At 33.8% G+C, this 72,089-nt stretch overlaps 2 protein-coding genes and 2 long non-coding RNA genes across 4 annotated transcripts; all 4 read right to left on the bottom strand.

Annotated features, from left to right (window-relative positions):
* Positions 1 to 15,823: 15,823 nt before the first annotated feature.
* On the bottom strand, positions 15,824 to 23,221 carry LOC132066696 (synaptotagmin-5-like). The gene is made up of 3 exons (XM_059459937.1): positions 22,808 to 23,221; positions 16,068 to 16,118; positions 15,824 to 15,974 (listed from the first exon to the last, which is right to left on the bottom strand). The coding sequence occupies exons 1-3, from the start codon at positions 22,883 to 22,885 to the stop codon at positions 15,849 to 15,851; spliced, it is 255 nt and encodes an 84-aa protein (XP_059315920.1). The 5' UTR covers positions 22,886 to 23,221; the 3' UTR covers positions 15,824 to 15,848.
* On the bottom strand, positions 21,858 to 22,125 carry LOC132066695 (uncharacterized). The gene is made up of 2 exons (XR_009416915.1): positions 22,028 to 22,125; positions 21,858 to 21,991 (listed from the first exon to the last, which is right to left on the bottom strand). It is a non-coding gene; the product is annotated as an uncharacterized LOC132066695 (long non-coding RNA).
* A 19,856-nt stretch (positions 23,222 to 43,077) lies between the features above and the next one.
* Positions 43,078 to 60,004, bottom strand: LOC132066694 (uncharacterized). Its single transcript, XR_009416914.1, has 3 exons — positions 59,847 to 60,004; positions 55,851 to 55,978; positions 43,078 to 43,294 (listed from the first exon to the last, which is right to left on the bottom strand). It is a non-coding gene; the product is annotated as an uncharacterized LOC132066694 (long non-coding RNA).
* A 7,982-nt stretch (positions 60,005 to 67,986) lies between these two features.
* LOC132066693 (F-box/kelch-repeat protein SKIP11-like) lies at positions 67,987 to 70,766 on the bottom strand. Its single transcript, XM_059459936.1, has 2 exons — positions 70,407 to 70,766; positions 67,987 to 69,688 (listed from the first exon to the last, which is right to left on the bottom strand). The coding sequence occupies exon 2, from the start codon at positions 69,676 to 69,678 to the stop codon at positions 68,320 to 68,322; it is 1,359 nt and encodes a 452-aa protein (XP_059315919.1). The 5' UTR covers positions 69,679 to 69,688; positions 70,407 to 70,766; the 3' UTR covers positions 67,987 to 68,319.
* Positions 70,767 to 72,089: the final 1,323 nt, after the last annotated feature.

The following is a 72,089-nucleotide window of genomic DNA, read 5'->3' as shown; positions in this document are numbered from 1 at the left end:
AGCCTTTACAATTCAACACCAAAAAAAATAAATACAAAAAAAAAAAAAAAACGACAAATGAAAAATAACTAAAATCCAAATTTTAAAGTAAAAACAGAAATACACATAAATACAAAGAAACTCAGAAATGGAAAATAACTAAAAGGAAGCTTACAGTTAAAAATGCTGCCACTATAAGGCGGGGTCCAAAAAACCGGACCACAAAATGGAAAATCGTACATCCAAACTTTGCATTTCACACAAAAAAAAAAAAAAAAAAAAAGAGTCACATGGCAGCAACTTTACCGATTACGCCAAGGCTCCTCTCGAAAATAACTAAAAATCCCAAATTTGAAGTTAAAAAAACACATAAATAAATTTAAAAAAAAAAAAACCAGACATGGAAAATAACTAAAAATCCAACTTAGAAGTTAAAAAAGAAACATAATTACCAAAAAAAAAACCCCCCACAAATGGAAAATAACTAAAAATCCAAACTTTGAAATTAAAACACAAAAAAAAAAAAAAACCTAGAAATCGAAAATAACTAAAAATCCAAAATTTGAAATTTAAAAAAAAACTAAAACTCCAAAATTTGAAGTTAAAAAAACACACACACACATAAATAAATAAATAACAGAAAAAATAACTAAAAATCCAAACTTTAAAATAAAAACAAAAAAAGCAAAGAGTATAGTTGACTAACCAGATCAATACGTTGTTTGGCTCGAGCATTTTCAGATTTCACAAAAGCAACTATTATACCAACTCCAAATACTATTCCAATTACAACCCCTAATATAAATGACATCTTTTTCTCCACTTGTTCTTGAATATTTTTGTGAGCTAGTAAACTGAAAAATATTGAAAAGAACCAAAAAAAAAAAAAAAAGTGGGCTTTTTAATCTGTTTTTGGAGTTTTTTTTTCCTAAAAGGTGAATTCTTGAAAGAAAAAAATAGTTAAAAGATTGTATCTTGAGACTCAATTAAGTTGAAAAATGGACTAAGGGTGAGATTTTTAATCTGTTTTTGGAGTTTTTTTTTCCTAAAAGATGAATTCTTGAAAGGAAAAAAAAAAAAAAGGTTAAAAGATTGTATATTGAGACTCAGTTAAGTTGAAAAATGGACTAAATGTGAGATTTTTAATCTGTTTTTGGAGTTTCTTCAGGTGGGGTTTTCCTAAACGTAAAAGAGTTAAATTTTCCCTCCACCTATCCTTTATAGTTTAGATTTACCCTTGATGGGAGTTTTGATTTATATTTACCCTAATTTAGATTTACCCTTGATTTACCCCTTCCGTTGGAAAACTTATAAAAAATGCGCTTATAACTAATGGATTGCTGACTAGGAGTCATTATCTATCCACATAGATGCCACGTGTATATATAATTTTTCTTTTATTTTAAATCATACTAATTAAATTTTATCATAGAATTTTCTTTTTCTATTATAAAAAATGCAATATCTAATCTTCTTCTCCATCAAACACAACTTCCCCTTCTTCTTCTTCGCCATTGTTATCATCGTCCACTGCCCTTCACTGTCGTCGTCCACCGGTTAATTTACTGAAAAAAATGATCATTACTTCCCAACGAATTAAAGTTAGATAAGTGTCCTTAAAGATAACACTTTGGAATACCCATTAGGGAAAGAAGCAAACTCTAGTAAAAAAGAAAGTAACCCAGGAAACGAAAAAGTTACAGTGCAGTATACCTAGAAGGTTTCTTTTTCTTTTTTATAATAGAAAAAGAAAATTATATGGCAAAATTTTATTAGTATGATTTAAAATAAAAGAAAAATTATATATACACGTGGCGTCTACGTGGATAGATAATGGCTCTTAGTCAGCAATCCGTTAGTTATAAGGGCATTTTTAACAAGTTTCCTAATGGGAGGCGTAAATATGAACCAAAACTCTAACGAGGGATAAATCTAAACTATAAACGATAGTTGGATTGCAAATTTGACCCTTTTCTCTTTCCTAAAAGGTGAATTCTTGAAATAAAAACATTAAAAAAATTGTATTTTGAGACTCAATTAAGCTGGAAATTGTTGGAAAATGTATTGAAAGGTGAGACTTTGAATCTGTTTTTTGGGTCTTTTAAATTTTCTGTGGGTTTTTTTTTTTAACAAGTGAATTCTTGAAAAAAGAAAAAACAGATAGATATTTAGTAGAGCTAAGGGGTTGTTTGGTAGCTGGTTAGAGTTATGCAGCATTAGTAATATAAGGACTAGTTATGAGAGAATTTATGTATTATTTTATATCGAAATTAGTTATATAAGGTTTAGTTATTCATGTAGAGTAGTGGGAGCCGTTTGGACATGATTTGAAACAATGAGATGAAATATTGTTTGAACATGCAATTTGGATTTCTTAAGTTATATTTTTTCTTATAAACATAAAAAAATCACAAGTTGTGAAAATTGTCAAAACTTTCCCAATTTTTATACAATCTTACCAAAAGAGCAATTCATAATTCATAATAAAATTAATACGCCACTAGGAGGCTTTTTCTAAAAAATACAATATCAATTGATCAAACTTTATTTAAATAAAAAGTAAAATTTAACATGAATAATAATGTAAATACTTTTTAACATAATCCTCCCACATGGTATGGACAATCTCTTCACGGCCGAGCATGCATTTCTCGATCATATGACCAAGAAGACGAACTAACATTGTTACTTATGGGTCTTTTCTTACAAAATATAAATTTATGGGTCTTTTTTACAAAATATAAACTTATGAGCGTTTTAAAAATATTTACCAACTTATGAGTCTTTTTTTACAAAATATAAACTTATGGATCAAGTTTTATATTTAAAATTTTTAAAATCATGATTCGGGATTTCATCATGACATGAAATCGCATGTCCAAACGCTGGTTTCATGTCACGACATGAAAACATGACATAAAATAGCATGTCCAAACGCCTACTTGGTTATTCCATCTTCTACTCTGTATAAAATAATATTCTCTTCGTCTCAATTCAAGTTTCTTACTTTCCTTTTTTGATTTGTCCCAAAAAGAGTGCATCTTTCTATATTTAGTAAGTTGATAATTCAAATATCTTACATGACAAGTTTATAACCACAAGATTGAAAGGACATTTTAGTACATTAAACACATCTTTAATTTAGGATCATGAGATTCAAAAATCTCTCTTTATTTCTTAAACTTCGTGCTCAGTCAACCTAAAATACTTAAAATAGGACGGAGGGAGTATATAGAATATCTCATAACTTATACCTCTAAATTACAAACTAAATACGGTATTAATTTTATAAATGAACAACTTACCTTTAACTAGCTATCAAATACGATATGCTCCCTATGTATCAATTTATTTGAACCTATTTCCTTTTTAGTCCGTGCTAAAATGAATGACCTCTTTCCTAATTTGAAAATAAATTCACTTTATGAAATGATTTACAACCACTCAAATATTAAAGACTTATTTTGAATACTTGCTATCAATAAAGTTTCAAAAAATCTTCACTTTTTTTTAAATATTATATTCGATCAAATAGTTCATAAACATGACTGAATTGAAAAGATCAGAGTATTAATTATGCATAATTTAGTATTTGTATAACTCACCTCCAAATCAATTACAAAACGACCCTAAAAGTTTTACTTTTCCAATGCTCTTTCTCGTTATAATCAAAGCTTTGAGCGGCCATAACAGGCCAATGACACTTTTGAAGTGTCCAAAGCAAAATTACGAAAAGAAAGGAAGAATGTCATTTTCAGACAGGTGAGTTGACAATTAGCGAGCCCCAAATTTTCAGCCAATTGTATGTTGCCATGGCATCAAATTGTGTAAAGTTTAATTTATTGTTCTTGTTCTTTTCTAATAACTAGTAAACGTTGCCGCCCTTCGCGCGGTACATAAATAACTTTTAAAATTTCTTCACAAAACAAGAAAAGCTTTTAAATTACATAAAATTCTTATTTTTTTTGTGCATATAGTCAAGACAAAATTAATTTGTTTTCATTAAGTTTTCAAAGCAAAATTACGAAAAGAAAGGAAGAATGTCATTTTCAGACAAGTGAGTTGACTATTAGTGGACCCTAAAGTTTTTAGCCAATTGTATTTTGCCATGGCATCAAATTGTGTAAAGTTTAATTCATCTTTCTCGATCTTTGCTAATAACCAGTAAACATTGCCCCCCTTAGCGAGGTACATAAATAACTTTTAAAATTTCTTCACAAAAAAGAAAAGCTTTTAAATTACATAAAATTCCTATATTTTTGTGCATATAGTCAAGACAAAATTATTTTTTTTCATGAATATGAATAAAAAATGAATGACTAATTCACAAATATAAATATCAGTATTAAAATAGAGTATAGATAAGCTGCATTTTGTTGGGAAGAAACAAGTAACAATCAAATTGTACGACGAGGTAATAACGGAAGAAATACCCAAGTTAAAACTTTTTACACTATTTGAACCAAGAGAAGACAATAAACACTAGCACAAATGAAAATCCAGACAGTAATTATACCAACAAAAAAATAGCAAAGCAAGCAAAAGTAAATCAATTGATTCATAATTATCACAGGTCAAGCATGCTCCCCTTCATGCCTACACATTTCCATTTATTTGATTCATAATTCTCTGCAAACTACTCAAAAAATTTACTTCTTGATCTTTTAATAAATCCATCGCCATATTATAAATTGCAACAAATCATATATGCTTAAAAAAAAAAAATCTATCCAAGTACAACATAGCAAGGGATCCAATAAAAAGAGGAGGAGAGAGTCATAAAACTGATTACAAAAATAATACTCCCTCCGTCCCAAAAAGATTGTCTTAGTTTGATTTGATACAAAATTTAAGAAATGAAGAAAGACTTCTGAAATGTGTGGTCCAAAAAAAGCCTTAGATATTTGTGTGATTATAAATCAGTCTCTTTGGGGACAACCTAATAAGGAAAGTAAGACAATCTTTTTGGGACGGAGGGAGTAATAATACTGAAAGTTTGAAACCCGTTTTCCGTAGTCTTGCCAAGTTCTTTTTCTGCTCTTTCATTTCTTCATAAGGAAATCCTTTAAAAAGAGTCACAATTATAATTATCTGTCCGATTTTTCTTTTGAATTACTTTTTCAACTATTCATTTTCCTCCAATAACAGAGAAGCCACCTATTTATTTTTATCGTTAAATTCAATGCTATTTATTTGTGTTAGAATATATGATATGGGCTGATCCAACATTTGTTATTCTTTTGTTCGTTTATTTTTGTATCGGGCTCGGCCCAATTGTAATTAATTTACGGGTCACTACTTAAGAGTGAGCCCAAGTCATTTTGAAGAACAGATTTTATTTTTCCTCTTTGGAAATTGTATGGAAGCTTCTTTCTCTTCCTTTTCTCTCTAACCGACCCTCAACCCTAACTTCTCATTGTATCAATTCGTGATGGTTCTTTTGGTGATTTAACATGGTATCAAAGCCCAGATCCTATATGATCTATTCATCACCTATATATCAATGTTATCTTGGTGAAATCTGACCACGATTTTTTTTTTTTTTGTGCTTCCGCTACTCGTTTTATATTTTGTGAAAATATCGAAGTTCTTCGTCGGAAATCACTTCTGGTTACCACGAATCGTGTTTCTGGTTTCATTCGCATGAGATTGTTGCTCGTTGTGGTTGCTCGTGCAAGGACTCGTCATTTCCGAGTTGATTTTGCCCTAGTTTGTGTTCGTCTGTGTTGATTTTGCCCTTGTTTGTGTTCGTATGAGTTGATTTTGCCCTAATCTTGTTGGTGTGAGTTTGTTGCTTGCTGGGTTGTGTTCGAGTGAAGAATCGCTACTGGTCCCTATTTTGGTCTTCGTCTTTCTCTAATTTGCGAAGGAAAATGGGAATCGGGTAATTTCGTTCTATCAATCAACTTTGTTCGTTCTATCAATCAACTTTCTTTGTGTGTAAACTGCATGTGACTTTGTTGTTGCTTAAAATTTGATTTCAACTGTGACTTTGTCGTTGCTCAAATTGTATTGTAAGAAAAAATGCCGGATGGTAGTCCCACTCCCACTGGTTCTCACCCTACTAGTAGTTCACCTCAGTCTCGTGCTGTCTTTCATGAGGATGATTACACTCATCCATGCCATCCACTATACGTGCATCCATCAGATGTGCTAGGAAACTCTCTGGTTCCGGTGCCGTTTGATGGGACTTGCTATGGTAGTTGGAGAAGGCATATTTTGGTCGCTCTTTCTATTAGAAACAAATTGGGTCTGATAGATTCTGATTCTGAGAGTCCCCCTGAAGACTCCCCTTTAGTTCGCCAGTGGCAAAGGTGTAATGATCTAGTAGTGTCTTGGTTGACAAACTCAATGACCCAAGAAATAGCTCGTAGTGTTGAATACTCAGTGTATGCTAAGGATATTTGGGCTGAATTAGAAGAGAGGTATGGTCAAGCAGATCTTTGCAAGGGTGTTTGAATTAAAGAAAGAATTAGCTCATATATCTCAGGGATCACTTAACATAGCCTCTTACTTTAATAAGATCAAGCAGCTCTGGGACGAGATTGCTTCTTTGTCTGTTGGTAAGGCTCGTAGTTGTACTTGTAGTGCTAAGTCTGAGTATGCAAAAGATGAGGATGTTCAAAGAGTGTACCAATTCCTCATGGGCTTGAATGATACATACATTCAGACCAGGAGCAACATCCTGATGCTCAAGCCTTTTCCATCCATGAGTGCTGTATATGGTATGCTCTTATCTGATGAGACACAAAGACAAGTCTCCTCCTCATCACACTTTTCCACCAACTCTGCTTCTTTCCATGTTGGTGTATCCAAGCAGTCCTATCCCTCAAAGGTTACTTTTGATCATGCCACATCAGGACTTTTCTGCAAGTTCTGCAAGAGAACTGGTCATACCATGGAGAAGTGTCACAGACTTCATGGGTTTCCCCCAAATTTTAAATTTACAAAAAATAAGCAAGCCAACCCACCAAACAATTCCAACAGGAAAACTGGTTTGTCAAATAATCCATCAGTAGCTGCTCATGTCCAAGTCAACTCCAATCAGGTTCAGTCCTCTGGCTTAAATGATGCTGCTACTGTGTCTAATGATCCTAATGTGGATGCATATCCAATGCCTGGTTTGTCCAAGGAACAATCAAACCAGCTTATGACACTGGTTCAGCAGGGATTGCTCACTTTTGATCCATATGGCAATCCACACCTCTCTGCTTCTGCAAATTTTGCAGGTAAGCTGCTTGATCATAGTGTTGTGCTCAAATCATGTATGATGTCTGAAGTAGGTTCCTTTATTTGGATCATAGACTCTGGAGCCACTGATCATATGACATCACATAAACATCTCCTTTCAAATATTCAGACCCTTCCTATACCTTATCTTGTTTCCTTACCTAATGGATATAAGGTTAAGGTGAATTATGTTGGCTCCATGACTTTATTTCCCAACCTAGTACTTGACCATGTCCTCTATGTTCCTACTTTCCACTACAATCTAATATCTATTCACAAATTACTGTCACAACTTGATGGCTTTGTTCTATTTACCAAGTATCTATGTGTTATACAGGGCCCTTCCTTGAAGAAGCCTCTGGTTCTTGGTAAAGTGGATAAAGGCCTCTACAAGTTGATTCTGCCTAGTACCTCTATCTCTTCCACTCCTACTGTTTCAACTGTTTGCAATTCTTCATTATCGATAAGAATGTCCTTGATGATGTTTCTGATTTTTCCTCTGGTGTACGTACTACTTTTACTCATGATGTAATTCTTGATGACACTGCTGTTCCTAACAATACAACATCACCCATTTCTCATACATGTCCTACTTTACATGTTCCTGTGCCTAATGGCAGTATTGCTAATCATGCTAATGTATCAAACTTTAACAAATTAGATATGATATGGCATTACAGGTTGGGTCACATTCCTTTTTCAAAAATGAGGAACATACCTGGGCTTAGCAATTTGTCACAGAAGCAGTCTTTCCCTTGTCCTGTTTGTCCCTTGGCAAGACAAACCAGGCTGCCCTTCCCTGATAGTAGTATTCAAACCACTAAGCCCTTCCAACTGATTCACATTGACACTTGGGGTCCATATCACACCGCAACCACAAATGGATCCAAGTACTTCTTAACCGTTGTAGATGACTTCTCTAGGGCTACTTGGACTTATCTAATGGGAGCCAAAAGCAATGCATTTGATCTACTAAAATCCTTTATTTTCATGACAGAAAATCAATTTCAATTGAAAGTTAAGATTGTTAGGAGTGACAATGCACTAGAATTAGGCTCCAGCATTCTTTGGTTGCACCTTCTTCTCTGACAAAGGCATCCTCCATCAGACCACCTGCCCTCACACTCCTCAACAAAATGGGGTGGTGGAGAGGAAGCATAGGCACCTGTTAGAAACTGCTAGGGCCCTCCTTTTTCAATCTGCTCTCCCCATAAGATTTTGGGGAGACTGTGTTCTTACTGCCACCTATCTAATAAATAGGTTCCCCTCCAGCTTGCTAAATGCCAAAAGTCCTTATGAAATTCTATATGATAAACAGCCAAATTATTCTCATCTTAAAGCCTTTGGTTGTCTATGCTACTCCACCATTCCCAAACCTCAAAGGGACAAATTTCAGCCCAAAGCCATGCCATGTTTGTTTCTGGGATACCCTTTTGCCAAGAAAGGATATAAGGTGTATAGTCTTACTTCCAAACTGACTTTTGTGACCAGGGATGTTGTATTCCATGAACACATTTTTCCTTTCACTCTTACTTCCAAACCACCTTCATTCACACTGTCCCCTTCCCTGTTCAGTTGTTTTGATGATCCTTTCCCTCCTTTCCCACCTCATTCTGTTTCTGCCCAACAGCCTCATCCAACATGTGATCCTGATCCTCCTGCCCAACAGCCTCATCCAACATTTGCTCCTAATCCTCCTGAGTTTTCTCCCCCTCCTTCCATTGCTTCCAGCCTTCCTCCACCTGATCCACAACCTCCCTCACCCACTTTCAATCAACCTTTTCCTTCTAGAGTCTCTTCCAGACCTCGCACCAGACCTTCTTACCTTGATAGCTATGTTTGCCAATCCACTTCACACAGTTCTGAGTCTGTTCCATCTTCACACAGTTCTGAGTCTGTTCCACCTACTTCTAGTCAGCCTCATGTGCTTGAGCCTCACACTTACTCTCAGGCAGTTTCAGTCCCTGCATGGCAAACTGCTATGAAGAAGGAATTTGATGCTTTAGAGTTGAATAACACATGGGAAATTGTTGAACTTCCACCTGGCAAGAAACCTATTGGATGTAAGTGGGTATACAAAGTTAAATACAAGGCCGATGGCTCCATAGAGAGGTATAAGGCTAGGCTCGTAGTTAGAGGTGACACCCAAGTTGAGGGCATAGACTTCCATGAGACTTTTTCACCTGTTGTTAAAATGTCTACTGTTAAGACTTTAATTGCTGTTGCTGTCAAGAAACAGTGGCCTTTATATCAACTCGATGTCAATAATGCTTTTCTCCATGGGGATTTAGATGAGGAAGTGTTTATGAAAGTTCCTCCTGGCCTATCTGTTCCCTCTTCTCCTACTCAATTAGTATGTAAGTTGAACAAGTCCCTCTATGGCCTCAGACAGGCTTCCAGGCAGTGGTATGCCAAACTATCTCAGTCACTTTGTTCAAAAGGATACTCTCATTCCCTGAATGATTACTCCCTCTTCACCAAAATAACTCATGATTCTGTGGTGTTGCTCGTAGTGTATGTGGATGACATCATTATAACTGGGACTGATCTACATGAAATTGATTCTCTGAAAGCTTTCCTACATGAGCAGTTCAAAATTAAAGACTTAGGTTCTCTGAATTACTTCTTGGGCATTGAAGTTGTACACTCTCCTGATGGGGTTTTTCTACACCAAAAGAAATTCATCCATGATTTACTTGTTGATTTTCATGCCATTGACTCCTCTCCAGTAGTATGTCCTCTTGAAATGCATGTAAAACTCCAGGCTGGTGTTGGGGATGTGTTGCCTAAACCAGAAGACTACAGATGCTTGGTAGGGAAGTTGAATTTTTTAACGAACACTAGGCCTGACATTTGCTTTGCTGTGCAACACTTGAGTCAGTTCATGCAGCAGCCATGTGTTCCCCATATGAAAGCTGCCCTGCATCTCCTTCGCTATCTTAAGGGCACCTCTGATGTTGGTATTTTCTTCAACAATACGCCTGATTTTTCTCTTAGTGTTTTCTGTGACAGTGATTGGGGCACCTGCCCTGATAGCAGGCGATCAGTTTCTGGTTTCTGCATATTGCTGGGTGGCAGTCTAGTTGGTTGGAAGTCCAAGAAACAACCAGTGGTCTCCCTTTCCTCGGCTGAAGCTGAATACAGGTCCATGAGCAAGGCAGTTGCTGAGCTCACCTGGTTATCTCGATTGCTTGTTGATCTTGGACTGCCTGCTCCCTTTTCAGTCCCCTTGTTATGTGACAATCAATCAGCTCTTCACATTGCCAGGAATCCGGTGTTCCATGAGCGGACTAAGCATATAGAGCTTGACTGCCATTTTGTCCGGAGCAAACTGGCTGATGGGTTGATCGCTCTATCTTACACTTCAAGTGCCACTCAGTTGGCTGATATGTTTACCAAGATTTTGACTGGGTCTACTCACCATTCCCACCTTCTCAAGTTGGGTGTCTTATCACCCTCCAACTTGCGGGGGGATGTTAGAATATATGATATGGGCTGATCCAACATTTGTTATTCTTTTGTTCGTTTATTTTTGTATCGGGCTCGGCCCAATTGTAATTAATTTACGGGTCACTACTTAAGAGTAAGCCCAAGTCATTTTGAAGAACAGATTTTATTTTTCCTCTTTGGAAATTGTATGGAAGCTTCTTTCTCTTCCTTTTCTCTCTAACCGACCCTCAACCCTAACTTCTCATTGTATCAATTCGTGATGGTTCTTTTGGTGATTTAACAATTTGAGCAGACTAATTAACGAGGGAAAAAATTTAAAATTATTAAAGACTTTTTCTACTACTATATATTACATAAGAGGGAATAACCAGGCAGCTCAGGGTCAACATGTCTGCCTCGCATCTATGGGCTAAATTGGTCATTCAAGGACTTATGTCTATCCATTTCAAACATAAAATCGGTGTTATTAAAGCTTTAAACTGCAGTTTTAGCCTGACTGTTTGTACTGGTAGTCCAACACGTGGACTGTTTGTCTGTAATCTTTGATAGCCTCTTAAGCAAATTAGGACTAGAATTGAAATTTATTATGCATGTCAAGAGCTTTTGCTCTCTACCTTTTTGTGGTAATTCTTCGATGAAGAGTCTTTCGATTATAATGTATCTTTTTTATGTAGCTATTTATTGAAATCTTTTTGATAATTGTTGGATAAAAAATGGACACTTTTTTATCAACTTGATTTCTGATGCTTAAATTGGCTTATACTTTCGTTGCATTTTGTAGCCACTTTGTGTTTCTGATTAATATGATTTGTTGTTGGATTTGTAAGTCTTAATTAACTGAGTTTGGACCATATTAGAAGGCATATGATCATGTGAAAAAGTAAGAGCAACCCCTGTTTTGTAGTACATGTCAATGTGATAATGTGACAAAAAAAAAATATAAATATGGCTGGATGCAGAGGCGAATCGAGGATTATAAGTTCATCTTAGATTTTTTTTTTTTTTTTTTTTAAAAAGATGTGAAAGTGTATGTAGTAGGGTTCAATCCCACAACCTTAGGGAATTAAACCCAACACTTAACCAGTGCTCCACTAGGTCTAGTTTCATCATGTGTTCCTTCAGTTAATATTAGATATATTTTAAGGATTATATACATTATACCAAGTTTAATCGGGTGACCATGGGTTTACATAATCCATTTTTAATGCATACATTGGCCCCTGGCTGGATGTATCTGTATGAAATCTGATCTTGACTTAAATTTTCCAAGCTAGAGACTAGAATATGGATGGATTTAATGATATACATTTTTGAAGTATAATATGACTGGATTTAGTAAACTATTAATTTTTCTTTCTACATTTTGTTACTACGGTAGGAGAGAACTTTTATTTTAACTTTTGGTAATGCAAATAGGTGTGTGAACTTTTTATTATACCTACTGCTACATGAATATTTGAAGCTCTGTGTTACTTCCAGTACCACATTAAAGAACGAAATGAAAGACGAACAAGTGCTGCAGAAGAGAACCTTTCAGGTAATCTTTTTAAAAAAATTTAATCAAATATCATGGTTCCACAGAACTTTTGGAATGTTTTCAATATTGAAAGTTACGTTCTGCTTGACTTGTGATAGTTCCATTCCCTGGCCTCTTCAAATTTGGATTAGACAGCTAGAAAGTGCTTATTTCTTCTGACACAGATTGAATTTTGAATGACTAACACCGTACTGTTGCTCTTTTAGCTAACTTAGCACTTACAAATTGTAAGAGTTAACTTGATTTGCACCATCCTGGGGATACGTAGTGGCTTATCTGTAGTTCTGTTTTCATCGCTGCATGTAGGGCCGGACCCACGTAGAGTACGGTGGATGCTTGAGCACCCATTGATGTCGTCTCGGACCATATGTATTTATATATATATATCTCTAGAAATATATGATATAGACTCGCTAAGCACCCATTGCACATGAGTATTGGTAGGTGTGCTGGTTCTGGAGCGATAGTTGAAGTTGTTGCGTGCAAGGGATATGGGTGAAAGTACAAAAGGGGGGGTGAATTGTAAGCTTTGTTAAAAAAAAAATCGATCATTCTTGGGTGCCGATCGATAAGCGTAGAGACAAAATTTCGCACAAAATTATCGCATCGCTTCGATTTGCACAAGTATAAAACACAATAAATAGTAAGGGAGCAGAATATAATATGAGAGCAATAAAATAAATGACACCAGGAATTTTTATCTTTGTTCTAATCAATGTGGTATCTAATCCGATCTCCCTTTGGGTTGCTGAGGAGGTTATCTCTTTAAGCTTTTTGTAGTTTGAGTTGAGTCTGCCTTTGTGGTTTTTCTAGTTCACCACAAACGTTACAAGGTTGGTTTTCCTCGCTCACCAACAACGAACAAGGTTTGGTTTGACACGCTCACCAACAACGTACAAAGTTGGTTTTTCACTCACCAACAACGACTCTTTGGTTTTCACTCGCTCACCAAATAAACGAACAATGACACAACCTCTCAATACAAAGCCTCGCAACTATACTATATCTCTCCTCTCTTTTTGTTTACACATGGTAAGTCACTTTCAAAGATTCAATGCTTATGAAAAGTAGAGCAAAGAACTTGAGAAGGTTGAGACGAAAGTATGAGGGCACGCGTGCCTTTATATTGCGGTGTCTTCACTTTTGTATTTGGTCCTTGAGTATTCTAGTCGTTGATCTTCAAAAATGTGATCTTCCAATCTTGGAATATTCCGATATCGCTCCAATCTTCCTTAAATTCTTGAATGCCTCCCTTGGTCCGTGACTTGATTCATCCAAATCCTTGATTTCCATATAACATGCTTTTATATAGCTTTATTATTTGGAAAGGAAAGCTTTGTGCATGTACAATATGATCTTTGTAACATAGAGAATATTTTCTCTTATTTGTCTTACGTGAAACAAGGCCTTCCTTATATGCTCTTTCATAATTTTTGACACCAGTGCTAGTATAGAGGAGATCTCCACTTTGTTGATCATAATAGGAAAATACATAAAAGAATATAATTTCCTTTCTCTCTTCAATTAAATATTTAAGAACGGATCCTTCCTTTGCCATATACAACTGTCCCTTTATGGAATAATAAAATAATGTTCACCGTTGACTCACAATTTCCAACTTTTATAGACCTTCCTTTTTGAATCCGGTACCAATCTCTCTTTGGATTGGAGCCTTTCCTTCTTTGGGCGGTACAATCTTCATGATTTATTCTTGCTGAATATATCGTCATTACTTGTCAAAGTGTTCTTCATATGACAAGTTTCTGGCTATACAAATTTGAGCTCTTATTTAAACAACCCAAGAGAATTTCAAGATCCTCTTCATTTCACCTTGGATCTTTATATTATTTTGAATGTAATCACATTCATCTTCTTGAATTTGGACTTTGATAACTCGAATGTGGACACTTTTGTAAACTAGAGACATCTTGATACTCCATAGATTTTGGATCTTCCTTAAGAACAAATTGATCTTGATCTTTTCCTTTTGTAGAATTGTAGTAAATATTCTTTCCATAATTCTTGTACCTTGATTTGAGTAAGTATTTCCTTCCACATCTTCTTCCGTAAATTCCATCTCGTAATACCTTCTTTTCCATATTTGATTAGATCTTTCACCAGATCCTTCTTCATCAAATAAACCTCGTAAAAATAAATTTACCACAAGTAAATGTTCTTTTATTAATAATTATGTTGGTTTGTTATCATCAAAATTAATAGGTGAAACCTTGGACCTAACAATGGGTTCGATCCTCAATTAGAGCATTGTCATTTTTTAATGAAATGGTGGCTTTAAAGCATTTTCTGTTTAGGTTTGCTGGTTCTTATTTCTTATCTTAGTAATAGTAAGTCTCGTTTTTAGCTGGCTTCCCTTTCTCAATTAGAACATTATCTTACTTTTTTAGATTCCCCCACCACCACCACAGTCTACTTCAAATAACCATCTTTAAAACATTTAGCGATATTTAAATATTTTGAATGTTTATAGATTAAAAAAACTGTCATTTACAAACAGAAAACAATTAAAAGAAAGAGTTATGAACTAAATTAAATTAATTTAAAAAAATTAATGAAGAGGGTTTATAAGGCAAACCGGCCAAATAAATAATGTCAGTATAGACCAAATCAAATTAAACCAAATAGAATAGATCATCTCAACAAATATCCTTTGCATGTTTTACTACGAATTATTAAAGAGACAAAATTCACTATGGATGAAGTGTAAAGTTTTTTAAGTAAAATTACTAATGCTAGTGCTAACAGAGTAATTCATTTGACTTGGCCCATGTTCTACACATCACGAAGCAGCAGAAGCGCCTTACAAGCATAACAAAATTATAAAATTGAAGAGAAAATGCTACTGAAGAAGCTTATACAATGGACCTCCAGGAGTTTCTAAACCAGCTTAACCACTTGGTCACAGTATTGTGTAGCTTCAGGTGAATTTTACTTTCGTAAATAATTGGTGCTTCACTTTTTTAAATGACACTCACCTTTGTATAAGATACAATTTTTTGACGAAACAGATTCAGTTGAACACATATTTTTAAGTGGGTTCGTCATAGGTCTAAAATGTTTAGCCTTCTCTTCACTGTCCTAACGGGAACACAATTGTGTTTTCATTCTTGCTGATTTGCCTTTTTGACGACCGCCATTTGTTCAAAGGCAAGCACCTGTGACTTTAAAATTACGGATCCCAATACCCAATTTCATGTACCACTTTGAGCTTGACATTACAGACAGCAGCACGGTGACGGCAACAGTGTCAAAAACCTTGGGTGAAATAATGCTGTCCATGACACCTGAACAGATATATGATACTGTCACTATTAAGCTGTGTGCCATTACACATTATATTGGAAATAAAGAGTACAAAAGTGAGTAGAGAAGTACAAATAAAATCATTGCTAGTTTTATCAGTTAACAAATCCCATCGTCTCTTCAAACAAACTGCACCATATGAATGACGATGAAGGCTAATTTTTTTTTTTTTTTTTTTTTTTTCGGTTCATTCTACTAATTTTTTGTTTGTCCGTTTGTAACATTTACATTTAGTCATAACCCGACCGCAACATATATACACACACAAGTAGATAAAGTTAAAACACTGGAATGAGTTGAGACACCTGAGGCATATTACGCCAGCCATCATCTAAACTGTGAATTGTGGAGCAACTGTACCAAGAGTGAACTTTGAAAATTTCAACGACGCCAAAATCACAGGTCTATATTGTTCCAAAATTGGCTCCACACTTGACCTTACCAGTTCTGATGCTGCCTGAATTACCATTATATCCTCACCAGCTCATTTAGGAGCAAATTAGTCCCAATAGAGTGGAAAATTAAACTATGTCGCGACATTGAATCTAACCTCATCCACATATGGCCAGAGCTTTTCAAGATGAGAATTAAGCCACGTCAACTGTAAGAACAAAAGGCAAAAAATTAAAAAGGTCAGTTTTTTTCCTTCGCAACAAACTAAATCATAACATGTATGCTAAGATGGACATTAAACAAAGTCCATGAAGGGACAGTCTTTTTAACCAAAGACCACAACCATAATGCAGAATTTAATCTCAATGATCTTATGGTCACTATGTACCCCCCAAAACTGTTAGATCTCTAAAACTAGAGATCGATGCGGAAAATTAAAGAACAAACCCTAAAATAAAAGAGAGAGAAAGGAGAAGTTTTATTTCATCTGTGAAATGTAAAAGTGCCAAAAGTGCACTTCTAGAATATCCCAAAGCTTATATATGTACATGTGTTTTCAAAATTACGGGAGCAATAATGCTAAAAATAGTAAACATAATATTTGGACAGAGTCCAAATTTCAGTGTCAATCACCAGATAACTCGGTCAACATCCCCCGCACAGTATCCTAAGGATAGAAACAAATGGCCAAGTCTAGACAAAATAGTTGATGGGGACCATCAGAGCTTTGGTCAACATGTACACATGGTCTAACCTGATTAATCTAATCAGCACCTCGTCACAAAATGGAGAGAAATGAGGTTAGAAAGTAAAAACAATCTCGAACAAAATGACAATCAATTTCGATATGTTTGTGCTTTCATTAGGAAGTTGGACTGTTTTGGCAATATGTAGGACATTCCGATTGTCCTTGCAAAATATGGGTACAGGAGAAGAGATAACCAAACCAAGATCAGTACAATCATTGTACAAGAATATCACCTCAGCTACCACTTTTCTCAACGCCCTATACTCTGCCTCAGCAGATGAAAGGGAGATGGTAGGATATTTCTTGCTTTTCCAAGAGATCAGATCTTTACCACCTAATGTAATGTTTTCCAGAACGGACCTTCGAGATTAGGCACATGTGCAATCTTCAATAAAGAATGCCTCGAGAGAATAATTTCTCTCTCTCCAAGCAAACAATAATATGCCTTGATCAGGAGCATTCAAGAGATACCTCAACACATGAATACCGTAGCTTTAACATACGGGGAATCCTATATTTGGATAAAAAAAATCAAATGTTATGTATCCAAAAGAAAAGACATATGGGTCGGGTATGTTGTAAAATACAATTTGAAAGTCTTTGTAAGTAGTAGGATCAGATAAAAGGTCACCCGAGTCAGGGGTCAACTTGACAGCAAGGTCCAAAGGTGTAGATACAGGTGTAAAGTGGGAACACTGAAACTCTTCCAACAAATCAGAGGTGTACTTATGCTGATTCATCAAATAACCAGAAGGATGGACAGTGATCTCCAAACCCAGAAAATAGTGAACCAAACCCAAATCTTTAATTTTGAACTGGGCATCAAGGAAGGATTTAAGATCATTCATCTGTAAATATCAGAACCAGCCAGCAAAATATCATCAACATACACCACTAGAACAACCAAGGATGAGCCAGATGACTTGGTGAAAAGTGAATAATCATTCTTACTTGGAATGTAGCCTCGTGAAATCAAAGCTTCAGACAATTTTGAAAACCATTGCCTGGAAGCTTGTTTGAGGCCATATAAAGACTTCTTGAGTTTGCAAACCAAAGGAGTAGAAGAAGGTGAACAAGAAGAAGAAACCTGAAGGCCAGGGGGCATTTTCATATAAACGTCTTCATGGAGATCACCATGAAGGAAAGCATTGTTAACATCTAACTGAAAAACTGTCCAGTGTCTCTTAGCAGCAATAGACAAAAGGCACTTGACAGTGGTGAGTTTGACAACTGGGGAAAAAGTCTCATTGTAATCTATGCCTTCCTTTTGAGTATCACCCCTAATCACAAGCCTAGCCTTGTATCTTTCAATAGTGCCATCAGATTTTTGTTTGATCTTGTATACCCATTTACAAGGAATGGCCTTTGTGTGGGATGGAAGGGCAAAAATGTCCCAAGTATGGTTTGCCTCAAGAGCCTGAAATTCTTTTAGCATAGCCTCTTGCCAAGCAGGTTGAGAGGCAGCCTGTTGGAAAAATTGAGGCTCATGCAGTTGTAAAACAGCAGAAGGGATTTTAGAAGTAGAAAGAGAGAAAGAGGGAAGAACAGAGGTGCAGATGAAGTCTGCAAGGTGGGCAGGGGTGTGTTTGGGCCTGGTACTCTGTCTAACAGGCAGAAGAGGGGCAGATGACAGCACTGGAGGTGGATTAGGGGTTGGTAGAGGAGTAGGTAGATCAGGAGGAGTGGGAACAGTTGTGGTAGGGGCAGGAATGAGCTGAGGTTCATCAGGAAGATCACTGAAAATGTGATCAGAAGGAGGAAAAGGAAAAGAAGGTGGATTAGAATAAGGGAAGGTATCTTCATGAAACATAATATCTCTAGAGAAGAATATGGCATGAGTGGAGAGATTGAGCAACTTATAACCTTTTTTACCACAAGGGTAACCTAAAAAGACACAAGGAATAGATCTTGACTGGAATTTGTCCCTCCCAGGTTTAGGTGTGGCAGCATAACCTAAACAGCCAAAAGATCTTAAATGATCATAAGTAGGAGGGGTGCCATGTAGTTTTTCAAAAGGTGTAAGGTTGAGTAAAACAGTGGATGGTAGTCTATTGATCAAATAAGTGGCTGTAAGTACACAGTCCCCCCAATACTTCAAAGGAATTATAGACTGAAATAGTAAGGCTCTAGAGACTTCTAAGAGATGTTTATGTTTCCTTTCCACAATCCCATTTTGTTGGGGTGTATGTGGAATTGTGGTTTGGTGAGAAATCCCATTTAATCGAAAAAAATTGTTGAAGTTCAGTACTGCTACCCAGCTCATAAGCATTATCAGATCTAAAAGATTGGACAGAAGTTTGAAACTGAACTTTAACCATGGCAACGAATGCCTTTAAAACAGATAAGGTATTGCTTTTGGAGGAAAGAAGATGAGTCCAAGTTGCCCTAGAAAAATCATCCACTAAAGTTAAGAAATATCTAAAACCATTGTATGTTTGAGTGTTATAAGGCCCCCAAATGTCAATGTGGACTAGTTGGAAAGGAACTGAAGTGTGAGTGGTGCTGTCATGAAAAGGAAGCCTTTGTTGCCTAGCCTTGGGACAAATATCACACATGAACTGTTGTTTAGGAGACAGTTTATCAGACAAAAAAGGTATAGATTTCATTTTATGAAAAGGCATGTGTCCCAATCGTTGATGCCAAACAGATTAGTCTTATTTACATTATTGTAAGAAGTACAAGTAGAACAATGATTGACAGAAGGAAATTCAGATGCAAATGCATTGCAATTGACAGAAGAAGAAACAGTAGAATGTAGACAATCTGTATTGAGGAAGTATAGACCATTGGCAGCTCTACCAATTTCCAATTGCCTCCTCAGAGAAGGGCCCTGTAAAGTGCAATTAGATTTGGTAAAGAGTGCATCACAATCAAATTGAGTGAGTAGTTTGTGTACTGATATGAGATTGAAATGGAAAGAAGGGACTAATAAAACTTTATGTAGAGTCATATCGGTTCTGAGGTGCAAAGAACCAGTAGAAATTACTTTAACTTTTTATCCATTAGGCAGTGTAATTAAAAAGGGTGTGATAAGAGGTATAATATTGTGAAGAAGATGTTTGTGAGGGGTCATGTGATTTGTGGCACCAGAATCAATGATCCAGGGATTTATACCTAAGTTTGACACTGCACAAGCATGAAAAGCAACAGAATGAACTTCAGGATGGGTGAACACACCTGCAAAGTGTGCAAAAGCTGAGTTTTCAGATTCAGAGAGATGAGTCTGTTGGAACCTTTGTTGTAGCTGTTGGTAATGCTGGAACTGATCCTTTGTGAACCCAGGAGGAATGGTGTGATCAGGTTTACTAGAAGGATAAAAGGTATCTAGATGAGTTCCATCCTCTTGAACACATGAGGCAGATTTCTTGTTTTTTAGTAAACTTATAGTCGGCTGGATAACCATGGAACCTGTGGCATTTTTCAATACTATGGCCAGGTCTCTTGCAATATTTGCAAAATAGTGAAGATGTAGGGGGTTGAGCATTGGCAGGAGTGGGAGTCCTCTTAGGATCAAATTGGACTCTTTGAGTAAAATTTCTACCATGATGAGAAGCTGAAGCATTGAAGGAAGCTGATTCATTTGAAAAACTGGAAATAGGGGCAGAAGTTTCCTTCTGTTTTTCATCATGTTGCAGCATCGAGTAGGATTTACTTAAAGAAGGAAGTTCAGGCATCATTAAAATGTTGCTCTTGCAAGTAGAATAGGACTCATTCAGGCCCCCAAGGAATTGGTACAATTTTTGTTCTTCTATGAACTTATTGAGTGCCCCACATGTACAGACAGGTCCCACATAAGATGTACTCAGTTCATCCCATAGGGCACGCATCTTAGTAAAATAAGAAGCAATACTGGAAGACCCCTGGGCAGTTCCACTGAGTTCTTTTTGAAGTTGAATGTATTTACTACCATTTGATTGTCCAAACCTCTCATTTATATCTGTCCAAATGTCTTTGGTAGAGTCAAAACCTATAACACTACGAGCTATGTCAGGTGATAGAGAATTTGTGATCCAAGCTATAACCATATCATTGCATCTTTCATAGAAAGGAAAAGTTGGTGAATCAGGATCTGGTTTAGGTGCTTTTCCTGTGATGATCCCCAATTTGTTCTTGGCGGAAAGTGCAGTTAGCATATTCTTACGCCAAATAACGAAACCAGTACCATCAAAAGGAAGAGAAACTAAGTGACATCCAGGGCTATCTGAAGGATGAACGTAAAAGGGATGAGTAGTAGACACTGTGAATTCCTCAAAACCCTGAGTGGTAGCTTGATTCGCAATAGACATTGTCGAGGAAGTACGTCAAGATCGAGATAATCGCAACTCAACAATCACAACACAACAACCAAATCGCATAATAACCAAAACTTCACTAGTCGCGATGTATACAACAATCACAACAGAGCAATCAATTGCACAATAACCAGAAATCCACCAACTGCGATGTAAACTATATGCAAACCCTAGAATTCGACTAACATACTACAAAATTGTCTAGAAACCTACAGATCTGGTAGGAAAACTCTAGAATCGCTAACACATACAATGTATGAAGAGAAATAAGAACAGTTACCGCCCTTCTTCGCAACCTGAAGAAGTAAGGCCTTGTATTTCACTTGTCGAATCAAAAGAAACCACGAGAATCACCAGAACCAGTGATTATTTTGTTCGTCGAATCAGATTCACCACAAAAAACACCAAACCAGCAAAAGAACACCAAAATGAACCACAAAATTCATGAAGAAATCAGAATCGATGAAATATTTCTCAACAAAAATTCTCACGGGTACGATCGGAGGATAGAGAAGATTGAGAGGGTCACGGAAACCCGCTCTGATACCATGTTAGATCTCTAAAACTAGAGATCGACGCGGAAAATTGAAGAACAAACCCTAAAATAAAAGAGAGAGAAGGGAGAAGTTTTTATTTCATCTGTGAAATGTAAAAGTGCCAAAAGTGTACTTCTAGAATATCCCAAAGCTTATATATGTACATGTGTTTTCAAAATTACAGGGACTGAATAGCAAAAATAGTAAACATAATATTTGGACCGGGTCTTCATTAAGTTGGGTAATATCGTGTCAATCAACGAGACGGGCTCGGTCAACAATTTTGTAAAAAGAACATTAATGGTGTGTTTGGCATGACGAAGAAAATATTTTCCGAAATTCTATTTCCGGAAAAAAGAACTTATTTTCTCGATTTTGGTTGCCCGAAATTGTTCCACCAAAAGGAGCAATAACATTTAGACATTGTTATCAATCTTTACTACTCAAATATTTTTCATTAAAACACTATCCAATTTGCTAATTCAATCTTCAATTCAATAAATGTCTTTGCCCGAAAATATTTTCCTCTCTCCAACCAAACACGAAAAAATATTTTCCGCTCTCCAACCAATCACAAAAAAACATTTTCCAGAAAACAAGTCATTTTACAGATTTCTGAAAAATGAGTTCCGTCTTACGGGGTACGGCAGAACCAGTAGCTTTAGCTTAAACTCTTTATTTGTGTTAAGAAAATTCATCTGATATGTATAAATAGTCTTTTCAGAAGCCTAGCAAGCAACAAGAACTGTGGTCTTAGAATCCATAAACTAAAAATTCTGGTTCCGCCCGTGCGTCACAAACACATCCTAAAGATAAGTTAAAAGACTTCACCTCTTGCTAATTTTAGTGGCCGGAAAATATGTCCTAGGGATATCATTTTCTACCAAAAGGAGCAAACAATCACCTCAACATTCAGACATTATTATCAAACTTTACGACTCGCTCTGTCCGAAAATAAGTATTGCTTTAGCAAAAAAAAAAAAAAAAGAAATTATCCCAAAATAGTGTCGCTTTAGGAATTCAAGACAAAAAATAGTATTATTTCCAACTAAACTCTTATATTAAAATAATACTTCTTTTTAATAGTGCTCAATTCTTAAGAAACATCTAATAAATAGAGGTAAACTAGTAAAGTAGTAAACTATACCTTGTATTTATTATTTTTCTTAATGGGAGTGAAATAAGCTAAAGCGACACTTATTTTGGGACAGAGGGAGTACTCAAATATTTGTTCATCAAAGCACTATCCAATTTGCTAATTCAATCTTCAAAATAACTTATATCTTACCAAACAAATCCTAAGAAAAGTTAAAGATATTACCTTTTGTTGATTTGAGAAAACAAGCCAAGAAGGGTATTGTTGAGGTGTGAATATCTTTCTTGAATCATCCACTTTCATTCTACCAAATGCAGCTATTCTACTTGCCTATAACAGTTCAACACAACAAAATAACATAAATACAAACAAAACCAGAAATGAAAAATAACTAAATATCACAAACTTTAAAGTAAAAACAGAAAAATACAAACAAACAAAAAAAGGTGAGATTTTTAATCTGTTTTTGGAGTTTTTTCCTGTGTGGTTTTCCTAAAAGGTGAATTCTTGAAGAAAAAAAAATTTAAAAAAAATTGTATTTTGAGACTCAATTAAGTTGAAATATTTTGAAAAATATACTAAAGGTGGGATTTTTAATTTGTTTTGGAGTTTTCTTCTGGTGGGGTTTTCCTAAAAGGTGAATTCTTGAAAAAAGAAATTAAATGATTTGTATCTTTTATTTGGTTAATAAAGATTTGTATTTTGAGATTCAATGGAACCTTAAATTGTCGGAAAATGTTTTTGGTTTTTTTTTTTTCTTTAAAAGATTTTTGTGGATTTTTTCAATAGGTGAGTTCTTGAAAAAAAAGAAAAAACAGATATATATTTTTTTAAAAGCTAAGGGATTGTTTGGTAGCTGGTTAGAGGTATGTTGACTATTGGTAACTTAGAGATTAGTTATGAGGGAATTTATGTAGTATTATCTTATGCAGAGATTAATTATTCATGTATCCCAGTAGTTATTCCACCTTTTTATACTGCATAAAGTAATTATATAAAATACCTCACAACTTATATATGTATTAGTGGGTTTCTAAATCTCAAACTAAACGCGATATTAATTTTATAAATGAATAACTTACCTTCTAACTAGCTATCAAATATGATATATTACTTATGCAAGATTTAGTATCTGCATAACTCACCTCCAGATCAACTACCAAACGACCCCTAAAAGTTTTACTTTTTCAATGTTCTTTCTCGTTAAAGGCTTAGAGCAGCCGTAAAGACACTTTTGAAGTGTCCAAAGCAAAATTACGAAAAGAAAAGAGGAATATCATTTTCAGATGCCTATTAGTGGGGGCCAAAACTTTGCCCAATTATATTTTGCCATGTTATCAAATTACGTACAGTTTGATTCATCTTTCTTCATCTTTTCTAATAGTTGTTTGATAATATCTCCATCTTTGCCATGCTATCAAATTACGAAAAGAAAAAGAGGATGTACATGTATTACATTATAGAAAACCAATTTACATTTGCAGTGAACACAAGGTTTTCTTTTCCACTTTGTATAAGAACTGTAATGTAATATGGACATGTAGTTATGTTGAATGTATGGATCCAGGTAAAACTGATCCAAAGGTCTCGGATTGGAACCGAAAATAAAGAAAATTCAGTGTTCTGCGCTTAAAAAAGCAGAAAAACTTTTCCTCATTCATTATCAAACAGTATTAGTTAGTTGTTGAACATTGTGAGCCCCAGAGGTATAATCCGTCACGAAGTATAAATATTTGTAAAAACCTACTAAAATTGAAACTGCGGAAGTGGAAAGTCAGCTAGAGAACATATATTTTAAGGCTCCTTTATGACTAAAAAGATGGAGAACCACAAAACTATTTTCCACTTCTACATTTTTGAGTGCTCTTCTCCATCAGTTTTCACAAATTAAATACAAACTTACTTATATCAAGTGATTAAAATGATGAACCAAACTCTATATGCTTACTACTTTGCTTTTTCCTATTTTGTTGTACTAATAAGCTATGTGCTCGAGCTCTCCTAAAATATAATGCTGGCGCACTTGTGTCGGCTCCTTAAAAAATGTACTACTTTTGAAGGATCCAACATGCACCCGGCGACATTTTTAAAAATTTCGAGCAACATAGCTAATGAGTGGTTGTGTGGATCACTTCTGTCAACAACTAGATAGTTGCTTTCCTCTATATGTATCCACTCGATTCTTTCAAACATGTCAAAGTTAAAACAAATGATGAGGAATTTTGGCAACATCTTGAATATATAAAACAAAAGGTGAACCTATTTCTTAAGCACTGACATGAATCATCTGCATTGTATTTTTTGGTCTAACTTATCGCTCAAATATCAGATTTTTCTCTATATTTGCTTCTAAATATTTGAGATTCACCTCCATGTCTAAGTCACAGATTAACGGGTAAATCCATGTGTTTAGGTGGATCATTCTGCTATAATAACACATATGAGTTGCTATCAAAACATAATTACATATACAAACAATATACTAAAATTAAAAAGAGAAAAACAGAAATAGAACAGTTCAATTAGAGAACAAGTTAAAGCACAGACTAAAGCATAATATTGATCCTGGGATAATACCAAAGTTACTTATTATACAAAGGCAAGTTGGCTCTTTCAATCTTCAATTAAGTATAGTCTCGCCTTCTCTTCGTGCCCTTCTTATTTTCTTGGGAAAAGCGCCTTCAAGAAATTCCACAACCCATTTTGGCTTACGAGCTTTAAACATGAGGCTCCACATGACAGTTCCAACAACAAGTCCACAACTGTAGCTTATGACCACTGATTCCCAAGTAAATCCACTCGCAAAATATAAAATCATTTTATATATATATATATATATATATATATAGATACTATATATATATATATTTGATAAAGGAGGACTACATAAATCAAGGTTGCCACAATACGAGTCATTTTCAAATGTGTTGAATTGTATACCTTGAGGAATGCGTCCAACAAGAAGATTTTGAGAGAGGTTTAACTTTGCCACAAATTTTATTCTTGTCAGTTCGTACGGAACCTTTCTAGTCAGCCAATTCCAAGACAGATCTAATGCTTCAAGCATATTCAACTATCCCAGTTCTATTGGAATATCACCTGTGAGATTGTTATGTGATAAATTGAGTAGCCAAAGCAAGCTGAGATCATTTAGTGCTTTCGGAATCACACCTTCAAAATGGTTGCTTGAGAGATCTATGGCTGTCATAGTTGTGCTGATTCTTTCTAGCTCAATTTCCTGGCCTTTGATTACCAACCGCACTGAATCCTCATACTGTGGTATTAAATACTCAATATATAAGCCAAATGCCTTCAGATAGCTGATGTCACCTTTGTGCGTGCTATTTTCTATCATTGCTTTGAAGTTTCAAAAAACTTTTGGAGCAATGAGCCACCGAACTATATATGTGAGAGATCGAAAACAAACTGGAAACTTGTTCCTAGTACTTATAGGTCCATAGAACTTGTTCGACTTTAATATAAGAACTTGCAGCTCTTCAAGAGTTCCTAGCCAAGCTGGAAATGTGTCATTTATGAGATTATTCCCCAAATCAAGAATTTCTAATCCAGTGCAGTTGAGCAACGACATAGGGGCAGGTCCTTCAAAACGCTTACCATTCAAGGCAATGGTATTCAATAAAGTGCTATGCGCACACAATGGTGAAAGACTCCCCGTGAAATTATTTCTTCTCAAGTCAAGAACCTTTAGCAAGTTATGCTTCCCAAGAAATGTGGATCTGATTCACTGAAAGTGGTATGTGATAAATTCAGTATTGTAAGGTTCTTCAACTTACAGATAAAAGAAGGTAGCTGACCCTGAAGGAAGTTAAATTTAAGATCAATAAGATTTAGATTAGGGTAATGAAGTTGTTCTATGTGTCCTGTAAGTGAATTTTGTGAAAGATTTAGGTATATCAATAATTCCCACCTCATGCCGCTAAACCAGTTAGGGATTGGACAATGAATCTTATTGTTAGAAAGATCTAAGACCCTAAGGTTCTTTAAATTTCTCAAGAAGTGTGGAAAAGCCTTCAGTTGACAAGATAAGAACAAATCTGATAGGCTAGGAAAAGTGATAGTTATTCTCGCATCCATGTTAATTGATGAAAGGTCAAGGAATATTAGGTTAATGAGACTCACAAGTGATTGAGGAAAAGGACCACTGAGTTGATTATGACTTAAATACAAAATACTCTAATGTTGGGTTTGTTTTGAGCTCATCAGCCACTCCACTGAATTGATTATGATCGAGACTCAATGTATTTAAGGAAGGGAGGCTAAATACTCAAGAGGGTATTGTGCCATTTAGAGAGTTGTGACACAAATACAGATAAGTTAGCTTCGGTAGCACTTTCGGCATTGCTTTGGATTTAGCCATATAGGTAATTAAAAACAAGTCTGATCTTGACGATTTTTCAAGCTTAAAATTGAAGAGGGAAATAGACCAATGAAGCTGTTTTTAGAAAGATCTAAGCTTTCAAGACGTGTCCACATATAAATGGTGACCGATATGTTTATTGTCTATTATATCGAACCATGTGCAACACAAAACAACAAATGGTATCTTATGGTTGTTCACAACAACTCAATGATACCGACTTACAAATTTGGCATAAGCATTACATTTTGATACAACATGATAATCATTTATTCCTTTAATAACTTGACTAGTTTTTTTGTATTGGTAGTGGGAGGTATAAAGCCATCAATTTCTGAAAGATTACTGCTAAACATATGCATATACTTGATTCTTAGTTTAAAGGCCAATAATGTTGGTTTGTGTTATTATGTTATAAAATTAAATGATTTACAGTTGAAGGTGCACGAATATTTGCACTTGTAGATTATACATGTCTATTTGAAGCTTAAATGTTGTCACAGAGGCGAAACCAAAATTTTAATTTTATGGTTAGGACTCAAAATTCTAACATTTTGCGTCTAATTTCATTATTTGTGCTTAGTAATTTTTTAACACATATACAGAGTCTAAACCTGTAGGTTCTTCACTAGATTTGCCCCTACATTATTATGTTCAGCTAGTTGGATGGGACGAAAAAGCAATTTTAAAATCACTGTAAATTAGCAACAATATCCTGCACTTGGCATCTGTCATAATTTTCGTTCCTCTGATAATTGTATGCTAGATAATTTGAACCAAAGCTTAAAAAACATAATTTCACTGTCAAGTCGTCTAAAGATAACTATAAGTGACTCTTCATAATAAGTGAAATTAATAACTTGAAAATCAAGGTAAACAAAACATGTTAAATTATACTGATAGTGGACTTTATGCTATCAGTATATAGAAGTCAAATTCGTTCAAATATGAAGGGAGTTAAGGAAAGTCTGTAAAATATATTAGAGTACCTGGCTTGAATGCCATTTGGAAAGATAATTTCTAAATCCTTAACTTCATGGTGTTACACCAGTTGTCTCACATATGATCCAATACAACTAAAATCATTTGGTGAAGATAAGAAGCTCTTTTTTGTGTTTTGGCTTCCCACTCGGTGTTCGATATCCATTTTGAGGCCTAACTAATTTCTAGGTTTGTGGCATGGGCAATTCGCAGAATTGCCCTTCTTTTGGGGTGGTCTTTAAATTTTGCCCCTAATATTTGTGGTCTTTAAGTTTTGCCCTTTGCTTGGATACCTGAGGTTCTGGGTTTGAACTCCCGCTCAGCCATAAAATAAAACAATAATTTTGCAAGGCAGGGCTGGGGGAGTGTATGCCGAATCCGGCATAAGTCCTTAAGGAAAAACCAAAGTTATGCCGGAAAGGGCATAACTTTTCCTCAAGGCATAGTTTAGTTATGCCTTATGTGGCAAAACTTTTCCTTGAAGAACTATGCCTTATCGGGCAGACATTTAATTAAAACATAACCAAAAGTATGCCCCATAAGGCAGAACTTTTCCTTAAGGCATAGAATTTGCCTTAGAAGACAAACTTTTAGTTATGCCTTAAGGAAAAGTTCCTTATTGTGGCATACTTTTAGTTATGTCTTACGGACACACTTTTTGTTAAGGCATAACTAAAAGTATGCCCCATAAGGCGGAACTTTTCCTTAAGCCATAACTATAAGTTTGCCTTGAAAAGTAAAATAAAATAAAATATATACCTCAAGGCAAAGTCTGCCCCCTCCAGCATAACTTTAGTTTTTCCTTAAGGATTGTATGCCGGATTCGGCATACACTCCTTCCAGCCCTGCCTTACGAAATTATTTTTTTTATTTTATGCCTGAGCGGGGGTTCGAACCCAGAATCTCAGGTATCCAAGCGAAAACTTAAAGACCATAAATATGAGGGGCAAAATTTAAAGACCACCCCAAAAGAAGGGCAATCTGTGCAAAAAAAATGAACTATGCCTTTAAGAAAAGTTCCCCGCCTTACGGGCTGTAATGTGAATTATGCGTATCCGGCATAACTTTAGTTTGCCTAAGGATTGTATGCCGGATTCGGCATAACTTTAGTTTTTCTCAAGGATCAGATGCCGGATCCGACATACACGCCCTGACCCCCGCCTTGTGAAATAATTTTTTTATTTTATGCTCGAGCAAAGTGGTTACTCACGACCCGACTAGGGGCCGCGACGGCACCCGTGCTACCCCCACCCGGCACCCCTTCGCATACATCTACATAACATCTAGGTGAGCCATAATCATTTCATGCATTCTAATCATACACCATAATAGTCCCATTGGACGACAATCATCATATATCATATCACGGCGTCTATGCCACAACAACGCATACGGGCCGACGAGGCCGCAAAATGATATACAAAAATATAGCCGACAAGGCCGGACACATCTATCCATATACACGTGACTACGAGCCTCTAAGAGTATGACATATCATGTGAGCGGGACAGACCCCGCTATGCCCATAATTATGTACACAAAAGAATGAGTACCAAAAGCTACGACCTCGAAGAAATGGATCTGTTGTGCGACCTCGAATGGCCGGCTATGGGTCAAGTTCGTCTCCCGTGCACTGCGGGCATGACGCAGCGTCCACAAACAAAAGGACGTCGCACGAAGAATGTACTGAGTATGTAAAGCATGATCAACATCAATATAGAAGCACAGTAGACAACATATGCAGCAACATAGAAGGGAAGACAACAATACCATCATCATGACACTTACTTGCTTTTCATAGGGACTTTCCATTTCTCATATGTATTTGTACCCACATGTCATCATCCATAGTCCATAATAGTACTCGTACCATAATTTGTGCTCGTATTCGTGTTCATATACATAGTCTTACTACGTTCATATTCATATTATATTCATAGTTATATCATATACATAACACGTACACATATATACATACATAGCGTACCCGACCATAAGGTTCGGTGTTTTATACATATTTGGCCAACCAAGGCTCAAGGTTATACGTACCGGCCCCAACCAAGGATCCTACCGACCCTACCAAGGTTGTTATCGTGCACAGCCCTACCAAGGCTCGATGTTATCCGTACCTTTCCGCAGTACGCGCGCGCGCGTTACGTCGTCGTATGCATACTCTATACATACATATATATATATATATATATATATATATATAAACATATACTCTACCCGGCACCATAGGCTCGAGGTTTCATTATAGCCCTTCATAGGCACACATACGTCTAATAGCCCGTAGGCATCTTTTCCATCATTATTATTAACGTCATCATTATAGGCTTCCTCGTCGTACGAGGTGCGTAGTACAATCGTAGTACATATCAAGGATCGTGAGCTTACGAGCTCGGAATATCAATCATTTGGAAACAACATATTCATATAGAGGAATTAGGAAATCGGCCAAGAACCATGCCTTATGAAACAAGGGTTAGCCTCACATACCTTTTTGTCACACTATTCTATGCTTGTACGACTCCTTCCAATGATAGCGTTTAACCTTCATTAATAGCATAACAATGGCCATTAGTCATTCACGTTATACACGTTATCTAGGTTTCTCAATTTGCTTCTAATTCACCCATATTCATGGTCATAATACCCAACTTTGTCCATTGGTCTAAAGTGTCTAGTTCATGTTCTTAATACCATTTATAACACATTTATCTCACAACCCAACAACATTCATGATTCAATTTCAAACTATGTCTCCAAACGTCACTATTCATCATTCATAACCCATTTTGCTATTCTCTTTTAATGACCAAGTATTTCAACTCTCAAATACCTTAAACAACATATAAATATCATGAATCTTACCTTAGATGTTTTAGGAACAAGCCTTGGTTGCTAATACTCCTCTTTGAGCAAAACCCTAGTTTTTCTCCACATGGATTTCTTGCCTTGGATGATCTTTGATGATTTCCTTTACTCTAGATTCACTTATTTAATGATGTTGATCCTCAAATATCCTTGAAAACTTGTGCAATAAATGTAGAGAGAGATTCTAGAGAGAAGTGGTGTAATGTAGAAAATGAAATAAAACAAGTCTTGGTCCTCATATTTAATGACTTGAAAAATCAGGTCAAGTGAACATGGTCGTCCATGGAGGTTTACGGTCCGTATTCCACTTTACGGACCGTCCCTCGTGGTCGTCTTTAACCTTAAGCGTAACCGTAAACTTTGGCAAGATGCATGGTGATTCACGACCATGGTTTACGGGCCGTATTTCACTTTACGGTCCGTCCACCGGGTCGTTTTTAACCATTCTCTCACCTGCGTAAACTTCGAAGCCTTGCATGCCATTCACATCGCGTTTACTGACCGTATTCCACTTTACGGTCCGTATTTGGACTTCGCGACATCGCGCTTTTTGCCAACTTTCAACTTTTCACATTTCTAGACTTTTTATTCTATTCATTCCCATCCGTTTACATACATTGCCCATGAAACACTATACACTCGCACTCATCACTAGTTCGTCCACTTGCGTACCAACGGGAAATTTTTCGAGGTGTAACACGAACCCTCTATCAAATAACACGTTGATTAAGTAAGACAATTCATTTAGCTAACAAATAATTAGGAATAACAGCGGAACTTCATAATATATTCATTAACTCAAATGTTTACATGATTCCAACAATACATGATTACAGACTCAATACAAATTCCCATGACCTGGTCTAGACTAGTACAAGAGCGACTAATGATTTCAAAATTTCCACTACACTCTAAGACTCAACCTCTGTCCCGAATGAAGTGGGAGGAGGCCTTCCAGATAGGCACCGCACATTTCCGCTTCACATCAATCGAATACCTGAAACAATCTACGCCCAAAAAGGGTGTAGCAAGTGTAATATCAGTACAAAACACGCGTACTGAGTAAGTATCATAGGCCAATAATGGCTAGTAACACATATCAGTAAAGAATTCACAGACAAACATGATAACAACTATACCAATTCATACGACTATCTACCATGCAATATACAACAATACCATTTTTATCATTAATTCCCGGCAATACTCACCAATCAGACTCATAAGAAACTAGCCACTTCCATATCATTTAATCATTCGTTTTAACCTAGTGGTCAACTCCTCACTAGGACACCTATTACCCTACAGCACATAAAGACTGAACACACAGATAAGATTCTGGACGATCTATAGCTACTTCATCGAGTACAATAACGAATCCAGACCCAAACACCCTTCATTACCTAAGTAAGGCAACTAACTCGAATATGTCAAGTCTGAGTGTATCCGAATCAATCTAATCGTCAAACAACTCAATCAAGTCATAATGCAAATGCGATGCAATGATGGTATGAATGCAATGCCATGCCATGCAAATGAGGTGTACATAGGTACTCTGGAGGAAAATATCGACGTCTCGGTAGCACAATCCAGCGTGACTCGCGAAGTCTAAGTGACACCCATCCCGGATTTTTGCCCAACAGACAGACTGGGCCCCGAATCTTTGCCCACAGGGGTAGTCTCACCGGAACCAGCCTGGGGGACCTACGGAGTCCATGCACTAACAACGATTCCGAGATATCATCGGAATCGGCCATGCAACAACAATGCCGAAATAGATCATTGGACATCGGTCACTCAAGTAAAAGAGTCTGTCAAATATCATTTTCACACGATCAACGATTCTGAAATTGAACCTCGGACATCGGCTTTCTCACAATCACTCAAGTAAAAGAGTTTATCAAATATCAGTTTCATATAATCAACGATTCTGGAATGGATCTTCGGACATCGGCCTTTTCACAATCACTTAAGTAGAAGAGTTTATCAAAATATCAATTTCGCTCAATCAACGATACCGGATCCTCGCCGAGTATCGGCCATGCATCATGAATATGAGAGAATGCGTGCAATGCATATGTCAATCAATCAAGTTCAATATCACAAGTACTACAACGGGGTACGCCAACAACGTGTCACATCACAATACCAACGGTGGGTATGCCAACATATATCAATAACTCGAATACCAACGATGGGTATGCCAATAATATACCCAAGTACCAATACCAACAACAGGTATGGCAATTCTATCCAAATCAAGACGACAAAGTAGAATTCAATAACTACCAATTACTCATGACATCAAGTCGGGACAATAGAACAATTTAAGGTACACATAACGGGGTGGCTAGTCCCAACACATACATCAGATCAATCAGTTGATACACGCCATACCACTTCCTTACCTCAGCCTATTAGTTCGGAACGAGGATCTCACTCCACCCTCGAAGTTATCCGTCACATAAAATTTAAGACCCAATCGCAACCGTGGGTACATTTTATCCTCTCGTTTAACGGTTAGACTCAACCTAAATAACATAACTCATTTAGTCACATATTATAGGAAGTTTTCATCATTAGACACAAATAGGTTCCATCCGCTACTCCCAAGTCACATAAATCCACCGATGATCAAGGAAAACCACATTAATACCTAAGGAATCTATAGGCCACAAGCCCGAACAAACAACTCACACAACAATACCAATCTAGAATTCTATCCCACATCTCCAATTTGCTGTGCGGTCATATGCGCTTACCGCTACGGCGGTTAGTACACCGCTACAGCTTCACCGCTATAACGTCAATACGACCGCTATGGCGGTCAAGTTCGGTCTGTTCGCCCACGTGTCTATTCCTTATGCGATGCGTACGACGATCTTGGTTTGGCTTAAAAAGGTTCCCAGGGTATGACTAGGTGGAGACACTGTTAAGGAGCCATAGTTGTCGTCTCCTTTGAAATTCACAGTAACAACGAAACGGGTCGTTACAATATTTGTCCCTAATTTTTTTTTTTTTTTTTTTTGTAGTGAATAAATGGGTGATGTATTTTTTAAAGATTTAATTTTAGCTTCTAGAATATGTTTTTATTTAAATTATAACTCTAAGAATGTTTCTACGTATTGTTTTCATCTAATGTTTATAAATATCAGAATCTCTATTATTGTTGTTAAGATAGGGGTAAATTTTTCTTATATATTAGTGTGTTGTATCTGTTCCGTATGTCAGCAAATAATAATTTATTACTCCCTCCATTTTATAATAAGTGATGTTTTTAGCTTATGCATATCTCTCAAGAAATTACTCACTCCTAAAAATTTGGAGTGCTCTTACTAACTTACCTCTAAATGCCTAGAAAAAGAAAAATTACGTAATGATTCTTAATTATGTTAATAAGATCATTTTTTTCAAAAAAAAAAATCTTAAAGCATCACTTATTTTGAAGCAAAATGAAAAGTATAAAACACCATTTATTTAAAAACAGAGAGAATACTAAAAGTGTGTATTTTGGAGATTCGCTCGTAAGCCGCATGTAAAAACGACAAAAATGCTATTTTATCAATCCGCCACGCGTGTCAAGCCCTTGGATTTTTTGCAAAAAAGATATGTACCCCTACCCGGGTAGGGGGCGAACACCGAACACCCCTTTCCCTCCTCCAACCCGGCCCCCAACCCGGCCCACTAACTATGGCCCGGCCCCATGTGACCCTTATTTATATGGCCCGGCCCCATGTGACCCTTATTTATATGGCCCGGCCCACTTGACAGGCTTAGGCAATAGTGATCAAAGACGAATTCAAAATTTAATTAAATCATATGTACTCCCTCCGTCCCAACTTAAGTGTCTCATTTTGATTAGGCAGAAAGTTTAAGAAAAAATAGACTTTTGAATCTTTTGATCCTAAAATAAAGATGTATGTAATGTACTAAATTGTCCTTCGAATCTTGTGGTTTTAAACTTGCAATGTAGGATGTTTGAATTGTTAACTTAATAAAAATAGGATAAGGTACTCTTTTCGGACAGACCAAAAAAGAAAGTAATACACTTAAAATTGGGACGGGGGAATATAGTTAATCGAGAAAACATTAATTGTGATTATATCGTCTCCTTCCCATTAGAATCTGTGATGCCGAGCTCAGCAATATAATTTGGTAATTATTCGTGAATCGTTTGATAATAAATTAAGATACATGGAGATTATATTTTCAATAAAGATCTAGAACTTTGGATTTGAGTCGCAATCCCTTAATTGTGAAAGTGATCATTATCCAACTTCAAGATGATCTTCTACCAATGATCAAACACCAAAAGATATAAAGTGATGGTAGGGTCATGAATGTAGTTTTAAACCATCATTTCTATTCCCTAATTGTTTGTGGTCCCTTTTCATGTGTTAGATAATCACGTCCAGATGGACGAAAACACTCGCAATTTTTTTTTTCCAGAATTTAAATTGCACGTGTGTAATTGGAACACTTTATTAGGAGTTGGGGTGTTCAATTGAAATAGGGCTTAATTCGAGTGTCTAAATGGAATATCTTTGACAAGTTTAAGGGGTTACCTATATATTAAGCCCTTAGTGCCAATTAGATGAGAGTTTTAATTTTATTAAAAATCATTCTATTGGTGTTTTCTTAATTAATATTCTCCCTTTTCACTATTTACGGGTCTATAAAGAAATGTACAGAAATTTATATTTCTGTTTTCGTATAATCATTGGATATTCGATATTCACTTTCCCGAGTCGCATCTTATAAGACCCATTAAAGGATGAAACACTCCCTATCAGAGATTTCTAGTTGATTTACGCAATGTTTCATGTATACACCGTCATTTAGATTCTATCTACTTTTAAAAATTATGAAAATAAAACACTTGGACAAAACATAATCAATGGTATTACATTTATGAAATTTTAATTGTGGTCTAAAAAGCTCATAGATTTTCCCTTTCCCAAAACGCAAATTCAAACTCGTGATTAAGGGTGATTTTGGAATAATAAGATTAATTATTTTTTTTGAAATCTTAAAGTACCTCTTATTTTGAAGCAAAATGAAAAGCGTAAAACACCATTTATTTAGAGAGTACTAAAAGTGTGTATTTTGGAGATTCCCTTGTGCGCCGCACGTGAAAACGGCAAAAATGCCATTTTGCCAATCGACCACACGTGCCAAAAAGGTGTTGGCGCACGTGGGTTAAAAAAACCACCTAATCTTTCCCTTTGTTTAGGTTAAAAATATTTGAAGAACAATATATGAATTTTACATAAAATACTCTTAAGTAATTAAAATGATCTAATAAATAGGACCTGTTCACATTGTTTTTCATTAAACTCATTCCATAATTTATTGATAACAAAATTCTTTATAATTTTATTTTTTAGTTTATAGGCTAATAACAATCACATATTTTATTACTTCATTCGTTTCGAATTTTTTGTCTTATATTTTCTTCAGTCCGTTTAGAGAAATGACTCTTTCCCTTTTTGGCAACATTTTAGTTCTAATTTTTCACGTGACATGTTTAAGATCACAAGGTTAAAAAATATTTTGGTATATTCTACATATCTTTAATTAACAACCATGAAATTCAAAAATCTTCTTTACTTTTTTAAATTCCGTGTCAAGTCTAAAACAGACAGACAAATTAAAATAGATAGAGTAATAAATTAGCTATATCAGAAACTAACTATAATGAATAAAGAGTCAGGTGAAATCAATAATACACGTTTTCCTCCTTTCAGGGAGAACTTAGTGAAGGTATTTTGATAATAATCAATTTAATTTTTTTTTGATACTAATCAATTTAAAAATTTACTCTTTTAATTCACTGATTGATAAATTTATTTCGACAAGCATGTATAATGGTTTAGTTCTTTCTCTGAACTCTCTTTTCATTTCACAGCCTCCTCATGCACACCATCATTTGTAGCAATAAGATACAAGTTTGGAATTGTATAAGTTTGCTTGGTTCATTGAACCCAATTGAAAAATGTATATTTTTTTATTATATATAAGTGGCTAATGAGGACTAACACCGCATCAAATGCTTGTACCAAAAGTTTTACAAATTGTACACGCAATGAATGCTTGTACCAAAAGCTATATAACTTGTACATTTTATCCAACTATTTTTTTATCCCACGTGGACATATATCGTGGTACTTAATATTTATTCCCTTTTCATGTATAGACGATGCACTTTAGTTTTAATTCTCCGACACATTTATTTTCTCCGTGTACTTTTATTTGTTCACTTTTGACTTTTCACGTTCTTGCTTAATATTTATTCTCTTCTCATGTATAGACATATGTAGTTCAATTTTAATTCTCCTACACAAATTTATTTTCTTCGTGCACTTTTACTTGTTCATTTTTTACTTTTCACGTTCTTTAAGAATTAATAAATCTCACGTGGATATATGTCATGGTACTGAATATTTATTACACGTATGCACTTCAATTTTAATTTTTCGATACATATTTATTTCTTTCGTGCACTTTTACTTGTTCGCTTTTGACTTTTCACGTTCTTGCTGAATATTTATTCTCTTCTCATGTATACATGTATGCACTTTAATTTTAATTCTCCGACACATATTTATTTGCTCCGTGCATTTTTACTTGTTCACTTTTGACTTTTCACTTTCTTTAAAAATTAATAAATGAAGTACTCCCCCCGTCCCATGTTACTTGCACATTATTTGACTTTTCACGTTCTTTAAGAATTAATAAATGAAGTACTCCCTTCGTCCCATATTACTTGGCCACATTAAACGCCCAAGGTGGACGAACACAACAACAATAAGTTGCACAAAAAGCAACTGAAATTGTACTCTAAGCAGGGACTAACATGTGTACATTTCAGAAGTTGAACATTAATTCTACCTCTTGTGTGTTTACTTTTTAGGTCCCCAGGGGTCCGCAGTGTCTTAATTGTCCTTTCATTTGGCATATACTCCCTCTGTCTCAATTTAAGTGTCTATGTTTGACTAGACATGGAGTTTAAGAAATAAAGATAGACTTTCAAATCTTGTGGTTCTAAATTAAAAATGTGTATACTGTAAAATATCCTTTGAATCTTGTGATTATAAACTTGACATGTAGGATATTTGAATTGTCAACTTACTAAATATAAAAAGAAGCGAACATAACCAAAATAAGATAATTTTATTTTTTATTTTTAACAACAAATGCCCAAGTGGACGAACACAACAACAATAAGTTGTACGAAAAGCAACTGGAATTATACTCTAATTCGGGACTAACATGTGTACATTTCAGAAGTTTAACATTAATAGTACCTCTTGTGTGTTTACTTTTTAAGTCTCCACGTGTTCGCAGTGTCTCAATTGTCCTTTCATTTCCTTTATTTGACATATACTCCCTTTGTCTCAATTTCAGTGTCTACGTTTGACCAGACATGGAGTTTAAGAAATAAAGATAGACTTTTGGATCTTGTCGATCTAAATTAAAAATTTGTATAATATAATAAAATGTCCTTTGAATCTTGTTGACATGTAGGATATTTGAATTGTCAACTTACTAAATATAAAAAGAGGCTAGCATAACAAAAATAAGACAAATTTTAACAACAATTGAGAAATTAAGGGGAAAAATAAGAAGAAAAGAAAAAAAATATGGAGACTCACTAAGAAGAATCACAATATCCTTTGTAAATATACAAACCATAAAGACTAACTTAATTGAGTAATCAAATTAATTATGTTCGGCCTCGTGCATCGCACGGGCATAATTTGCTAGTATTATTTCTAAACTGCCAACTAATAGCTGTGTTATTCTTGACCTAATTCAAATTGAGTAAACTACCAACCCGTCAACCTTTATAGAAGTTTGTTTTTATCTATACTAGTGTTTGAGCGGGCCCCAGTTTTGTAACTTTATGGATAATTACTTCCATCAATTACTTTTGTCTTTTCTTTTCCGGTGATTAACCAAGGGAAAAGTATTACAGGTGTGAAAATGTCCGCCCTTGCCGGCTTTTGCTTTCGCTAATTAATCATAATTTTTTTTTAATTATAACAAAACTGAACTGTATTTATTTTTTTCTGAACAAGCACTATGAAATAATATTTAATTAATATCACCACTATATTAACTTTTGTCACACCTCTTTTCTTCATGATATTTTATATTTATTAAAAATTGTTTCTCCAATTGAAGTGATGATTTTGAGAAGAGATTATTTATTTAGTATATTCAGAGTCGTCATTTGAAATAGAATTTTGGCGTTCCAAATCACCTAATGAATCTCTAATCAAAAGAAAATGACTCTATTATTATTGGTCCGCGAAAATAAAATATTGGGTAAGGAATTCTGTTGAACAAGGAGAAGGTGTTAGACACCTCTCGAGTCTCGTGGTTCTAGCACGGTCGCTTTATTGGCTATATCTGGCTTGACTAAGACTTGGAGAAACTGAACTTATTAATTATGTCTATGATTCGCTTAATGTTGTTGTACTTTTGTTAGTCTTAACTTAAACACATAGTTGCAACCTTAGCTTAGACATATACATCGGCCAATACGCATAACCACATCCCTGTCATTTGTAATTATCCGAGACGTGTAGTTGCGACCTCAGTCAGGACGATATATTATTGAAGTTAATTCCCTACATGGTAACCCATGTTTTAGAAATTTCCAAATAAAGTCATTTTTGTTTCTTTTAGGACTAGAATATCACTCAACTATCAATACGAGGCTTTTGTGTTGTTTAGTATATGTGAAGAAAATAGTGATAGTTGAGTGATATTCAAGTTCTAAAAAGAAACGAAAGTGACTTTAATAGGCAATTCCTAAAACATGGTGACCATTTAGGAATTAACTCTATTATTTATGTTCTCGTTAGGGCTTGTCACTTGAAGTACTTTAGTAATTCGTATCTTGCAAATTTGAGACGCTTATTGTCTATTTTTTCCTCTTTTCTTTTAATCTTTGCAACGACTCCTCGCAACCCATTTCACTTGTCTCACATATAATAATAATTAAAAAGGCCTTAAAATTGGTCTAGCACTACCCAAAAAATTGGTTTTAGCGACGGACGAATCATAGCTAAGCCTTCACCGACGAAACTTTGACATCTGTTGCTACCTTTAACAACAGATTAGAGACAATATAATTCTACCGCTACCTCATCTCCGTAGCTAACATATATAAAGTCCATCGCTCTTTTGCTTGTTGATTTCGTTGCCGAGAAATGTTAGCTGCAGAAATTTCCGTAGCTATTCCGTGACAATTTGTATAATGTTATTTCTAATTTTATAGTATTTATTAAATATTTAGCTATGCCAATAACTCTCGCTATTTGTTGCTTGTATATTATTCAAATTCACTATAAGAACATATTAAATGAAAAGTAGTAATATTTAATAGCATTACAAGAACCCAATTTAATATAAATTAACAAGCAGATCCAATACATAAATTATAAAGCATCACTGTTATATCCCGAATTTTTGTACATTGGAATATTTTTAAGCTAATCGAGATAAGTTTAAGGACAAGATTATTTTGGGATATGAAACAAGGACTTTTAATCCCCGATTTTAATTAAGTGCACGAATTGCTTATAAATTTTAATTGATATAGAAATATTAGTGGAGATTAGGGATTAATTAACCATGATTAGATTAGTAAGTGGGGATTAGAGGCTAATTATTATTAATCAAGTCATTAGTGGGTTAAGTGGACCCCACTATAGCACAATTGGCCCATGCTATGGGTGGGGCACGTGTCACTTCCTTGGGCAGCATATATAAGCTTCATTTCATGACTAAGATTAGTCATCCATTCCATTATTTCATCTTCAACATTATTTGAGTTAGAGAAAAGGAGCTCATGGCCATGGCTGTCTTTGCTCATAAATGGGTTTATGTTCTTGATGGAAAAATTAATTTTTCAAGGTATTCCAACCATTTGGAAGTAATTAGCAACGTGAATTAGTCATTGGGGCAGCAAGAATATTTATCATCTCAATCCACAAATTTCAGCAAACTAAGGAGCCAAGTTTGTTAGGGTAAGATTTAATTTTCTTCTACATGTTTTAGAGGTGGTTTAGACTTGGTATAATTTGGTAGATATGAATTGAATCTAAAGAATTGTGTATGTTGATGTTGAGGTCTTTGTTTGGGCCGTGTAGGGTCGTTTTAATTAGAAATGGCGAATTAATTTTAATTAGCATTGTGGTTGTTGTCGTCATGGATTATATGATGAGAGGGAAGGAATTAAATGGTTAAAGTTGAAGTTGTATTTGTTTTGTGGGCTGTTGTAAGGATTTATTGTGATATTAAGGTAGTTTTCTTGCATATGAATAATTGATGTTGTTGTCGTGTGTATGTTGATATGATTCGCAAATTTGGATGAAAAGAGTGTATGAGATAATGTATCAGAAGCGTATGTGGTTTGCTTGGTGTATTTGTAAACGTTCATGAGATTATCGGGCATCTCTATGTTGTTAATTAGGTCATGTTTTGGGACGTGTTGTTGTTCTTGTTGAATGGGAAGATTAAGTATAGTTAAGATTATACATTGTATTGTTATAATGGTTGGTACATTTATAAGATCGTTTCGATGAAGTGTTATGGCTATAGATTATTAAGAATAATATGAATATGTCGTAATCGTATGTAGATTATTATCGAATGTTGTAATATGTGGGCTGATTGGAATGTTATGCGGGCTGTTCGGAGTGTTCTCGAATCTTATCTTGGTCAGTCTTGGTATGGTGCTTGAACGTGTGATTATGGATGTTGATTTGGTTGTTTTATAGTTGGCTTGAAAGTAGGGGAAATGCCGTCTAATTTTCTAGAAATGAGCTACTAACGTTGGGATACGTTTTGAACCTTCCCGTAGTTTAACCGTAGTTCTTGACGTCTTAATATAGGTTGAGACACTTCGGGCAGCGTATACGTATTGTGTCACGGATAAGCGTTAAAGGTATCTAAAGCTATCCTTTCTTTCTTTTGGCATGATTTATATGAAACGAACAAATGATGAATGTATAAGCTCCTATTCTTAGAGACACTAGGATGGTTAATGTCCTTGACTTCCACAAGCTATCTCATGTTATCTTGATACGTGTCTATGATTCCTGAGGCTCTATTTGATATAGTCCATAGTGACGTCCAGAGGGTACTTAACATGACTATCGCCTTTGATAGTGTTAGTTTATTCTACACATTCCATTAAGTCTCAGATGATGATTTAGTTTGCATATGGTTGCTCAATGCTCTGCTCGTGCACGCTGTTATTATATCTTTCACCGAGTCCCCTGATGGGCCGGGTATGTATTCATGCACAGTTTCACTGCATTGTTCACCGAGTCCCTCACTAGAGGGCCGGGTACGGTATATATATGATGATATCATGATGTGATGATGGCACCGAGTCCCATGATGGGCCGGGTATGGTATACATGTATACAACTTATTCACCGAGTCCATAATGGGCCGGATATGGTAAATGACATAGCTATGCATGATTTTATTTCATAAGGCACAGGTACAGTGATTTCTTGATTATCATACTTGTCTCCTGGAATCTCTACTTCGGTTATGATCTTCCTTATGGTATTTCATGTTTTATATACTCGGTACATATCTCGTGCGACCCCTTTCCTCGGGCGTTTCATGCCGCGGTGCGGATACTCGCTTTGGTGATCCTCCAAAGCTTAGGACTTCTACTCGGTTTGTCTTGGAGTGCTCCATTGTTCGAGAGCCTAGACTTTGGGTACAGATCTTTTGATGTATATCTATGTTTATCCGAAGGGTACGGCGGAGCCACATCCCGTCATATGTCACGGTTGATACTCTTAGAGGTCGTAGACATATGTGTGGGTTGTATATAGATGTTGTTCAATCGTGTCAATATGACTTATTTTGGGATGTTCCCGTACGTAGTGGCAGCCTTGTCGGCTTGCGTATATATTTTGGGATGTTGTATGTAGTGGCAGCCTTGTCGGCTTGCGTATATATATTTGGGACGTCCCCATACGTTATGACAGCCTTGTCGGCTCATGTACTATGTTATCTTTTGATCGGTTGTGACTCCTCAGGAGACAGGTTACCTACATATATAAATGTGACGTTCTGAGATAACGTCTTGTCTTTGCAAGTTTCCATATTGTGTTTAATTTCGGGTTAACTATATCTAGCAAATATGTATACAAGTGTCTAGCTCGGACACTAGTCACGGCCTACGGGGTTGGGTCGTGACAATCACTAATGTTCATAATTTTTCAACTAATAGAATAGAAACTGATAAACAAAGCTAACTAATTTAGTGTTGGAGAGTGATGTTTATCAAGATCAGAAGTAGCACTCAAGGCCATAAACTCTTCTCTTCATCTCCTCCTCCCACGGTCTCGTAACACATCCGAGTTGCAACATCATCTCATCCTATTGTAATTGCTCTTGTGATCATTGTTGCTTGTCACTTTTTGAGCAGATGAAAACTTTTTATTTATCCAACAAAAAGGATACAAATATGTCATATATAAGGTCAATAGGATCACAAAATGTTTTACTTCCGTGCACAATTCGAGATAGGTTGGCACGAATGAAAAGATTTTTCAGCACCGCCATGTGTATAAACATGCAAATGTATCACAGTTCGCCCAACCAAACAAAATTCATTTTGTATAACCAATTAATTTAATATCATAATCCAGAAAAATAGAAGGCAAAGAACATATTCAAAACGAACCTACTTATCATGAAAACTTCACAACTTGAACACTCTATTCAATATGTATCTGCTCGAAAAGAACACCCACTTGGAAGTACAAATATGAGATGTGTTTACCAGTTGAATAAGGTAAAACAGTTTGGATAACGATTTTTTTTTTTTTTTTGGTGCATTTCAATAGCTTTTACATGCTCCACTTCTGCTTTTATCAGTTTATTTCTTGAACATTGCAGTATATTATCATTAGGTGATGTAAGGACTTATAGACCTTGATAGCTGATCTCTAGTTCATTCATTATGCTCTTTCCTCTCAGAACTTTTATTAAATCAACGTAGAGGATGTATCACACAAAAGAACAACTATGGCCATTATGCATTGTAAGACTACCCCGGCGAAATTGATTTCTTTAGCTAATAAGATCAAAATGGCCATTGTGCCAAGAAACACATTTTAGATTGGAAGATTTAAACAAAAGAACAAGAACCGGAAATCCAAATTACATGCTCCCTCATATTTTTGTTGGGGTATATACCATTAACCATGCGTTTAGACATGGTATATTCTAACAATTGTCATGGTTAAAAGTCTAAATGGGAGATTGTTGGGATATATATACTATTAACCATGTGTTTGGATATAGTATTTATTATAGAACAATTATTTATTCATTGTTTAATAAAGAATTAAATAGATCATGCACTAGTATGTGTGTCCTTTACTTATATAGTAGATGATTTAGTGTATAGAGTTTAGCTTATACACGGAAGATTAAATCGTCGGTTCTTATAAGTATAAAATTTATGTTCACAATCTAAGATGGAAATTGGACAAAGCCATTGGTATGATTGTAGCCCAAGATTAATATAATGTATCTTCATTATGGGAACGGTATAGTTCCGTCTTCTTGTGCTAGTACATTTTGTATGTATTGAACGGACCAAGTAGAGATAAGTGTTTTTGTACTGAATAAATAAAATAAATTCTCTAGTTCATTAAATGTACTTATACTCTTAATCTTGATATAATTATTATGATCAATGTGATTTGTTCATTATTTTGATTTATTAAAAGGTACGACTCAATTGCGGGTCTATGTATTCCCGGCAAATTGGATAATGACAAAATACAGTGAAATGATAATTAGTTGATAAAATCCATGTCACGATTTTGAGATTGATGATACCCTTTATGAATGCTTATAAGTCTCATGTGAAAACCCTGCAGGTGGATTTTGTATCCGTCACATGATGTAAGTTAAGCAGAAATATAAAGGTTTCAATTAGTCAATGAATTAAATTGTCAGTAATTTAATTTAATTGATTGGTATCTGTAATCTTAACATGGGGAGTCAAATAAGTTTTAATGTATGATTTCGAAATTGAACTGAGGAGTGCAGTTACGATTTTTTAGTGGAATAATTCGTAATTTATTATGGTAGGATTAATTCAGATTTCTTGAATTAATTCCATAATAGGAAGCCTCGTTAATTAAATTACTGTGGTCCCTGCTGTGCCCGAATAATAAAGAATTAAATGGAATATCATTTCTTGGTGGAAAATAAAGACCCAATAGGTTTTGGAAAAGGGGAAAACCCTAAAACCTGTAGTTATAAAATAGGGGTCTCATTCCATAAGGAGGCTAAGGGTTTGACAAGGTTCTACTCTTTTTCCATAGAAATTCGCCCACACGAATTTCATAAATTCTGGTATTATTCGGGATTACAAAGTAAGACTGTGGAACTGAAGGATGACGATAACTGGATGGTGTGTGCTCGTGGTTGAAGATTCGATTCTTGGTCGCGGTCACGCTTCAAGAGATAAGTATCAATTTTATGTTTGATTAATATCTTGATTATGTGTTGTCTATATTACATGCAAGTTCGATCCCTGCTATTTGCTTTCCTTTGCGTATGTTCGTATTCTAACAATTGGCATCAAGAGCCAACTTGCGTCTAAATAGATAACCTAGAAAAGATATACATATGAGGTTATATGTAGATTCATGATTTGTATTTTTGTAATCATGAGAAAAGTACTGTTGTCATCTGATCGGCGATTTTTGAGCCGAATATATTTTCTTTTGATTGTTGATTGGTAAATTTTTAAAAAAAAAAAAAAAACAAAAAACAAAAAGAGGAAAAGCGAGGGTGCTGATTGATCGGTTACAGCCAGAATATCGTGGTAAGCCTTAATCAAGTAACCTGCTAGGGTTCTTCTAAAAGTTTTTTTGAAGAAGTTTTTTTTGAAGAAAACAATCTTGTCGGCTGAGATTTCATAGCTTCAGAGGGAAAGTTTTATCCTTCAACAAAATCAATATCAATAAGTTAATTTTACAATAAAAAGAAAAGGATTAACGGAGGCAGGACACTGGGATTTCAGTGGTTGAAATTGGAACCTGCTAGGGTGAAACAATGGGATGTCCTTTTCTTTAGACATTATTTTGTCCTTGTTAAAGTTTTTGGACCGTGAATTAATTTGGCAGCATGTTAATTATTCCAGAAAGTTGAGTCCTTCCTTTGACAGTGCACTAATTCGTGCTTGGAAATATTAAGGAGTATTTGCTGCATATTATTTTCATGGTGTTTAATTTTATCTTTTCCTTTATCACGTTATATTGACACATGGATTGAGAGTTATGATTAATAAATAGGATCCATTAATATGGTTTATTTATTTGGGTCATTAAAATATTCTCAATGTATTTTGATGAATTGTCCTGAATAAGCATATATTAGTGGTGGTGTTTTGTCTACTGATAGAATATATCCCTTTGGACACTAGTAAAGCTTAATTAATTCATGAGAAGAGATATTGAAGATTTCACTCAAAAGGAAGAAACGTAATATCTTGATTCTCAGGTGTATTAATTGTGAGGACAATTTGTTGTAATTAGGTATTGTGTGTCTTACCCAGAAGAAGGGACACAATATATGCCTTGAACTCGTGGGATAATTATAAAAGCAGAATAGAAACCTAAATTAGATTATTTAATCCATGCCTAAAACGGTTATTTTGACGAATTTGGTTAGTTGCGGAGATCAAGAATTTTATGAACTCTTATTGACCTGAAATTTGGTGTGTTCATTGGAAACGCCCAGTAAGAAATAATCTTTGAGGCTGTTTAGATGGGTTTTATGTTGTTCTTTCGGATTAAAACGAGTATGAAAAACTACTCTTTATGTCAGTTTTATTTATGATTAAATCTAGAACATGAATACACATGATGATTTAATATGAATTGATATATGATAAGAATGTAGGTCATATTGTTTAAGTCTTAAAAATGCTTAAATTGTTTGAATCTGATTTTGGTTATAGCTTTGGAGATGAATTATTTTGCGGACTCCAATTAACCTGAAATTTAATAGATTCATCGGAAATGACCCATTAAACAATATTCACTATTATGATTTGGGATTGTTTAAATGGTGTTTTAGGCATTTTTTTTCGATTTCTTGAAAATTATTTTGAGGAAAAATAACTTGGTTATGATCTAATGGTGATAGAGATTCTTCCTTATGTTTTTCATGTCTAAATACTAGTGAAATAATAAATTTATGTGTTGACTTTAGGTCTTCCTCCCCATCGGATGGATTTATTATGGATCGTCACTAGGTATAATCACTAGTTATTGATAACTTGTATTAACTCTCCATCTGAGTTACATGTTAGGTCAATGGAACTAGAGATAATGATAATGATATTCACTTGGCTTAAATTAGCAGCATACTCTACGTTTGAGTTAGCTCTGGTTTTAAATTTATGGAGTGAATATCTTGCATCACATGTATATGTTGCATGAATTGTTCTCATATATTGAAATTTGTTGTTCAAGATGCATGGATATCTTGTGGTGTGTTTTGAATTTTATATTCAACGATTACCTAAACATGCTAATTTCGAGAAAGCAACACGAAGATTATGTAAACATATTTTAAAATTTGTTCGTTGTTCTTGATTCATGTATATTAGTATGCTAATGATGATATGTGATAAGAACTACTGAACAAATGTATATGTTCTTAAATTCTATTTTGGCGAAAAAAAAAAAGAAAAAAAATCCGAATTGGTCATCGTTTCGAAATTTCGATTTTGACGAACTCGATTGACTCGAAATTTGGTAGGTTCATTGGAAACGACTCTCGAGCAATACTCCATGATATATTTGTGACCGAGGGGCTTTTTTGGCCATTTGGGGTCGTTTAGATGGGTTTTTGGGTGTTTTTCTGTTTTCTGAAATTTTTTTGTTAAATACAAATTTTATTTCTTCAAACAGTGGTGGTAGGGTTCATTCTCTATGGTCTCCATTGTATATAGCAGTGATATAATGAGTTTATGTGTTGACATAGGTCTTCCTCCCCATCGGATAGATTCATTATGGTTAATTACTGTGTTCTAGTCCCTAGTTAATTGATAGCTTGTCTTGACTCTCCAACTGAGTTACACGTTGGTTCAATGGAACTAGGGATAATTAAATGGGATATTTACCTAATATAAATTAACAGTTTACTCTCTATCTGAGTTGGTTCTGTTTCTTTATGAGGTGATATATCTGGTATGACTCATATATTTTGCATGAATTGTTAAGTTTCCCTATCGAATCTAACTGTTCGGTAAGCATGGTTATATGTGTGATGTGTGGTTTGAATTTTATTATTCATTCAGCATAACTAATGATCTATTTAATGATTATATCTCAAATTCTCAATAGATTTTATTTAGCTGTCACGACCCAATTCACGAGTCGTGGTGGCACCTACACTATCCCTTCGAGTAGGCGAACCACATTACTAATAACAAGTTAAATAAGCGGAAAATTTATTTAAGAATAAGTTATCAAGTTTTAAATACTTATCATAACAAGAAATGTCACGACAATCCCAAAAATCTGGTCAAAGGGTACAAGAGCGCTAACATAGGACAGAATAGAAGTCTGAAAATACCGAAGGCTACATATTGTCTGTCGAATACAAAAACAGAAATAGATAGAGGAGGTTCTTCAGGGGCCACGGATGACAGGTAGCTCACCCTGAATAACTAAAAGATGTCACCCTCACGTATCAGCCACGGGGTTTAGAACTGGAGCCTGGATCGTACTCTGCACTCAACAAAAGTGCGGAAGAGTAGTATCGTACAACACTTGTACCGGTAGGCATCATAGGCCGACAATGATTAGATAACGCATGAAGAAGTCAAAACCAACAAGTAGCACATAGAGCAAACAGGTATGGTCACATATCAATACAAGTAAGGTGTAAAGGAATCATGAAATCAACCAAGACAGATATAATTCACCAAATGATCAGTCAAATATATAAGTGGATGAATGCAATGCAATGCAATGCAATAGTCACCTCTCACACTCCACTCCCGTACACACATGCTATGGCAATGCCTCATAGTCATGACCCATGGGGGACCCGCGAAGTCCATGTACCACTCGCTCCGGAATATAACCTCGGATCACGAGCACACTCTCACGATCCCGGCAAAGACCTCGGGCATCGGACACTCCATTGTTCCCGGCAAGAAACCTCGGGCAACAAACACTCACAATCTCCGGCAGAAACCTCGGAGTCTCTCTGTCACTCACAATCTCCGGCAGAAACCTCGGAGTCTCTCTGTCACTCTCAATCTCCGGCAAAGACCTCGGAGTCTCTCGATCACTCACCTCACCAATCATCACAACAATAATATAAAAGACATGTCATGCATGATATCAGTCTCAACAATATCATCAATATATAGTCAACCAGTACAAGTCATATTAATGTTACCATTCCTTTACACACGGTGAGTGAGCTAGTATGTGACAGAGATACGAACAGGTGATAATCACAGAAAATAACATATATGGCGACAAGCCCACATAGCAACTAACAAAGCCAATCTAACTGGAAATCACCTCTACTTCATGCCCGAAGGCCTATATGCGTCCCCGTCACTTTCTACAACTACATACGATTCTCTAATCAGAGTCTAACTAAAGTAGACCGTAACCTACCTCAATGCCGAGCGGATGCCACGAACAATCAAGCTAATGTCTTCCCTTTGCGTAGAGCCTCTGAACGATCAAAATCTATAAAATATGCGATCTACGTTAGAATACGACTCTAAGGACACCCATACTGCTATATTTATATTCTAAACAGTCCACATTCATGACATGCAATCATGATTCACATACAGCTACGACATTCTCAAGTTACTTCTAATAGTTTGTAGCTTTAACGTTTGTATGTCACAACTTATAACATTCCATCCAACATACCATATGGTGTATACTCTTAACTTATAATTATTCTTTCCAACTTAATGAAAGCATAAGTCCAAAACAGTCCACTACCACAACATGTCCAAAACAGTCCCTAACCGACAACATAACGATGTTCGGAATTCTTGCAAATGTTTACGAACATACTAAGCCAACCACATGTGATTTTTATACATCATTTCATGTCTTCTTTTCATATAATTTCAGTAAGTTACGACCAGCTATCCACACGATAAGTACAACATCAATTCATACGCAACTACGCTATATCGTCATTTTTATAATCCTTATAACAACTCACAAATGACTTTAGTTTCAACTCCAACCATTAAACACCTTCATTTCCATCATAAATTTCATGATAATGACAATCAAAATATCAAGTAAAAACAGTTCACTAACTTCTTCCCAACAGTCACACACGTGGCTACAACACCACTTCAACAACTTCATGATTTTCATCCATTTATCCATACTACAACACATTCAATTCACTTCCAATCCATGTACAAGAAGATTAAGCATGACTTCATTAGAATCAAGGGCACACAGCTCATTTTAATTTTTACGAAAAGCAGTCCAATACCAACATACAACACCATAACCAAACTTCTACAATCTTTGTTCATTTACCTATGTTGGTACATATTCAATTCATCAACAATTCATGAAAAATGAAATCAATCAAGACTTCACCACACTCACGGCTCACTCTCTACTTCAACTACAACAACAATCAAAGCAACAACGTGCATGAACTATACATTCAAATCGTCATGAAACACAAGAACAATAAGCATTCTTACCTTTTAATCTTGTTCTTCACCTTGGCCGAAACTTCAACTCTATTGAGGTGCTACACTTTCTTGTTTCTTTCCAACAATTACTACACGTTCTTATGCACTTGGTAAGGAGTTAATTTGATGGAGAAAACTGAATTTTTTTGAAGCAATATAACACCCTTCACTCTCGGCTAGCTCTAGCCGAGAGACCCTCTCTCTCTATCACTATATTTCTAACTTGTAATGTGTAGAATGAATTGTGTAATGTGGAATGAGTCAGATTTTTATCTTATGTATGCATTACAAGGGTTGTACAAGTGTCCCACTCAACATTTGGGTCAAATATTCTTTGACCACTCCACTCTACTACACGGCCAACTATGGCTTAAAATAAATGGGCAGATTTTTATTGCCAATCCCACTTAATACTCCACTTATCATTAGTTTAATCCCAATTTTTTTGTCCATTTTGCTGCCCAAGAAGGTCTCACACGTTCCCCCAACTAAGCATGGGCAAAAATCTGATTTTGACACATGATTTGTGGGGCCACACGTCCACTAATACATAGCAATAGTCTTATGTTGCTGCATACATCCACTTTGTCCTCCACTATAGTACCAATGAAACCTTAATTTAATGCCTAGTTTAATGTAATGATAAAACATACCATGTGCTGTAATCCAACTCTTTTACAAAGCACAAATATTTTATCCTCTTGTGTACGCATGGAATCATGATGTGTACTCCTAATCCCTTTAATTAAAGAATGCCACATAACAATATATATAAATTTGTCATGCTAGTTGCTGCCACGTTAGGGGGGTGACATCCAAAATAATTCATCCACTTAATCCATAATCAAATAATTAACTTCCCACTAAGTTCATCAAATAACCATTTACGCATAATTAATTTCTTAAGCACACTTCACATACTTGTTAATTAAATAACCGAATCACCCGTTATCGCAGACTATAGAAAGCAAGATTAGACCACGAAAAGGGTGTTTTAGGAATATTAGGCCTAAAAGTGCTAAACGACCAAACGGGTCGTTACATTAGCCCACTTACTACTAGTCAGGAATTTCTTCTGATAGAAATAAGACATTAATTTAAAGGATGCATTATATGTAACCTCGTTAGAAAGAATTTATTTTCGGTTTCTAAAGAATTTATTTTCAGTTTCTAACCAAACAAGAGATGGATAGTTATTTTATTTTTCTTGTAACTCTTGTGTTATTGAGTTTGATAAACATTTTATCTGGTGTGGTACATTGATGCTTGACCCTTTAAATTAATAACTCTTCTGAACTGAATAATGTTAATCTGTCTCCTCAGAGAATAATTTTTTTTTTTTTCGTGAATTGAATGAACTTATCTGTGACGCTTGTGTCTAGGTCATTTAATCTGAATAGAATTTCGAAGTTGGTCAAATGATGAACTTTTGATGTTCATTGAAAGTAGAGGCACTACCAACTTGTGAGTCCTATTTAGAAGGAAAAATGACTAAGAGACCTTTTCTCTTAAAAGGAAATAAAGTTAATGATAAGTTAAGTCAATCCATTCTGATTTGTGTGGTATAATGAACTTCAAGGCAAGAGGTGATTTTGAGTATTCTGTGACATTCAAAGAAGATTACTCATGATATGAATATATCTATTTGATGCTCTATAGGTCCGAATGCTTTGATAATTTCAAGGTATTTAAGGCGAAAATGAAAAGCGTCAGGGAAAATATATTAAGTCACTGCGATTTGATCGTACTGGCGATACCTCTTTATAGAGTTCATTAGTTACTTATTAGATAAAGGGATTGAATTTTCAATTGTCTACATCAAGTATTTTACAATAGATTTGGTGTGGAAGAGAAAAGAAATATGAATCTTTTGAAGGTGGTAAGATTAATGATTGACTTATTTATATTTTCTTTTTCGTTTTGGGATATGTCTTAGAAACTGCTAGTTACATTCTTAATTTAATTCCCTCTAAGTTAGTACCTTTGATACCCATAGAACAGTGGAATGGATGTAAGCCAAATCTGCAACATGTTCGGATATGAGGTTGTCTAGCACATGTGTTCAAAGGGAAAACAGATAAGTGGAAATCAAGAACGGATGTATGCATGTTTATTAGATATCCAAAGGGAACGAAAGGAGGTTTATTTATTGTCCTAAAAGAAAATAAGGTAATTGTTAATACAAATGCCAGATTTTAAAAAAAAAAAAGACTTTTTAATAAACCAAGTTCCTAGAAGTAAACTAGTTTTATAGGAACTGAGCAAAGAAATAGCAAATGAGTCATCTAAAATAGTCAAAAGTTCAAGAACATCTAACCGATATGTCAGGATTGACGTTCCATTGCATTTAAGTAGTGGGAGTAACGTTAATAGGTGTAAGGAAATTCACTACCTGTAAGTAGTGGGAGTGATGTTGAGCAGATAACACTATATGAAGTCGTTAATATTTCAATACCGAAAGGCAATGAAGATAATATTAAGACTCAAGTATATGTTAGTATGACTATAATAGTAGTAGTACTTAGTCGTAGTGGGAGAATAATAACCAAGATCGGTTCGGTGTATACTCTTGGGAGAATTGCATGATAGGATTCGAAAAGAAATACATTTTTTTTTGGAGAGTTTCATGATAGGATCCACTGAAGATCGTAGTACTGAACCGGTCGATTCTGACAAGCACTACTAGACGAAGTTGCATTAGAAAACAACTTGGTAAGTTAATTTTGGCAAAGAACTTAGTCTCTAAGGCTTTTGGTAGTCGTACAAAAGGAATACATGTGAAAGTTGTAAATGCATGGTTAAAAGTCTAAGTGGGAGATTGTTGGGGTATATACCATTAACCATGCGTTTAGACATGGTATATTCTAACAATTGTCATGGTTAAAAGTCTAAATGGGAGATTGTTGGGATATATATACTATTAACCATGTGTTTGGATATAGTATTTATTATAGAACAATTATTTATTCATTGTTTAATAAAGAATTAAATAGATCATGCACTAGTATGTGTGTCCTTTACTTATATAGTAGATGATTTAGTGTATAGAGTTTAGCTTATACACGGAAGATTAAATCGTCGGTTCTTATAAGTATAAAATTTATGTTCACAATCTAAGATGGAAATTGGACAAAGCCATTGGTATGATTGTAGCCCAAGATTAATATAATGTATCTTCATTATGGGAACGGTATAGTTCCGTCTTCTTGTGCTAGTACATTTTGTATGTATTGAACGGACCAAGTAGAGATAAGTGTTTTTGTCTTGAATATATAAAATAAATTCTCTAGTTCATTAAATGTACTTATACTCTTAATCTTGATATAATTATTATGATCAATGTGATTTGTTCATTATTTTGATTTATTAAAAGGTACGACTCAATTGCGGGTCTATGTATTCTGGTAAATTGGATAATGGAAAAATACATTTGTGAAATAATAATTAGTTGATAGAATCCATGTCTCGACTTTGAGATTGATGATACCCCTTTGTGAATGCTTATAAGTCTCATGTGAAAACCCTGCAGGTGGATTTTGTATCCGTCACATGATGTAAGTTAAGCAGAAATATAAAGGTTTCAATTAGTCAATGAATTAAATTGTCAGTAATTTAATTTAATTGATTGGTATCGTAATCTTAACATGGGGAGTCAAATAAGTTTTAATGTATGATTTCGAAATTGAACTGAGGAGTGCAGTTACGATTTTTTAGTGGAATAATTCGTAATTTATTATGGTAGGATTAATTCAGATTTCTTGAATTAATTCCATAATAGGAAGCCTCGTTAATTAAATTACTGTGGTCCCTGCTGTGCCCGAATAATAAAGAATTAAATGGAATATCATTTCTTGGTGGAAAATAAAGACCCAATAGGTTTTGGAAAAGGGGAAAACCCTAAACCTGTAGTTATAAAATAGGGGTCTCATTCCATAAGGAGGCTAAGGGTTTGACAAGGTTCTACTCTTTTTCCATAGAAATTCGCCCACACGAATTTCATAAATTCTGGTATTATTCGGGATTCGCGGAAAGACTATGGAACCGAAGGATGACGATCGAATCTGGATGGTGTGTGCTCGTGGTTGAAGATTCGATTCTTGGTCGCGGTCACGCTTCAAGAGATAAGTATCAATTTTATGTTTGATTAATATCTTGATTATGTGTTGTCTATATTACATGCAAGTTCGATCTTGGCTATTTGCTTTCGCTGCGTATGCCTGTATTCTAACAATTTTCACACCTATAAGTACACAGTCAAGTAAATGTACTGCTTCTCTTATCTTCAAATTGCAACACATTTTAGATACGACTGAGAGTTATCATTTAAAGCACCTAATTACTTCAGATTCATTTTGAATAGGAAAAAAAATAGAATTTAACACATTATATCTGTTAAAATACATCATCTTAACTGAAGGGTAGCTTTGTTACAAAGGAGACTTTGCTTTGTTATTTTAATTTGCAGACCTGGTGTAGGAGCGCTAAATTGCCGAAGCAAAACTCATTCAACACTATCAAAAAGTCAGATATGTATTTGATTAATGTAAAGTCAAGATGTATTACCTGAACTATTAACCAATAAGATTTTAGAATTTCAAAATCATCCTTCACTAGCAACAAATCAACATATAATTTCAATTTTCCTCTGCATTCAAATTTATCAAAAGTATAAGATATAGGGCCCGTTTGTCCAGAGAATTATTCACTTTTTCCCAGAATATTTTTTCACTTTTTTCAATTTATGGTGTTTGGCCATAAAAATTTGAAAAACAGCCAAAACTTAATTTTTCACTTTTTTTCTTCACTTTCAATACATTCCAACAATAATATTCAAAAATTTTCCATCTTCATTCAATTTAAATGAAAATTATTTGGTATAAGATATAATCTTGCATTGAAGTTGAGATATACACAACATTAAACTCCAGAAAATTGAGGTCTCTTCTTTTTGGTGTGTATTTTTATTTGGAGAACTTCTTTTTCCCGTTTTCTCTGATCTGCTTTTGCCATATATTAATTCAAAAGACTGATACCAAATTAATGGACCAAAAATGGCATGTTAGAGTTTAGTATATGGAATTTTCCTTAGAATACCCCAAAGTTACGTAAAAATTAGTGGTTTGGACAAGTTGAGATGGTAAAAAGTAAAACAAATTCTCATACAGCATTCATACTTAGCAATTATGAAGACTGTATGTTTAATTTCTTTAAACAGTAGAAAGGCTGCAGTAAAAATAGGTCTAAGATCTTACCTCTATACATAGATCTACACAAAAACCTCAACTTAAAATTGTTCCATCAGTTTGAAGGTAACTATCAGAGTTGTATCACCATAAGGTTCGTTCTGATATGCATCGACACGTCCACAATTCTCCTACACCTGAAACCACTTTTCAGAAATGGAAGACAATAGGTAAAAGATCTAAAGAAATAGTTCCTCAAACAATTGATACACATTATACTGAATTTGATAATCGATCAATCAATGGAGCATATAATATGTGCAACTAAACATGACAGTATATATACACATTTTGTGGTTGTGTCCAATATGGATATTTGACATGGCTGGATACTTGCTAAAATAGATGATATTATAAGTACACTCTATCTTGAAAACTGTAGGCTCTTACATAAAGTTGAAAAGACTCGTAAGAACTACTGAAAAAGCAAAAGGTTCGTCCCCAATCTTCACATTAAGTTGTTGGTGTTTTACAAAAGTAAGAACAAAGAACCAGTCTTTTTTTTCTTTTAATCTTTCTGATTTAAAAAGACTGGCTAATTAAAATAGTTTGTCCAACCACAGATATAAGCTTGCTGTATTTTTATGTTTTCATGTTTAGATATACAAATGCACATGTTTTAGTGGGACATGAAAAGTACATAACAGGTCCAAGAAGTCTCATCTTGACATAGTTCCCTTGCATGCTGGACACAAAACAATAGATAACAGATAACAGTAGACAGATTAATCAGGTAACACCATTAAATTGATAATAGAAACATTATTCTAAATGATTATGGTTGACCAAATCTAGCACACTACAATCTGGAATTCAGTAAAATAACTTATGATGTTTAAAATTCAAAGATTGAACTCTTTTCATAACACTTCCACTGAGATGGACCTGTCAAGCATTATTTGGGATGAGGATTCATCATTGTTAGTACTCTTGACATAGTTCCTGCTTGTTATTTTCTAACAATAACAATAGAAAACAGATAAATTAGTCAGATTAATCTCTAACATCTATTAAATTGATAATAGAAACATAATCTAAATGATTATGGTTGACCTAAGAACGAACTAAATCTTAAGAATGAGCTAAAAAAAGGATGTTTAGATTCAAAAGGAAAAAAGCATACAGAGCTAGTTGTCATTTGTAGAAATTCATCATTGAGATAGGCTGCAAAGTTGTTTTCAAAATATCGAAGAAAACAGTTCCTAACTCTAAAATTGAAAAAGGAAACATAATCAGAAGGATTTGAGCTCAAATATAAAAACAAGTAGATATAAAAGTTTCCAAAGGAAAAAAGCATCAAATATTGTCATTGTATAAAAATGTTGAAGAAACTTATCAAATATGATGTATAATAATGTTTAAGAAACCTATTAAGTATTAACTATATAAGCGATTAGCTATAAGGTTTTCTCCTGCTGAACATTCCTGTTTTTCCTGTTCCTAGAACAGTAATATGGATAGAGACATAAGGAACCTTAAACCATGGGAAATAACAACAAAAATGGATGATTGACCCTCGTTCTTACCCTATAAAGCCCTAGGAGAAGATAGCTTGCTCAAAAGAAATTAAATTGAAAAAAATGACAACTAATCGGAGCAGAGAAATATATAATACCTGAGATGTAAAACCCTATAAAGCAAGGGGCGAGCTGCCACATAGGCGACGAGAAAGCCCTAGGAGAAGATAGCGAGAGGAGGCGTATATGTTTCAGACTTTGTTATATTCACTGTGCCCTAAAAATAACTCTTAAATCATATGTAGCGACGACTTTAGCGATAGAACAAATTCCGTTGCTATAGATAACTTGAAATTTTAATTTTGAAATTATTTTAACGACGGATTTTTTCATAGCAACCGATCTTAAGCAAACTTTTAATAAATTTTGTCGCCCTGCTTTTGTCGCTAATTTTGTAGCTACACTAAAGGCGCGTAAATTTCGCGCCAAAGTTTAGCGACGGATTTGAATTTCCGTCGCTATATTAGATGCCAATTATTTTTTGTTTTTTTGGCAACCTGCTTTTGTCGCTAATTTTGTAGCTAAAATCCGTCGCTAAACCAGGTTTTTTTTAGTAGTGATATAGGCCCTGATTTAAATGACAACATACATTCAGATATAAATAAATTAAAAGCTATAAAAACAGTAAAATGCCAAATGAGCCAAATCGTAAACAAAGACCATTTAAAATCTCATTAATCTATCTCATATGTTTTATATGAAAAAATCGGAACAGACCCCTTAAAAGACTCAGAAACTTTCTTTTGGACATGAATAGATAATAAAGTTCTTCAAGGAGATGCTTATGACCTTATGTGCTGCTAAATGTATCCAAATACACGAGAGAGAAAAAGCTTAGCACTTCAAAAGATTATGCTTTTTGTTACTAATAAAAAAGGAGAAAAAGGGTCAAAAATGCCCTTCAGATATAAATGAATTAAAAGCTGGTTTTAAACAGCGGGTTTAAAAATGCCAAATGTTATGTTGTAAATCGTTATATTTGAAAAAATGATCATTAATCTATATCATATGATTTTTACTCTTTTGAAAAAATGGGCATTTTTGACTCTTTATGCATCACTTATTTGACAAAACTATTCTAGTTTTGGAAACACGTAACCATCAACTTAAAGCTTGGACAAGGACAATAACAAATAAACTAGATTTTATCTCAAATTAGGCACGTAACAGTAGCCTTTCCATTTTAAACTACTAAAAATTTAGATAAATTTTTCTAACAGAACTGTATATACACAAGTTCGGATAACAGCTTTTCAACTTTCTATTCATGCTTAAAATGTCTCTTTTTACACTTTTATGAGCAAAACTTGAAGAAACATACAAGACTTAGCTAGCGTCTGGCCATAGATTCCCCCCCAAAAAAAAAAATTGAATAACTTGATTTGGGTGAAGTTTTTCAAGTTTTGAAAATGTGTTTGGCCATAGTTTTTCAAAACATATTTCACTTTTTGTTTTGGAAAATATGAAACTTTACTTATACCCGTAAGTTCTAAAAATTATCAAGAATACCCAACCATACAAAACATACATACTTGTTAATCTCAAATTATGCAGAACATGATATTTTAATAACAATTGCTAATAACATACTTACTAGCTACTACAATTTAAATTATAATACAAAGATCCATCCGTGCAAGAAAAAAAAAAACAACAACGGTAGTAACTAACTATTCTTTAGTATAATTTCCCACATTGTACGAACAATCTTCACAATATAGGAGAGATTGTTTTAATTGTGAAAACATGATGGATACGACTTTAATGGAGGAGCATGGTAGATAGAATTAGTTGGGCATAATATATGGTTTTTTTTTAATAAAATATAAAAAGTTTGGGGTAGTTTTTAAAAGTTTTGAAAAGACCAAAACATAGATCTTGGCCCAAAAACAGGTTTGAGCCAGAATTTGGGAATTTGAAGATTTGTTTCAAAATCTGTCAAAATTTTGTGGCCAAACAAAGATTTGATAACAAATCTTCAAAATATGCTCCCAAAATCTATGGCCAAACGGGAGCTTATTATTTTTTTTTTTTACCCTGTTATAAGCAAAACTTGAAGAAACATACGAAACTTACTCTAAATTTAATGATACAAACACTACTAAAAAATCGCTATTTTCCCATTGAAAATTTTTCTGTGGTTATTGCCCACTGAATGTCGGTAGGAAAAACCTAAATAGTAGAGTTTTCACATGGAAAAATTCCCAGCGTCTCAATGGGAACCTGTTTCCCACCATGCGTTTACCCAGTGAGATTGTTCGGTGGGAATGAGGTGGGAAAATCATGTTTTATAGCACAAATTTCTCACTGAATGTCGGTGGGAAAACCCTCTTTTTCTATTAGTGAAAAAGCTTAACATACTTCATATTATAACGTCGAAGAACAATAACCAATTAGACACATACAAAATCTGAGCAACTTGTGTAACATTGGAATCAGGTCTCATATAATCGTGACATTAAACTATACAAAGAAGATTGAATGTTACCTTTTAGGAAGACTAATTCATTACAAGAAAACGGCTACAATCTATTGAACTCCAAAGTTACAACAGCTAACTTTCAGGTCGACGAAGAAACCACGAATGAAAGCCTCGAACTCCGACATAAATTTCAAACAAAACCTTTTCGGAAACTCGTAATTGCTCTCTGCTAAAGATTTTTTTCTCTATCTCTTTAAAAGTTAAAATAAAATGTAATGATAAAAATATTAACTAACTTTTTTTAGACTAATAAAAATATAGGAAATTAAAATAGTGAATCCAAAATTGTATGTTCTGATCACTACCTTATTTATTAAAACCTGTGGATATATAGATGTATGTGTGTGTTGCAGAACTTAGACCTAAAAGGACGTAAAAATGGGATAAGAACTTAAGGGTAAAAAAAGGGGGATAAGTTTTGGCTTGAGAGTTTTAAGGGAGAAGGGGTTTAGGCGTGCAGATCAATAGTTAGGTTAGTCATTTTTAGCTGTTTCTCTTTTGGCTATTTGGTCCCTTTTGGTTTTTTCCTTTATTTTAATTTTTTTAAAAATATAAGTAAATTAAACAAAAAGATAAAAAGTAATAAGAAAAAAAGAATGTACTTTAGTACTAAGTAGTAAATTAGAAAATAGAGTTATACTTTTTAGTCTTAGAATTTATATTATGTTTAATTTCTTCTTGAATAGATCTGAATTAGTGATAAAAAATAATAATTTATATTTGTTCTCTTGAAACTTTTTCTTCTATGATATAAATTTGCTTAAGAATGGGTGGTAGAAGATTATATTACATATTGCAAAAGTTTCATGTTCAAATTGTACCAAAAATCAATTAGAAAATATTATGTAATGATAAAAACATTAAATAACTATTTTTAGACTAATAAAAATATAGGAAATTAAAATAGCTAATCCAAAATAAAATGTAACTAAGAAAAATATGCTAGAATCACTACCTTGTTTATTAAAATCTAAGTGAAAAAAAAAATATCTTTTTTGTAAATTTCCTTTTCATTGAAAAATAAAAGACGAAATTTATCCTAAAATAAAGTAAAACTTACTAACAATGAAATAAAAATTAAAACATTTAATGTATACCTAAAAGGAATATTTAAACGCTAAAAATGAGGTAAGAACTTAAGTTCGATAAAAAATTAGGTGTACAACTTTTAATCAAAGCATCATTTCATTGACTTGTATAGCCACTAGTCAACAAAATCGAAGCCGAAGTAGACAATGATCTTTAAAAAATAATTAAAAAAGAACTTGTCCCGATATTATTTAACAATTATCGAACACAATGTAAAACTCTCAAGTGTTTGCATGGATACATGACATGGAAAAATAGACCAATAAAAATAACACGTCAACAAAAAAAAATAATTTTGAAAAATCTATTTAAATAATTTTAAAAAAAAAATGAAAAACCCAATTCCATCTCTCCGATCTAAAAACAAGACCACTTCATTTTATAAAAAAAAAAATGAAAAAAACAGCGTTTTTAAAGTTTAAAATAGATTTTTAAGTGGGATATTGTAACATGGCTGGGTTTTTTTTTTTTTAAAATTCTTTAAATAGATTTTAAAATAGAAAAAATTAATTTTTAATGAAAAAAAATTTTAAAAAAAGGAAAAATTTGGTCTCTCACGCTCCATTTTTACATCCAATGTGTTCAAATGGCACGGCTTAGCTTGTGTTCGAAAGGTAAAACGAGTTGATGCACAAATGGAACGTCAATAGATTAGAAATGGAAAAATAATTAAAAGGGCTATAACAATTATACATGTAAAACTCTCTGTTTTGTGGATACAATATGTAAACATAAATGATTTCCCGTACCTTCAACAAGTTATGAAAAAAAAAAAAAATATTGGCGAATCGCTTAAAGTCATTTAATTGTAACATGTGAGTTTTCTGAAGAAAAAAAAGACACCCTCATTTTTACATCCCGTCATTAAGAAAGGTAAAACGAGTTGATGCACAAATGGAATGTCATCCGAAATGGAAGATAAAACGTGTCTGCACTCCAGAATGTTTTGTTATACTTCACATTAAGAACATGGTAATCAGACATCTTTATAACAACATTTTTATATAACATCACTTTACTATAACAATCATGTATTTCGTAGAATCGATTTTTCATGTTAGGTTATATTATATGTTTTTTATATCATTTCGCTAGAACAATCAAACAATATCGGAACAAACGATGTTGTTAAAGAGAGTTTACTATATTATTTTTCTACTTGTTTCTATATTTTGTTAAATATACATACTAAGCTGTTTTTCATTTATTGCATTAGGTTCGGTTCATACTTTGGGCTGTTCTCTTTTGGCTATTTGGTCCCTTTTGTCTTTTTTTCTTTTTCTTTTAAAGTTATAATAAAATATAATGACAAAATTATGTAACTAACTAACTTTAGACTAATAAAAAAATAGAAAAGTTAAATAGTTAATCCTAAATAAAATGTAACTAAGAGAAATATACTAAAATCACTAGCTAATTTTTTAAAATCTAAATGAAAAAAAAATATTTTTTTGTAAATTTTCTTTTCTTTTGAAAAATAAAAGACGAAACGTATCCTAAAATGTGACTCTATTTTTGTAGTTTTCAATTTTTAGAAGTAAAACTTACTAACAATGAAATAAAACTAAACTATTTAATCTAGACCTAAAAATATTTAAAAGCTAGAATTTTAAAAACTTAAGTTTGGTAAAAAAATTAGGTATTCACAACTTTTAATCAAAGCATTCATTTAGTTGAATTGTATAGCCACTTGTCAACAAAACCGACGCCGAAGTCAATAATGATCTATGAAAATAATTAGAAAGACTATATACATGTAAAGCTCTCTAATTTGTGGATACAATGTTTAAACAGAAGATGATTTCGGGTACCTTCAACAAGTTATAATAAAACTAGACGGCATACCCAACACTTTGGATTATAGTGTATCTATGTGTATGTAATTGTGTTTGGGTAGTGATAATATATATATTTTATATTGCTAATAAACATACATAAATTGACACTGTTTTTATGCATATATACACATACACACACACACACACTATGTTCAAAACATAATTAATATAACATTGTAGTTTGTGCTCTGTATCCAAAATTTTATTATATTAGTGTTTGCTACGAATACAAAGTTGGCAAAATTTTATTAATACTTTTTAAAAGGAAACTATTTTCCTCTCTTTGAGATAAAACAATAGCAATATTTAAGCATTAGTTGATACTTTAAATTTTAATTCGATTAATTTAAAGGTGTAAAATATTTTATTGTTAATGTATGTAGATTGGACCTAAACAATACTTATTATTTTTTTTATCAAGTTTTAATTTGGATAATTCTAATTCAAATTATTAAATTAATCTTACATGTTTAAAACGAAACAAAGTAGAAATTTGATTTTCGGTAAATGTTCTTGGTTCAGCTCATTTTACTTGTCATCTTTGTCTTTTGCACGGTTTTTTAAGGAAACGTCGATTAGAATTATAATTTGACTAATTTACCTTATTAATTATTTGATCTCCATTTAATATTATTTTTTCTTTTATGACATTAAATTTATTAGAGTAAGAATAAAAATGAAAAGTAATTAAATTTTATCTTATTTTAAAATATAAATATTTTAAGTATATTTATTTTAGTAAACATAACAAATAAATGACATGAAGAGAGAGAGAAAGAGAGAGAGAAATATCTAGATTAGATCTCGAGGGCTAATATAAGAAAAGAAAGAAAATTGTATGGTTTGGCATTACTTAACCTTTTGAAGAAAAGCAATAATATGGATATGTTTTTTGTTGTAGATAATTTTTCATTTCATAATGGGTTACAAATGAAACCATCATTGACTTAATGGGGATACTTTGGGAATTACATGAATATTGTTTGATTTTTAATAGTGCACGTTTTTTTTTTTTTTTTTTTTTTTTGACATTGCTTGTTTTTTTAGTATGAGGTCCACTTTTTTTTTTTTTTTATATTGCTTGATTTTTTTAATATGGGGTCCACTTTTTTTGTTTTTACATGAGTTTGGAGATGGTGGGGTCCACTTTTTTTCCATTTTTTTTAAAATATTGCTTGGTGTTTTTGGTATGAGGCCCACCTGATTTTTTTTTTTTTTGATCCGTGACTTACGACGAAGCATGGGTTTAACCCATGCTTCTATATAGTAGTAATATTAGCGAATAGCTTAAAGTCATTCGTAACACGACTTTTCTGAAGGAAAAAACAAAGGACACCCTCACTTTTACTTCCCTTAATTAAGAAAGGGAAAAACGAGTTAATGCACAAAATGGGATGTCAATAAAATTTAAATGGAAGATCAGCAAGATCGTTTCTGCACTCCAGAATATTTTATCATACTTCACACTAAAAATATGGTACAGTCAAATCTCTTTATAACAACATCTTTATATAACATCACTTCACTATAACAATCATGTTTGATGTAGAACCGATCTTTCATGTTGTGTTATATTATATGTTCTTCATAACAATATTTCGCTACAGCAACCAAACAATATCGGAACAAACGATGATGTTATAGAGAGGTTTGACTATATTATTTTTCTTCTTTTTTCTATTTTTTCCTTAAATACATACTAAGCTGTTTTTGATTTATTGCATTAGGTTCGGTTCATACTCTAGGGGATTAAGTACTAATCCAATATTAATTAGAGAGAGAGAGAGAGAGTCTTCTTTCTTTGTTTTTTTGCAAATTTTTTTTTTTTTGTTTGGTCCTTCGTAACAAAGACTAATTTAACATCAAAAGATGAGTGTTCTAGAAGTGTAGCTAGACATTGTATAAAATAGTGATACTTGTCATAATTTACGGAGAGAAAAATAAGAATATTTTATGATCCAATGTAGATTAAAACAGGTATTAAGATTTCATTTTTTTTTTCCAATCATAAGTATAAAGATGTAGAACAACTGAATGTAATTTTCTTGCACTTTGTAGGTAATTTTGAAGTATCTTCCAGTTTTGATTGCAAAACTTCATCATATAAAATAAGAAACTTGATATTTCTTCTATCTCATGTTATAGGACACTTTTACTATCTAGGAAGTCAGATTTTAATTTTATTTTACCACAGTATATGATGATATTTTAATTATTTCAATCACCAAAACTATAAATTATAGAATTCTTTTATTAATAAAATATCGAATCTTTTTTAATTCGATAAGAAACAAATCTATATATATAAAATAGAAGAGGTATAAGCAATGTGGTTAAGCCAAGTGACAAGCTAATAACAAGCCACTTGACAATTTTAAGACAAAGTTAATGAAATTAGGACAATGTTTTTAACATTTTTTTATAACATTTCAAAATTGAAAAATAATTTTATGGGAAATAAAGTTTAAACTTTTAAATTTAAAACAAACAATATTTATCCGCATTTAGGATAAAGCTTTAAACTTTATCGGGAACACAATGTATCGGGAACACAATGTATCGCAATTATAGGACTGTCCAAACTAATTAACAATGTGGTGAGCATGAATTGTGTAAATCTTTTAAAAGTTAATCCGGAATTCTTTTCAAGATGGACACTTTATAGATAATCCCAAAATTCAGTCAAATTTATTATCTTATTTTAAAACTCTTTTAAACCTATGTTTTAATTATGGTTATTTATTTATTAAATGGTATGTTTGAAAATATCGTTTAAAATTCAAATTGCAAGCTATCCAAATTTGCATCCCATGTTATGTCAAAAAATTCCATTGTGTTCTTTTATTCAATGAACCTGAAATTATTTTGAAGTTTTAAATTAAAATTTAAGCTATCAAATATATATGAGAAGCTTCTCATGCTCCTCTCTCAAATTATCTTCTCCAATGTGAATTTTATTATTTATACATTAAATATTGGTGTGGTATAAGAGTCAACTAATCACTTATGCATTCATTATATATATATATATATATATATATATATATATATATATAATGAGTTTCTTTGTACCAAAAGAAAGAAAGAAATTTTAAAAATATAATAATTAGAATAAAAAGAGGGGGAAATGTATAGGATAAAAAGTAAGAAAACAAAAACAAGCCGGTTAAAGTGAGATTACAATTTAATTTAAGAATTATCTTTTTGATCTCATAGGATAAAGAAAAATCACGTGCCCTTTTACTGGACTAAAGGGAGTGGCACAAGAAATTATATCACTTATAATCATTATCCTTTAAACTTCACCATTTAAATAGGAGATAAACACTGTAAGCCCTACCAACTTCAGTTTTAAATTTTTTGGAATAATAATAATGTATGTTAATATTATAAAATAAGGATAATTCGGATCTTAGGTTCTTATGTTTTCAAAATGTGTATTTGAATTTTAAATAACTATTCCTAACGAATTGATATCATTTTTTAAATTGAGAGTTGTATTCTATTCTTTAGGCCTCTTATATATACCCCTTGAGTGAAACATAAATCAATATCTATTCTCTCGTATCCAAGAGGAAGAATTAAGTGAGCTAAGAACCTTTATTCTTTAAAAATTATTATCTTATAACGTATTTTATTTTTGGTCACGTTATTGGTAGTGAACTTTTTATTTGGATGTAAAAGAATAATCTTTTGGTAATTTGAAAGGAGAGAGAGAGAGAGAATAATTTTTTTATCTTTTACGTTATAAATATTCCTTTCAAATTACCAAAAGATTACTTATAACGAAAGTAATTTGAGATCCTAATAAAAGTAATCTTTTGGTAATTTGAAAGGAATATTTATAACGTAAAAGAATAATTTTTTTTTAAATACATCAATACATTTTTGAATTACAATTGAAAGATTAAATCTTTTGAAATTTGAATTAGAAAACAAATTGTGGAAGATAAAGTTTTTGAATTAAATTTGTATGGGGATAAAGATAATGTGAGGATATCGATACATTTGAATCTAATCTTTCCTCTATTTACAGGATTTAATTGGTACATTCCTCGCCTTCTCTTCATTCTTTGAATTCCACTTTCTCATATGTGTCTGACTTTTAATGATGCAAAAACTTTCAATTTTTTTTTATTGTTATATCAGCTCTCTTTTACTCATGTAAAATGTATAGCAATTATATGTAGATGGAGATATATATTTACTGAGCTAGAATCACAAATGGAGAATAGTCAAAATATTAATGAGGTACGATAACTTAGAATATATTTGTTTGTTCACTATTTGTAATTTTTCCATAAAAAAAGAATTCAATTATCCTAAAGGTTGTTGTTTAAATTGTGTTGAAGTTTGCATTTATCATCTTTCCGTGTTCTCATGTATCACTCTACTGGATGACATTTTTCTTTTGGCTATATAGCTTTCTTTGTTACATAATCCAACATTTTTATTTTAAAATTATTCAAATATTATGTGACAAATTTGAACATTTAAATACGACTATGTCATAAAGAAATGTTTAAATATACTTTCAACCACCGAAAGAAAATTTTAAAAGTTTCTCTCTTAAATTATCCCAATATTAAAAGGAGAATATGAAGATATTAAATCGAGGGACGATTAATAATAGAAGGTGATATCGAGGCTATGTTTTCTACTTGGTTAAATACAATCTTTCAATTTTGACAAAAAAAGTGATGTTAGTTTTTGAATTGTAATTAAAACATAAAGTTTCTAAAATTAAGTATGATATTTTTAAAATTTTGTATTGAAAGATTATTTTAAATTTGAATTAGAAGATAAACATTATGTTATTATGTCTTAAAGGATTAAACAAATAAATATAGAAGTTAACTAATTACCAATTATTTTTTAATATCATAACTCCTTTTAAATATGTCAATGGGATATTATATCGATATTTCCTTTTTGGTTTCATATCAAAATGTCTAAAATAGTTGCAATCGTGATATGGTGTTAAATGTCAATTTAAAATTTCAATATAGGTTTTTTTGCTTGAGTATACATCATTGATAACTTTAAATTTAGTATATTAATAATTATACTTAATATCTCACAAATTTATTGATTTTAAATATGTAAATGTGACATGACAAAAATTATCATATCAAATAACAAAAGATAATAATTTTTCACGATTAATTGTCTTTAATACTGGCCGCCGCGCATTGCGCGGGTACGAAAACTAGTTATATTAATAAAGTAGAAGAGTTGCAAGTAGAAAGGGATATTACTCATGTTTAAATTATTACAGCAAAGGTAGGGTGAGAGGGGGCCAACTCGTTTTTCAAAACAAGTATTTTCTAGGGGATTTGAACTAGAGCTATGGTATCTTTACTATTTTTTAACCATCAAAAAAAAAAAAAAAAAAAAAAAAAAAGCACCCAACACCGCCACAGTAAAAAAGGATTTTTAAAAAAAAAAGTTGGAATAAATTACCCATTAGCAAAACGTGTGTTGCACCAGAAACCAGATGTGTACCCAACACCGCCACAGTACAACACATGGGGCTGCTGCATTTCATATCTTCAGCATCCCATGACAGCACAGTTATACACAAAACTGCCCGATTGCTTACTCCCAAGTAAGTTCCATTGCAGAGGCCCTTCGCTCGGTACCCACGAATTCACTTCAATATAACCTTCACCCATAGCCCTTAGGCCTCCAATTACAATCAGCCTCTCACCACATGCCCGAAAAGCCAATCCCCAGCCGTTCATGGAAGCTGCTCTTTCAGGCAGTCGACCTATGGTAACCCATGCTTTATTCTTCTTGTCGTACTTCCTAACCTCCATGTCAGCATAATCAGCAGCATACAATTCATTTTTTACAACAGCCACCAAAGGTGGCGCTTCGGATGTAGAAGACATATCATTCCTAGCTCGCACGGGAGACATGTTTGGGATTTCTGTCCATATTTCTTTTTCTAGATCATACTCCTCTCCGCATGTCAACAGCTTTGATTCGGCTCCTCCAATTCCTCCTATCGCATAAAACTTTCCGTCCATGAAAATTCCGGAACACATCTTACGTGGCTTGTTCATGCTTGGCAAAGTCTTCCACGTCCCTGACTCCGAATTGTAAAGTTCGGCTGAGTTTAAGATGTTACCTTGTGAGTCACAACCGCCAGCTAGAATGGCAATCTCCGCCAGGCTGGCAGAAGCGAACAAACATCTTGGCACATTCATCTGCATCCCGGATGACCATGTGTTTGTCAATAAGCTGTACCGATAAATGACATGTGCCAAAATCTCCTTTCCAAAAACAAGCAACTCCGTACCAACCGCCAAAGATTCCTTGTCAGCGAACTTAAAGCATTCATTGGAATTCATAGTCGGCAGATGCATCCACCGGCGGCGAATAGGGTCAAAAGCTTCCCATTCGAGTAGCTGGCAAGAGAAATAAACCCAATGCTCAACTACCCCATTTTGGTACCGCAATCTATAAAGTTCTCCGCTCTTAATTAAAGAGCGAAAGCTACTATTCAAAGATGCGATGACGCCATAATCTGACCTAGAACAACGGATAAGACAATTGATGGAATTGTCAGGGCCAATGGAATGAATAAGCAAGCTCGAATAAGAATTAGCTCCAGAATGACATTTATTTTCAGCTTGCGATTCTGAAGAATCGCCCACGGATAAGACAATTCCCATTCGGTTAAAACCATCAGACTGCTTTTGAAACTTGCATTTCACGTTTTCATTCTCCTGTTCATTTTCCAATGGCCTTTTGCCATGCTGCACTTCAATTCCATCAAGACAATAATTCATGCAAACCACCACGTTACTTTCTGCCCGACAATCCCTTGAAACCAAACTGGACTGGTCTTCTAACATGTCTTCAGATTCAACCCTAACAGAAGAACCAATTCCGCGACCTTGCATGATCTGGGTCCTAAAAGAGTGATATCCATTAGAGAAAATTAGTAGAAAACAAAAAAAATCCCTAAAGAAAAAATCTTCAAAGGCTAAAGAAAAAAATCTTCAAAGCTCATAATTAATAGGATAAATAAAGAAAATACAGAAAAAGAAATTTTCAATCACCAAAGCACAGAATGAAATTTTCTCTAGCTGTATATCATTTAATATAAGTTTTGACCATTAATTAAAGCAATTCTCAGTAACGCCATTGTCTTTTTTATGGATAAAGACAATTCTGATAACACAAATGCAGGGATTTGTTAGGGAAAAATCGCAAACATCTATGACCGCTCATTGATTCAGATCAAGTTACTCCTTAAAAAAGATTCAAATATTAAATACACATCATAACTGAAAAACTCACAGTAGATCCTGGAAAACAATCAAATGACAAAAACCCAAACCAAAAACACAAGAAAAAGCAAAAAATCATAACTTTCAATTAAATAAACATGCAAGAATCCCAAATCTCCCAAATTTAGATCAAACAACACCCTTTTACTCAAATTCACCAAACACCAATCAATCAAAGACTAAAACTTTGATCTTGCATTGTTACCAATTCAAATAAATCTCTTTATCAATGCTTAAAAGGAAAAACACATTTAAACAACAACAAACAGATAACTGCTCAAACAATTGAAAAAGGAAGAGATAAAGCAAAAAAAAAAAGATAAACAAGAAAGACTTACAGATTGGACAAGCTGCCAGGAATGAACTGAAAAGAACAATCTTCTTTTATATGTATAAAAACTTCTACCACTGTGGTTTTCTTAATTTTCCTATCTATATACTTTTACTTTTTTTCTTTCGTTCTTTCTGTTTTTCTTTTTGTACTACTATAAGGGCAGTAACTTGTTTACTTTTTTGGTTTATTTTCTTCTATTTGTAAGAAGAAGAAGAAGAAGTTATGGGGTTTTCAAGATTTCAAGTGAGGAAAGCCCTTGAATTCTCTATGAAAAACAAGTAAGCATTGACTATTGCTTTGGGGGAATAATCTAATAGCTTTATCTCTCTACTTCTTCTCAATATCCCTCTCTAAAACTCTATTTTCTTTCAATTACTTAAATAGATTTTCTTCAATAGAAAAAAAGGAAAATAATTAAAGAAGGGGTTCATTTCGCAGAATAGTTGTTTACATATTAATACATAGACAACTGGATATTACGTGTGTGTGTGTGTGTGTATATTATGGATTTTTATAATCAAATACAGAAAATACAAAAGTGTGAGAGAAAGACAAAGAGAACGGTAGGAGAAAGGAGGATAAGCGAGAAGGATGAAGGTTGTGGGTCCCACTTTACAGCTTAGTTGAGGTTTTCATCTTCACCTCTCCTTCTTATTATGGTTTTTCAATGAATACAAATTTATTTTAAAAAAAAAAAGGGAACAAGATGAAGCAAGAAATAAAACTTTTGTGCTAAGAGAAAAATAGAGTGAGATATATACTCTTTTCATGAAATATGTAAAATAACCTAAGGAATCTAAACTACTAAATAATAACATTAGAGTTTAAATAGATCGATTTAGATAGTGACATTTCATATAACTGATATCAACATACTTGATACTGATGTGCACTTAGTGTTATAATTTAGAGAAGATAGCCATTCAACCTTCTTCTATGAATAAAGAAGATGAACAAAGCATCAAACTAATCACATTGAATGTACTTAGTGTTATAATTTAGAGAAGATAGCGCATTCAACCTTCTTCCATGAATAAGGAAGATGAAAAAGCATCAAACTAACCACATTGAATGTATATAGAGAAACAAACATATTATTTTCTTATTAAGCATTAAAACTACAACATAATGAAGAGAAAACTATAATATTTTAGGTTCATTTTATCTTCTTTCGAATCGATCTTGAAAATATATCGGGGCATTCATTGCAAATTCATATTAAAAAGTTTTCCTAGGTTTTTATTGATAATGGAAAATTATTTGGAGGGAGGGTGGGTTGAAGAAGTGATCGGTGACCAATAACGGGAAAAAACTTAGAGTCTCTGGAGGTAACATGTTTGATCATATTAACAATCGAGAAAGAAATTTCAAGAAAGGCGTAACCATTTGAATAAATACGTTCATTTTTGGTCCATTTTATCTTCTTTGAATCGTCTTTATGGTATTAAAACCTCTATACGCCGATCGAAGAAATCAGAAAAGTTCTTATTGGGTTTTGAATGTATGCGACGAAGTGTACAAATTTGGTAAAAGATTTAAAATATAAAAATATGTTCTTGAATTTAATAATTTGATTCGAAACTCACTAGACGACTAATTCATTTCGACATGTAATGCTTATTTAAGGAAAAAGTATTCTCTGCTAGAAATTTCTCATTTTTCAATGTTTGAACCTCATATCTCTAAT

This window comes from Lycium ferocissimum, chromosome 8 (genome assembly GCF_029784015.1).
Source record: "Lycium ferocissimum isolate CSIRO_LF1 chromosome 8, AGI_CSIRO_Lferr_CH_V1, whole genome shotgun sequence".
Lineage (NCBI taxonomy): Eukaryota > Viridiplantae > Streptophyta > Magnoliopsida > Solanales > Solanaceae > Lycium > Lycium ferocissimum.
Note: the sequence above shows the minus strand (reverse complement) of the source record. Positions and strands in the feature narration are given on the sequence as shown.

What these genes read in the sequence shown, in the direction of transcription:
- LOC132066696 (XM_059459937.1), bottom strand. Translation starts at nt 22,885, where the DNA reads ATGAAAGTGGATGATTCAAGAAAGATATTCACACCTCAACAATACCCT. An exon ending in TTTTCTCAAATCAACAAAAG is followed by an intron (nt 16,119 to 22,807) that starts GTAATATCTTTA and finishes TTGTTCTTACAG; the next exon opens with TTGACGTGGCTTAATTCTCA. An exon ending in TCTGGCCATATGTGGATGAG is followed by an intron (nt 15,975 to 16,067) that starts GTTAGATTCAAT and finishes ATGGTAATTCAG; the next exon opens with GCAGCATCAGAACTGGTAAG.
- LOC132066693 (XM_059459936.1), bottom strand. Translation starts at nt 69,678, where the DNA reads ATGCAAGGTCGCGGAATTGGTTCTTCTGTTAGGGTTGAATCTGAAGAC.